General features: G+C 38.0%; 1 protein-coding gene across 1 annotated transcript; it reads left to right on the forward strand.

Moving 5' to 3' along the window:
• The first annotated feature begins 1,210 nt into the window (after window positions 1-1,210).
• On the forward strand, window positions 1,211-54,250 carry DHX15 (DEAH-box helicase 15). Its single transcript, XM_043438296.1, has 14 exons — window positions 1,211-1,452; window positions 8,283-8,718; window positions 13,519-13,712; window positions 27,456-27,615; window positions 29,405-29,623; window positions 34,920-35,087; window positions 43,261-43,347; window positions 44,340-44,489; window positions 44,892-45,000; window positions 45,517-45,708; window positions 48,661-48,783; window positions 50,202-50,392; window positions 52,323-52,492; window positions 53,683-54,250. Exons 1-14 carry the CDS (start codon window positions 1,382-1,384, stop codon window positions 53,798-53,800), a joined length of 2,388 nt encoding a protein of 795 aa, XP_043294231.1. The 5' UTR covers window positions 1,211-1,381; the 3' UTR covers window positions 53,801-54,250.
• The last annotated feature ends 17,839 nt before the right edge of the window (window positions 54,251-72,089 follow it).

The raw sequence follows: 72,089 nt of genomic DNA on the forward strand, positions 1-72,089 counted from the left end.
GCACTTTGGACTCTTTTGTTGACTATGGATCTACAAGACCTTCTAGAACTAAACACAATCACAGAAAACGATCACATGGACCACAGCCTTGTCTAACTCAATGAAACTATGAGCCATGCCATGTCGGACCACCCAAGATGGATGGGTCATGGTGGAGAGTTCTGACAAAACATGGTCCACTGGAAAAGGGAATGGCAAACCACTTTAGTATTCCTGCCTTGAGAACCCCATGAACAGTATGAAAAGGCAACAAGATAGGACACTGAAAGATGAACTCCCCAGACTGGTAGGTGCCCTATATGCTAATGGAGATCAGTAAACTAATTCCAGAAAGAATGAAGAGATGGAACCAAGGCAAAAACAACACCCAGTTGTGGATGTGACTGGTGATGGACGTAATGCCTGATGACGTAAAGAGCAATATTGCGTAGGAACCTGGAATATTAGGTCCCCAAATCAATACAAATTGGAAGCAGTCAAACAGGAGATGGCAAGAGTGAACATCGACATTTTAGGAATCAGCTAACTAAAATGGACTGGAATGGGTGAATTTAATTCAGATGACCATTATATCTACCACTGTGGGGAAGAATCCCTTAGAAGCACATAATAGGCACACAGGAAAAAGTTACGCCTTTACTGCCAACTTTCCCTATTCCAGTAAAAACATCAATAGACTGAATGCATATTGTCCTTTTCTTGTTTTTTCTTTAAAAAAGACAAAATGTTAAATCAACTATACTCTGATACAAAAAAAAAAAATTTTTTTTTTAAGGCAAAACTGATTACGCTAAGTCTTGACATTTTCTCACCTCAGTTTCCTCACCGCAGCTGAGCTCAGCGGTTTCAAGTTCCAGACCTGGAGTTATAACTGGGTTCCAGTCCTAGCTCTGCCCCCCTAATGCCAGGGTAATACAGATGGAAAGAACCACCTACCCAGGATTAGACTTTCTCTTTTCTCAATTTCCAAAATCAGAGGGGCATGAAAGACCCAAGGGCTCAACCCGCCTAGCACCCACCAAGAGGAAGGAAACCGGTGGCAAGAGGGAAGAGAGCGGTGGCAAGAGTGAGAAGACAGGCACGGAGGCATAAGGGCGAGCCTACGAAGCAGCGGGAGGGGCTGGAGTTCCCGCCTCCGCTGCGTGCGCGCGCACTACAGACGCACGCACGCACGCACATCATACCGCGGAAGCGCGCGCGCAGGCCCAGCCCTCGTCGCCGCCGCCATTTTAGCTCCTGGTTCCGGCCGCACGGTGTAGGCTGTTGTAGCGGGAGGGGTGGGGGTCGTCCAGAGTTTAGTAGGTGCCCTCGACTGCGCCGATAGAGCCACCAGGGTTTCTTTTTTTCTTCCTTCATAACCGCCTGCTCGAAGAGTTCGAAAATGTCTAAGCGACACCGGTTGGACCTGGGGGAGGATTACCCCTCCGGCAAGAAGCGTGCGGGGACCGATGGGTAAGCCAGGCCGGGGGCGCGAGGCAAGGGCTCGGGCTTTGTTGGGGTCCCGGCGGCGGACGGGCCAGGGAGGGCCAGGCTGAGCGGACTCTGGGGCCCGACGCTTTGTTTCCCTTTCGGCTTGGGTCATTGGCGGCGGGGCGCGGGAGAGCGGTGCCACTCCCGGCGTTCGGCCCGGCAAGGGCGCGGGGAGCTGAGTGGCGCGGCCGCCGCCCGGCCCAGTCGGGAGAGCGGAGAGGCCTGGCGTGGTCACTGGGGCGCCTCCTCCCCGGGCGGAGTCGAGCGAGAGTCACTTCGAGGGGAGCGGACGGGAGGGAACCGCGGACCTCGTGGTCTGGGCTCCGGGTAAGGCCTGGATCCTGAGCAGAGAGTGGGGGAGGGCGCGGCAGGAGTAGTCGCTTCCAAGGGCACTAGGTACTTCTCGGGCAGCGGGGTCTGTGAGAGGGCCTTGGGGGGAGGCTGAGTGCCCAGCAAGGGGAGAAGCGGAGGCCGAAAAGTGAGAGAAGCGCGTGGATTCTGGTGTAGGCGGGGGTGGGGGTGGTGGAAGTTGAGTGAGGCGTGCAGACGAGGAGTTACCGGGGGATGGGAAAGTAGAGGGCCAGACGTGAGAAAAGAAACTGTGGAATATACCTTATGGGCAGCAGCTGGTGATTTGGGGCTACTGAGTTTATACTTTGGCGGGAGAGCGCGTGCCTCGGTCCATTCAAACACTTCAAAGTAGATACTAGGCAAACTTCCGCTCTCTGCCCACGCTCCCGCCATCTCCTTTATTTCCTGCTTCGGCCGAAACAGTAGTTACAGGGTTATCCCTGGAATAGATAATAGAAGATAGTCTCTCTCTCTTTTTTATTTCCCTGTGAATTCCTGTTTTCTGTCCCTCTTCCCCACGCTCATTCGTAGGTAGCTTTTGAAACAAGAAGACCCTTTTCAAAAGTGTCTAGTACTTAAAAAACGGCAAAATGTCGCCCTTGGGGAGATTGCTTGGGAGTTGAAATACACAGGTGTTTTCAGATTTTTTTCTACTCAGCCTTTTCGTAAAGATGCAGAGGAATTTAACAATTGATTTTCGCAATTGCATGAAAATAAGTTCTTGTCCAGTGTGTACTTTCTTTCCTGACGGACAGGGATTTATTCGAGTAATTCAGGCAGAGACTTGAAAGTCTGGATACCTTCAATACTTTGCATAATTTTGCATTTTATTGTGTGTATACTTGTGCAGAATCGCTGTATCAAGTCTGTATAACTTTTTTGAATTTCTCTTCACTCCCTTTGGGTTGATTGAGGTGTCTGGGGAGTATAAGCCAAGATAGGGTGTACTTTTTGATATCTTTTCATGTATTGAATACAGAAAGTATAAGTATGTAAAATTTTAATCTTGTGAATTTTTTAGTTTGCAGTGTTACATGTCAGCTTTGTCGTTTTCGGCAGTGGACCCTCTCCCCCTCAACCTACACAGCAAAATTTTAGCTCCTTTGAGTGACAACTCACAAACTCTTTAGACCTGGAAATGACTTGAAAGAAAGTATAATTGTTTACACTCAAGGGATGAGGAATGGAGACCCAGAGTTGTTTAGGTGGTTTGTGCAACCTTTCAGTTTACAGCTGAATTTAGAACCGTGATCTTTTGATTTTCACTTTGTCTCGTGCTTTTTCCAATACAGCACACAGACTATGACTAGTTCAGTGTCATTACAGCCTATTTTAATGACTTTTATATTGGGTTAGTGAAGTAGGGAACACTTGGTTCTTTGTTCCTGTGAAGCAAAAATAAGTTCCTTGTCATCTGGGTAAGGTGCAACTTAGCATCTTAGTATCTCTCACAGAGTTGAAATTGGAAAAAAAAACACTCTAAGTGAATGAATTCATTTACTCATGTTAGGATGTATGTGCACCATTCAGATGCTTGGGATTAGTGGTCCCATGGTAGGGGCGTGGATTTGCGCCCCTTTTCTTGTAAATCTGGCATCTTTAGTAAAAATATGAACTTTTCAGGTCTTTGATGGTGAACTTATGATTCTATTGGGTGTTATAAATGACATCTACCTGTAGATGAAGGAGAGTTCATCTTTGAAATAAAGCTCAAGTTCTGAGATATTTTGGTGGGGCATTTGTATAGTAATTTCTATGTCACCTGAATGTCATTTCTTATAGAACTTCCTCTAGCAGTGAGTTTCCAGTGTTCATAAGTGCTTGGGATTCCCACCGCCACCCCATTTAGTAATTTTAAAAGTTACTTTTGTTGACTGTCATGTAGCCTTGCAGATTTTTTTTGAAGCCCTACTAGTTAACAGGTACCTGAGAGAGTAGGCCTGCCAGTCGTGTGAACTCCACTGTCAGACATGGATGTCCCTTTTTCCCCATTCCTGAGATGTGAAGGTAATTTCAGTGAGAGATTTACTCAGATTCATGCTCCTAAACTATATTTGGCTTTGTTTACTCCTGCTATATTTTAGTTTTGGACTCTGGTAGAGACGTTGAAGGTTTCTGTTACATATAGACCTTCTTTTTCCCATTATTCACAACATTTTCTGTGTAAAATTATTAACCAAGAGACAACTTACTGTTGAAGTATGGAAAAAATTTTTGAAAATAGGGACTTTTTCATTTTGATACTTGTTTTTATTACTGCCTGATAAGTTTTTTTTTCTGTTAAAAATGTGAAGCAAATATAGTGATAAAATAATACATGTAGTTCCCAAAATATTTTAGGTACTATATGTGTGTGTGTATATATATATGTATTTTTTTTTTCACTGAAGTTCTGTGATGTGGGTGAGGTTAAGTAACTTGCCCCAGGGAACAGAAGAAATGTCCATTCATAAAAATGTAAAGTAAAAGGCAAAAAATTCTCAGATGCCTTCAGCCCCTTCTTTATTTAATCTCTTGATGGAAATTTGTTTTATTTTATCTCTGCATATTTATTCACAGGTATGAACTATAATATTTGATAGCAGTAGGATCTTTTTCCTTTTTTTGTTTTATTGGGAGATACTTGCTTTACAATATTGTGCTAGTTTCTGTCATACATCAACATGAATCAGCCCCAGGTATACATAGGTCCCCTCCCTCTTGAACCTGCCTCCCATCTCCCACCCCGTCCCACCCCTCTAGGTTGTCACAGAGCCCTGGGTTGACTTCTTTGTGTCACAGCAAATACCTACTGGCTAGCTATTTTACAGAGGGGACTGTATATGTTTTCATGCTACTCTCAACTAATCCCAACTTCTCCCTCCCACACTGTATCCACAAGTCTGATTTCTATGTCTGCTTCTCCATTGCTGCCTTTTAATATGTATTATTTAGGCTTTGATTTTTTTTTTTTTTTTTTGATTCACCCAGAAATGTGTCATAGGCTGTGGAATAGGTATAGATTATTCTTTTCATTGGCTGCACAGTATTCCTTTTGTAAAGGAGTATCATAATTTATTTAACCAATTTCCTGTTCACTGATTTTTTGGGTAGTTTTCCAACCTTACAAGTAAAAAGTGTGATGAGCATCCTTATGTGTACTTACTAATACATCTTAAAAGTCCAATATATCCTTGGAAAGTGAGAATGCCGGGTTAAAAGCAGTGCTTACTTAAAATACTTGGACAAACAGTTTACATCTTTAGAGTGTTTTTCCATGTAGAATTTTAACCTGGTATTTTAAATTAAAAAAATATGATAACCAATGTTATATTGGGCATTTATTATGTCCCAGGCACTATTTTAAGCACATTACATATATTAACTCATGTAATCCTTGCATTACCCCGTGAGATTTTTATCGATGAGGAAAGAAAGAACTGGTTATACAGTTAGTTGAAGTGCTGAGGCTGAGGATCACGCTGAGAGAGAACACTGAACCCTCTGCTCAGCCACTGTCTGTCGTGTCTCTTCCTGTCATGTTGTGGCTAAGTGACTATACTGCACTGCTTTGGTAATTGGTTTTTTAAGCATTAGATCTCAATTAGTAAATCTTCTAAATAACAAACTCCTTTATAGTAAAAGTACCTGTTTTAAAAAAGAAAATGTGCATATATACAATATCCTACATATACTTATGAAGCAGTGAGTTTGAGCCCTCCTTAACTTGCCCTTTTACCTTCCCTGTCCTGTTGAAGGTAGAGAGTTAGAATCACAGGCAACATTTCAAGGTGATTGAATTTGTGTTCTTGTTTTAATCTAAGAGACTATTAATACTATTCACTTTGCAGATTAGTGCACTGAGGCTTATACTTTTCCAGTGGATATGCAACTGTGATCTCGTGCTCCTTTTACACTTATATCAGAATTAAACCCCAGTATGTGGTCAGCAGTTAATCTTTGTGTCTTCAGAATGTATTTTATCCTTCCTCTGTTGTGGTTGTTTTTGGTAATGAAGTTTCTGGTGAAGAAGGCCCCTGAAAAACACGCCAGGCCTCCCTGTCCATCACCAACTCCCGGAGTTTACCCAAACCCATGTCCATTGAATCAGCGATGCCATCCAACCATCTCATCCTCTGTCGTCCCCTTCTCCTCCTGCCCTCAATCTTTCCCAGCATCAGGGTCTTTTCAAATGAGTTAGCTCTTTGCATCAGGTGGCCAAAGTATTGGAGTTTCAGCTTCAGCATCAGTCCTTCCAATGAATATTCAAGACTGATTTCCTTTAGGATGGACTGGTGGGATCTCCTTTCAGTCCAAGGGACTCTCAAGAGTCTTCAACACCACAGTTCAGAAGCATCAATTCTTCGGTGCTCAGCTTTCTTTATAGTCCAACTCTCACATCCATACATGATTACTGGAAAAACCATAGCGTTGACTAGATGGACCTTTGTTGGCAAAGTAATGTCTCTGCTTTTTAATATGCTGTCTAGGTTGGTCATAAGTTTCTTGTCAAGGAGTAAGCGTCTTTTAATTTTATGGCTGCAATCACCATCTGCAGTGATTTCGGAGCCCCCCAAAATAAAGTCATCCACTGTTTCCACTGTTTCCCTATCTTATTTGCCATGAAGTGATGGGACCAGATACAAATAAATGGCTGTCTGAGGAGGCCTTACAAATAGCTGTGAAAAGAAGAGAAGCGAAAAGCAAAGGAAAAAAGGAAAGATATACCCATTTGAATGCAGACTTCCAAAGAAAGGATAGTTGGTGGTTTATTTTGAAGATAGGCCAGGAAGCTTAAGTTCTGAACTGGTGGGGCTTCATTTTGTATGTTAGGTAGATTATCCTTTAGGTTCCTTTGATTTCTTTCTCTTTATGCCAGATGGGATGAGAAGTTTCAATTTTAGTTTGTACATCTTATAGTTCTGTAAAAGGTGAACACTGGGATGGGAGAAGGGAGAAATCACTTTTTATAGATACATGTATGAAAAGATTTTATGTGGAAAGTATGTGTGTGAATATTTGTGTACGTATAATACGATTTTTCTCTCTAGGCAAGTTTCTGTAAAATAGATTTTTATTTTTGAAAGGACAAGAACAAATAAAATTGGTCAGTTTATCATTTTTTGTTATTGGGGAACCATCCTAGCTCATGCTGGGTTCAGCATTTTAGCTGTATTCTCCTAAGGGGAGTAACTGTTGCCCAGCCGATATGCTATTACAGAGAATGATTGGTCTTCCCTTGTCTGCTGCTGATAATTGGGGCATCAGAAATTCATGACTTTTGTGTGTTGTGGATAAGGAGCAGTGACATATTTAGCAGCTTGTTTCATGGTTCCATATTGCCTCACTGTTTCAGGTCTGAGCCCAAATACCTTGTATGTTTGTCTGCTGTAGAATTTGGTCTGAAGTAAACTAGATTAGCTCCCCAAAGTAGGAGATGGCAACCCACTCCAGTATTTTTGCCTGGAAAATTCCATGGACAGAGGAGCCTGGTGGGCTACAGTCCATGGAGTCTCAAAGATTGGGACACGACTGAGAACACACACACACTAGATGAGTAGACTGAATAGACATAGATAATTTAAAAATTCTTACTGTATTAGGGATCGTCTCTAGTCAAAGAGTTGGACCCAAATTAGCGACTAAGATGCAACAGTTAGTAATTAAAAATGGATAATAGAATTGACTAAATGACCTAAGATTAATATAGTGGTCATTTGTGTAATTTTAAATAATAGTAACCAATGATTTTTTTTTTTAATGGGCTGCTTTTCACTTTATGGATGATTAACGTATACATAGGTTTTACAGAGTACTTCCAATGTTTTACTATTGCTGTTAATGATAGGTGCAAGAGTAAACAGTGAAAAGCAGAGTGAAAAGTTTTAGTTTTTCTTAGAGAGTAATATATGCTTTTTGAACAAAATTTGGAAACTATAACTTAAGAAAGCAAATGTACTGGTTCTTTAACTCAATATTTGTGTGATTGTAATGTGAGGTGGCGTTATCTTTGAAGCAGAAGCATTAAAAGATTTATTTGTTGTTAAGTTTTGAATATACTTTCAGTGCAGAAATACATTTCCACATAACCTGAAGGAGAGTTTGGGAAGGACTGATGCCATTCTCTTTGCCTAATTTGTCCCTGCCTTTTCCCCACACTGCCCTTAGTCTTTTAACTTCTAAAAAGGAAAGGATTTTACTTGGAAAACGAATTCTTGTGTTATTTTAGCTGATGGGTAAAGGTGGAGAGAGACTGTTCTTACCAGAATTTGAATCATCATCAAAGAAGGGAAAGATGGTTATGAATGAGGCATGGAGAATCCTTGATTAAAAGTTCTTTTTCATTGTTTCTAATACTTTTGAGTTTTATATCAGTTTATTTGGTTGTTGGACATTTACTTTCTTGTGACTATAATGCTGCTGTGAACATTTTGCATAGAATTTGGAATCTGAATTGTAAGATTTTTTTTTTCTATTTTTAGGAAGGATCGAGATCGTGACCGTGACCGTGAAGATCGGTCTAAAGATCGAGACCGAGAAAGAGATAGAGGAGATAGAGAGCGGGAAAGGGAAAAAGAAAAGGAGAAGGAATTGCGAGCTTCGACAAATGCTATGCTTATCAGTGCTGGATTACCACCTTTAAAAGCTTCCCATTCAGCTCACTCAACCCACTCGGCACATTCAACACATTCGACACATTCTGCGCATTCAACACACACCGGACATGCAGGACACACATCACTTCCACAGTGCATTAATCCATTTACCAACTTACCCCACACGCCTCGATACTATGATATTCTGAAGAAACGACTTCAGCTCCCTGTTTGGGAATACAAGGATAGGTTTACAGATATTCTGGTTAGACATCAGTCCTTTGTACTTGTTGGTGAGACTGGGTCTGGTAAAACAACACAGGTGAGTTACTGCATACCGTGGTGAGTACTTTATAATAGTTTGTGTTTACTAAATGTGAATTTGGTCCTGGCAGTTACTCTCATTGGCTGGGCTGTCAGAATATTTTGAGGCATAGCTGCTTTGTGTATTTAGCAATTTTTAGTGACTTAGAGGGTGGAGATTCTATGGAGAGCACCTATTTTCCTGAGTCTCTTTGGGAAAACAGCAGTACTGGTTTTGATTCCCACCCCCCTCCCAGTTTTATTATGTAAATTATGGCAGTGATACTCTCTTACCCACTTTGAATTTGGAGTGGTACATACTTGGGGGTGCCAAGGTGAAGAGATCTGAACCATTGGAGTGATTTTTGTTTTTGTCATTTTCATTTCTGTTTTTATAGTTGTTTTCAACTATGTGAATGATACCTATTCTTTTAAAAAAGTAGAAGAGCTAAGTAAAGTCTGTTTACTCACGACCTCCGTCCAGTAGTGTCCCCATCCTCCCCACCCCTGAACTAAACACACATATTAGTGTTGTGTTAGTAACATACTTAGGATATTTCTCAAACATGGATGAGCCCTTATTTGCTAGGCCCATGTCACAGACATTTAGGCTGTTTCTGATGGTTGTTTTGCGTGGGCTAGTATATATTTAGGATAGATTTCCAGACATTGCTGGGTCAGAGGAGGATTAATTGTAATCTTGGTACATACAGCCAAATAGCCTTCCATAGGCAATAGGCAACATATCAGTTTACCCTTCCATAAGCATATATTAGAACAGATGTGGGAAACCATTAGAGTGTACTACTGAACTTTTGCCAATCTGATAGGTGGAAAGTGGTATTTCAGTGTAATTTTTAACTTGCATTCTCTTGAGAAGTGAGATAACCGTACTTTCAGATGCTTGATCCTGACCTATTGGAAAATTTCTTAGATTTTACAAAAGTAGAAGTCCTTCGCTATTGTAGAAAATTTGGAAAATTCAAGAAAATGTTGGAATGATTTTAATTATTCATCATGCTGAAATAATTACATTGTTTCCTACTGGCCTGTTTTTCCATGTTTATTTATCTATGATAGGTGTTCAGATTTGAGTGTACTGCATTTACAAGATAATCTTTTATTAAGGTTACATAATGATACAAATTATTAATTATTTCATGGAGACAATTTGAATACTACAATAGCAACCCAAAGTGGAAGTTTTTGTTATTTAAAAGACTGAGCTTTCGTAAATAGGATATTTCTTTTAAAGTGGAGGAAGTGTAGTGTTGATGTTAGAAACCAAAACTGTTGGTTTGTTTTTATCACCTTATGGAAATTTAAAGAATTAAATACATGGAAAGATATAACTCTGAACTTACTAGTTTCATGTTTTGAATAATTATTTCAGTGGTTTATGTAGTTTGTTTAATAGCACTTGTTTAATCAGCAGTTGGGTAAAGCCAGGCACTGTGTACTTTGTATTATATCATTTTTTCAGCAGCCATGCAAGGAAGTTGTTAGTCACCATTTTACAGATGAACAAAATGAGATACAGATTTATGAGAGGTTTAGTAGGTTGCCCTAGACTACATAGTAGATATAGTTGGGTTCAGTATTTAAAACTTTGTACCTTTGTTTCATAGCTAAAGTTATTTCATATTGCTTTTCTGGGGTCTTATATGGTTAACGTTTCAGAGATGAGCTTATTTAGAAGCAGTTAGTGGAGAAGAAGGTCAAGTGAACTCAAAACAAGAGGTTTGTGATTATTTGGATTGGTATTTGGGATTTTTTTGTTTGTTTTTAATACTTAAGATACTTGGATACTTAAGGTTGCAGGGCATTTAGGGGATTTGAAGAGAACCCTTCAAATAATTAATTTCATGAAAATACTTTTTTTGTCATACTCCTACTAAATTTTGACTCAAAACCGTTAAGAATTGTCAGCCATTTTGAGTAATTTTTGTGTGTATGCCTATCAGAAAATGAAGTTCTCCAAACAAGATCTACCATGGTTTAACTTTTGACAGAGGTTCATACTGAATACTTTGCAGATTGTAATTTGGTGTGCATATACTATAGCCAAATAAAAAACTAAAGCTAATTCAGCCAGAGGGACAGCATGAGCAAGGGCATACATTTAGAGACACGAGAAAGCACATCCCCTGGCCAGAGTGTATAGTGTGTGTTTGGAGGGGGAGATGGGGCTGGGGAGACCAAAACTGTAGCTTTCTTGCTGTAGATCAAGGGGCCAGCAGAACCTTTAAGTCGAAGGGAGATGACAAGGAATTTTACAAAATGTCCTGTCTAGTGAGAATGTTGATGACAAGCTTTGTAGGAAGTCATAAAAATTTGATTTTGTATAGGGTGGTAGAATGGAGAATAAAGGGCAGATTGATGACTTCTCTGTCAGTCCAGTGGTTAAGACCCCATGCTTCCACTGCAGGGAGCATTGGTTCAGTCCTGCTTAGGGAACTAAGACCTCCCATGCTGTGTAGCCAGAAAAAAAAGACAGATTGGAGTTAAGATGTTACTATTGTTGAGTAGGAGACATGGAGGGATTTTTAAGTACTTGGAGGAAGGTGAGAAGTGGTTTTGGTTTCAAATTTGTTGGATTCAGGATACCAAGAAATTAGCCATCCTTCAAGTGAAATGATAAGGTCAGGTGTAGGACTAGGGTTGGGATTGACATTTGATGTGTGTCAGAAGAATAAATAAATAAAATCACTCAGGATGATGTATAAAACAAGAAGACTGAGGGCTATGGATCAGTTTTTAGGTAGATGGTCACAAATGGAGGATGGGAAGAAGCTGAGGGAAGGGATAGCTTAGAACTGATATCTGGCTTGAGCAAGTCAGTAGCATATTTTATGATGTACTTCCCTTCTTACTGCTACTCTTAGAAATATGGATAGGTATATTGATGGAGCCAGTCTCCAAATATTGTCTAGAAACCCTTTAAAAGTTCCTGAGATTTTTTTTCAAACAAAACTTCAAACAAAACAAATACTGTAGCACATTCAAAATAGAAGCAGAGTCTGTCTTCTCTTAAGCTAGACATTAGCAATAAGCAGATCTACAACAATGTACTCTCGCTAAATTTTGTTTTTTAGGATTTACTTTCTTCATAGAAACTGTTAACGCTAACATAGAATGGGTTTTTACTGTTAAGGAATTAATAAATATTTTAACAAGCTTTCAGTTTTAATTTCCAAACACAAGGAATGTATTAGTTGTTGGGCATCCTGGATTTTTAAAAGTATAAAGAGGTCCTGAGATCAAAAGTTCAAAAACTGATGAATTAGCCAGAGTTGTTCCTATCTTATTTTTAAAGTGGGAGTAAGCTATTTGTTTCACTAGAGTGAATTTAAAAATCTGTGAATGTTCTTGCCTTGAGAGTTCTGAGATAATTTTTAATAATTTTGATTGACCAATGAGTGTTTACTTGAATTTCATTTTGTTTGATCGTATGAAGTACATTTTGCCTTTGTAGGCAGTTTGCTGAAATGAAGATACATATAAAACTTTTCTGGAAAGCCACATAAACTTTGATCTGTTGGTTTACAGGCCCAGAGATGCCCTTCTGTTTTAGTTTAGTATTTTTGATCATTTTAAGTCCTTTAAAGATATGTGTGTTTGTACATTTGTAGAGAAGCAGCATAATCTCTCCTTTCCCCTTTCAGATACTTGTCAATGACAGCGGTTATCCCAAAATTGCAGAAAACCTGTCTACAAGGCAATAATAGTACAACAACCAGTGTTCTTCAAACATCACTGTACAAATTCTATACCAAAAAAACTCCCATGTTTCCTGTAGCATTAAAACCAGATAGACTTGAGGTCTTTGACGGAGACCCATTGTGTCTTTGTAGCGGTGGGTTCCAGTTTAGTGTAGTAAGCACTTAGATTTTTCCCATGGTTCTTTTTCAGGTAAATGGGTAGAGAAAGAACCATTAAATTAGAGGATCTCTGAGCTTCTGTTGATGATGAAACAGCCAGGAAATGCACTGTCATCATGGCAACAACCAGCTACTTATACTTGTTGGTCTCCCCCCGCCCCTTCTGTACCCTTCATTGCACTCCTTCAGGGAAGTGCTGTTGTTACTTCTCTAGGTTCTGTTGAGTTTGAGATTGACAGTTAACTTTTAAGATCTTCCTAAAATTAACCTTTAGGATGTTACCGTTGTGTGTACTTCTGAGGGGAAAAGGATAGGAGTTAGATTCTCTTGACTTAGCTTTTTTTTTCTTTTTAACATTTTGAATGCGTGCAGCATGTAGGATCTTAGTTCCCCACCCAGGAGTAGAGCCTGTGCTCCCTGCATTGGAAGAGTGGAGTCTTAACCTCTGGGCTGCCAGGGAAATCCCTAACATAACAAATTTGAATTGAATTGAAAGATACAGCTTTATAACTACAAATAGATATGATTTCTACTTTTGTGTGCATTACTTTGTAACTTAAATTGTTTAAGAATTTAAGTTAAAGGTTTCTTAGAATATTTTTGGGAACTAACATTTGTTATAAACTTAGAATTTTCTTAAGTTGACTTTTCCCCCCCATGTATAGAAAAACACTTGGTGGTGGAACGTTGACCCCATCCAGCACATTCAGCTGAGTGTACCTGGCTCACTGAGGTGTGGTTTCCATCAGAGCCTTGTTCTCTGGGACCTTCCCCGCCTCGGAGGGCTCATGCTGTTCCAAGTTTGAGTCGTAAATAATTGTGGTGTGCCTGAATTGAATTTTGTCTTATATTATTAGAATGAGATAAAACACTTCATGTTAAACATACTCAATGTGTAGGCAGAGTAGAATTAATTTAAATGTGAAATTATTTGATAGATTCCACAGTGGTGTGTGGAGTACATGCGATCATTACCAGGACCCAAAAGAGGAGTTGCCTGTACCCAACCCAGGAGAGTGGCTGCAATGAGTGTGGCTCAGAGAGTTGCTGATGAAATGGATGTGATGTTGGGCCAGGAAGTTGGTTACTCCATTCGATTTGAAGACTGCAGTAGTGCAAAAACCATTCTTAAGTAAGTACTGTCTTTAAAAATGGACACTCTTTCCCCTCTGCTTTTAGTTTTCTGCCACCAGATAACAGACATTGCTAGTGGAGTCTCAGGTTATCCAGATTTAGAATAACCCAGATTAAACCTTCTTATGCTTACTAGATGACTTTTAATATGGATTCTTTTTTTTTTATTAGTAATATATATAGCTGTTCAGTCGACAGTGAAGTTCACAGGTCAGATTTTAGTTACTTGGTGCTATATCTTAGGTGAAGTGTATCATTTAAATATGACAGGTAGATGATATATCTTAGAGGAAAAATGTTTTTAGAAAGAAGGATGTGTGGGAAGGGATATGATTTATTTGGGGTAGAGGGCTTTTAATACTAATTACACAGGTGTTACCATGGATGTGTTTTGCACTAAAAGGAGCAATCTCTTGTAATATACTCTTATTAGAGTCTCCCCAAAACCTCTTCGTTACACCGTATTGAGCTTCTTTCTAATATGATTGACAACCATATTGAGCTTCTTTCTGATACTTTTCACACTTGCATTCAGCATAAGTAGTGTGATGTTTGTTGCCTGATGGTAATTGTTTTGAAAATCTTTTGTTCATTCTGTGTGTATGTGTATGATAGTTCATTTGTTTTTTTAAAATGAGTTCTTTGTCTTGATACCGTCTTCTCCCTGAGGTTGTTTTTAAAAGACAGTGGTGGGTGAGATGTTACGCAGACAGTGATAGGAGTCTTTGATGGCAAAGGTACATACAGTGTTACAGGGGAAGCTGTGTATTTTACAGAAAACTTCAAATGTGTGTAAAAGTAGAATAATGCTGTAATGAACTCATATTTATTTGTCTTGCATCTTCAAAGTTGACTCATCTTGTTTCGTCCATATCTCAACCCATTTCTGTGTCCCCCAAAATACGAAGCAGATCCTAGGCATCATATACTTTTGATCTGTAAATACTTCAGTGCATCTGTCTCAAAAATAAGATTTCTCTAAATGTAACTGCTATTTTTTTCCATAATCAAAACCTTGTTACCTTTCAAATTCCATCTCAGTTTCTTCTAATTTCTTTGATTTATTGTTTTATTATGATTTCCAAATAATTGCTTTATTAATTAGTTTCAATTAATAGCAATTGAACTTAAGTGTTTACTTCAGTCAGCTTGTCTTTATGACTTTATGAGGTGTGTTTTTGACTTAAACCTTAATCTTTTTTGAATAAATCTTTAGTGACAGTCATGGTGTTTATCAGTTGTAAATACAGTATAATTGACAAAAGTGTTACATAAAATCTGAACTTATTTTTTATTACTTTACGATTAGATAATGTCAAGGAATTGAGGATAATAAAGTGCAGATTTTGCTCACCTTTAGGAGAAACAATAACATGACATTTGATTTACTGTGCGTTGAATTTTTCTTTCTTTTTTTTTTTTTTTAAAAGTAAGCCATGGTTGAGCAGGGAGAGCAGAATTTAGGAATTGGGAGATGAGAAAGTTACATGCAATGTTAGGGCAAAATGTGTAAATGTTTATAGTAGAAAGTGGTAGGCTTTCAAAAGACACATGCTTCTGAAAGATTTTGGTTCAGTTAATAGGAAATGAATGACAACAGATTTGAGAGCTCTATCTTTGGCACTGTGATGTTTTCTATGGAATGGTTTCTAGGGGCTTTATTTAAATTTAAAAAGAAACCTTAATTCTTATAGGGTAAGCTTATGGGAATTTCTCCTGGAATCTTCTGAAGAGCTAGAAGTTAACCTAGTATTGTCTTTAAGTGATAACACATCGTATTAGTATGGAGTAAGTGGTAGTTTTAACTAATGGAAGTGCTTTATTAAGTGCAATGTCTTATGAATCCCTAGATATATTTTGTGAAGTCATTTATCAACTCCTTTCTTGAGAACCCAGATGTTCAAAATAGCTAAAACTTAATGAGAATTAGTTACATAGTTAATTGGGTAGGAAGAGTGAATACATCAGACAACTATTTGAGCCCTCCATTAACTGTTCTCATGTGTAATATAAAATGCCTATGGATCTACTTTGTAGCCAGAAGAAGCCTTTAATTTTCACCACCGAAGGATGGTAAAGAGGACTAACTCATAAAGATTCTGTTTGAGGAGCCGAGAATTTAACCATGTCCTTCCTGATGTATTGTGTGCACTACGTAAATACTGGTTTACTAATTAATTTGTTTGAGACTACTTTAGCTTCATCTTTATACAGCTAATGGTCCAAAGATAGTTTCTTCAGTGTTTGGGACACATATGTGTCTACATTCTAGGTCTTAATATTGCTCTATTGAGAGGATTGGATCTAGTGTAAATTTGTGCACACTGTGTTAGACTAGCCTTAAACAGCTATCCAGTCCCAGTAGGCAAGTTACTTTTCAAAACCACCACTGCTAACAGGTTTTTATAATTCGTTGTGTGTTTGCCTGCTCCCATCTTTTGTGTGTATGTTCCTTTAGCCATCTTGGAATGGAAGTTATTGGTGGGGTGGGGGGGGGTACCTCAATGAGGTATTTAAAATATTTAATATTTACATTATTATTTTGGTAGCTAATTTCACTATTTTAGGTGATATGCTTCCTTTTTGTTGTTTCCTCAAACTACAGAATTACTGAGAGATAGTAATACTGAGGGAACCTAGTAACTTTAACTTAGGCAAGTGATGCTTAGTTATTTATTCAGTCAGCTAATAACAGAGTACCTTCTGTGTGTTGGGCAGTGCTAGGTATAGTAGTAAAACTAAAACTGGCCCCGTCAACATAAAGCAAATACACAGTAAATATAAAATTTCAAATTGTGATTACGCTCTGAAAGAATTTTGGAGTGTATTTGAAAGCATGATTTGAGAATTCACTTGAGGCTGGAAAAGAGAAGGCAGAATTTCGGTCAAGAACTGAAGTAAAAGTAATGGTTTGCCAGGAGTAGCAGTAGGGGTACAGACTTTTTAGGCACATGGAACATCATTTTTTAAAACCCTTTTTTTCTGAAGGGAAAAAAAAAGCATACTTTTTGCTTGAAGCCACTATAGTCTTCATGTTACTTACACTGATTTGTGTGAGTCAGCATTTCTAAGGCAGATCAGTTTTGAGATGGTTCAGGACTGTATAGACAGTATGGGTAATCAAAGATTGGTTTGATTCTTTTTCTTAACCTGATTGGAACATAAACCCATTGGGAAGGGAGTTTGTATCTGTATACTTGTGCATGAATCCTTTTTTTTTTTTTTTTTTTAAATATGACATGGAAGGGGCAGCAGAGGAGTGTGAAAATTAGTCACTACAATGTAGACTACCAGTGAACATAATTGTGGAAAGGGTAGAGTTTTCACAGAAGGACATTTTCCCTGATTGTTTAAACTTGCCTTGGCGGAGAAGGTACAGTGATAGGTTGATTTGATGTATGTAATTTGCCTTTTATTTTGAATCGTTTGATTTTGAGTATCAGTTTCATTTCAGTTTTGGAATTTGTCAGAAGGCTAAGAACTCAGTCTGGGATAATGTGTGTGTGTATGAAGCAGAAAGTGTTGCAGCTCTTTCTTGGAGGATACATGATGTTAGCTCTGTAAGAGTAGATAAGCATCTTGAGATGTTTATCTTTTATATAACTTAAGGACAAGCTGCTGGAAAATCAGGAATAATTAAGATAGGACATAGTCTAAATCTAATTGAGTGGTGAGGGAAATAAACAGCCTGGGTTTTAAGATGTGATAAACCCTTTGTAAAACCTGAGGGAGAGATGTTTTGAACAAACCAGCTAAAGAAGTACTATTTCAGAGAGCATGGTTCAGAAACTTGGGGAATTTTTTAATTTCCAAAAGGCAGTCGAGGTGAGAAGATGAAAGAGAATCTAAAAGTACATAACAAATATAAGAGCCCAGTATAACAGAACCTCTAAGGTTGCTACTTGGGGAGGATTTACCAGCCATTGCCATAGCAGATTCTTTGGGACCTCAGGAAACTGAAGGACCAGCTGCATGACTACTTAGAGTTTCCAGAGTGGATTTCTAACAAGGCAGTCTTGTTCTAAAAACTTGAGAAAAGAATCAAAAGGAAATAGATTGTAGAGCACAGACTCTAGGATCATAGTGCCTAGTTGTGTCCTGGTTCTGCCACTTACTGGCTGTGATTTTGTCCACATTAATTAACCTCCTTGAGCTTACTGCTTTTTCAGAAGATGGAGCTGACAATAACAGCTACATTTTAGGATTGTTCTCAGATCAAATATGTAATTTGTGTGTGTCCCTTAGAATGTTACCTGTAACACAGCAAGTGCTAAGTCAACATTTCTTCTCTTGCTGCTGCTGATGGTGGTGGTAGATTTTCACTGTGAGAAATTATTGTATTTTAATTAACCAGCTAACCTGGTTAATTTAAAATGGACTTAAAAAGCTAATTTAATAAAGTCCCTTTTAATACAGTATTTGAACTACAATTTGGGGGGTTTAGCTTGAATTAAACATTGATATTACTTGTCAATATGAAATGAATGAATGAATCTAAATATTCTTTTAGGGCTGAAGGTAAGATGTGGAAGCAAATCTGGTCTTTAGAGATTATTGATTATATAAACATCAATTATAAACTAATTTATCGAGCATCTGTTGTATGGTGGGCTTTGTTCTAATTCAAGTGTATCTCTGAATTAGGGAAAGGTAGTTTTACTGCATCTTCAGAAAGGAGTAGATGTAAAGAATAAATGTGGTTATTTACCACTTCAGCAGTTCCTGTTATAGAAACTAAAAAAATCACTGTTGTCACCGTAGAAAAAATTCTGTTGACTTTTAATTCATACAAAACTAACTTGGTTTCCTAAAGGTCTGCATACAATATTACATTTGACCTTTGTGTAAACACAGTGTTTAAAGCACTAGCAAGGGATTGGTTGGAGAAGTCTCTCTTTGTTTGTAGTGCCAACATCTTTTAAGAAAATACTCAGAACATGCATGTCCATCCTAGCTTTCTGTAAATTCTGTTGTAAAGACAAGAGATCATTTCCTTCAGAAGGTATGGACATGTGAGGGATGAGCAATGTGTTCTAAAAAAACAATGTAGTTTCCTCGTGTGCTCAGTGGCTTAGTCGTGTCCAACTCTTTGCAACCCCGTGAACCGTAGCCTGCCAGGCTCCTCCGTCCATGGGATTTTCCAGGCAAGGGTAGTAGAGTGGGTTGCCATATCGTTTCCTTATTTCTCGATAGTTTCTTAAGTGTTTCTTTTGCTTGATTAGATCTCTAACTCTGAAACATACCAAATGTATTTTGGCTGTTTGCCGCCAAAATAAAGCTGTATGCTTAGGCTGCTGATCTTCAGCATGTAAGTTAATAACTGCTGCTGCTAAGTCGCTTCAGTCATGTCCGACTGTGCGACCCCATAGACGGCAGCCCACGAGGCTCCTCCGTCCCTGGCTATGTATTTGATAAATAAGATGTGATGTTTTCTGTTTGGCTTTTTTTAAGTATTAGAATTGCATTAAAACATTTTAGATTCCAAATTATTCAGAGTACTATATGGTACCTTTCCATGTGACTGTTTACATCTAGTAGTAGTTTGTTCTCATTGTAACCAATATGATGCTGCATATAGTGTTGTGGTTATAGTTAGATTAGTGTTACTCATTCTGGGTAATGCTTTTGCTGAGAATGTCAGACTTCAACCTGTATAAATCTTTATCCCTTTACAAATGAAAGGAGCATTATGTATATTAAGGAACTATGTCAGTGTCGTTGACTCTTCTCTGACTTGATAGAGGACGTATGCTATGAAGCAGTTAAGGTAGTTTGAATGTCACATGAATTGTGTAGATGATTTCACAGAAGAGGAAGTACTTCATTTGAGCTGAGAAGGATGGAGAGACCAAATAGGCAAGTTAACTACGTGGATAAGTTGGATTTTAAGTAGAGTAGACATTCTCATGCTGCTTTGGTTTATAGCATGCTTACTGTCAGGAGTTTCTCATGGCACTCTAGGCCTAGAGAAATAACTCAAAATTCTAATAAGAATTTATGTTCTAACAACTTAATAGCCCATTAAACAGATATTGGACATTGAAAGAAAAAGCTGAATAATTGATTTCACTCTTACTCACCATTATTTGATAATGTGATGTCTTTGCTGTCAGAACACAGCAGTTTCTTACGCCTCCGAGTCATTGGATGCTGCCACCTGTATTTTTCTACACAGTGGTGTAAACCTAGATTGCGCTAGGGGGTTGTATGTGAGCTGTGTAAGTTAGACATGAGTCTGGGAATAGCCAGATCACTTGAAAGAGCTGTGTTAGTTGCTCAGTCGTGTCCAGCTCTTTGTGATCCCATGGACTGTAGTCCCCCAGGCTCTGTCCATGAGATTCTCCAGGCAAAAGAATACTGGAGTGGATTGCCATTCCGTTCTTTAGGGATCTTCCCAATCCAGGGATCGAACCCAGGTCTCCCACGTGACATGCAGATTCTTTACCGTCTGAGCCACCTGATAAATGCAAGCTGTTTTAGCCTTGTCATTTGTCTGTTCCTTACTGTTGTCATTCAGAGAAGTATTCTGCTGATAGGAGCTTGATAGGGGCTTTAAACAAAAATAAGTTACATGTAGAAAATTGCATTAAGTACTACTTGTGGTCATGGTCTCTTTCAGAAGTCTTGATCCATTATAAGTTTGAAGAAATTACCACACACAAACCTGTTTGTGTAGGTGCTTTACTGTGGGTAGCTTTTCTTTAATAGAGACGTCACTTGACTGGATTGTAGTGGATTCGTCTAAAAACTTAATGGTAAATAGAAATTTTATGTGAACTTTAAGCATTTTATTTTAACCTAAAACTTACACATTATCAATCTGTTAATGTAGAACCAACACCATTTCCTTGAATGTGGGCCCTTTGTAGTTCCATTACTTAGTAAATGTCTAGTTCTTAAAGTGAGATTAAACTGAGACACTTTCTAAATACACAGGTGTTGCTTTTCTGGAGTTTTAAGAGTTCAGTCTTCTGGAATTCCCCTTTCACTCCTCTATAGTTACCTCACATTTGATGGTTTTTTGTATGTGATTTATCTTTTTCAAGCTTTTCTAAAGCATATGACTTAGGATATGTACATACAACTCTCTTTTCTGCCCTAAAAGGTTATCATTGTGTAATATACGATTGTGTTGGCCCAGTTGGTAGGGGCAGAAGTGTGGCTATATTCTAATATGGTTGTAGAGTAAAATTGATTTTCCCAAGGATTCATTCATTAGGTGAAGGTTAGTTAAGAGTGTAGTGTACAGTTCTACTGTATTGAATACTTACCAAGTGCTGGGCAGTTGGTGCACTTAAGTGGTTTATTATATGTTGTTTTTATTTAATTTGAATGATAGCTATTGTATTCTCATTTTTCAAATGGAGCGTTAGAAGAAGTTGAACTTGTTTAAGAAAGTTCCAGTAAGAAAGCAGGGACTTCACCAAGGTTTGTCTTGCAAAAAGGATATGTCCTTAACCACTGTGTATGTTGTTAATTCTTCTCTATCCTCATTCTTCAGCTCCATAGAATTATTTATGTGTAAATATTTGTAAGGTAGTAAATCTAATTACTTGGGTTGTACTAGTTCTGTGAAATAGATATCAGGAATTTCTTTTGGTCATGCTGAGCAAATTTTGGATCCTCTAGAAACAGTTTTGATTTATCTGCATGTTTAGTCATGCCAGAATAAAGCCTATACTTTGAAAGGTAACCAAAATCCTAACAGGAGTGGAATAGCAGCTCATAACTAGGATTTTCAGAACATATTAAACTTCAGCTTTAATAGTAGGGCTGGTTCAAGACATATGGCTGCTAATTTCACTTATATTTTTCCTGGAGATTGTTCTACAACAGTGTAAAGTTGCTTCATTTGTTTTAATGGCTGCATAGTTTAATTCCTTAGGTGGACAGAATTTACAGTTTGTTTTATTAAAATCAGTTGGTATCCTTAGTATTGTCTTATAATCTTGTACACACATTTTTTCACACATGTTCAGGTGAATATATCTGTGAAATGAGTTTCTTAAAAATGAAACTGGTTGGGTCAGAGGGTGTGTTGGAGTTTTATTAGCTGTTGCCATGTTTTAGCTACTCTGACTAAGGGATGAGCAAGTGAGTATCTGTTTCAGTGGCCTTGCCAACACTTTGTTGTGGACCCTTTTTATCTTTGTCTATATTGTAAGTTAAAAAGTGAGATCTCATTATGATTTTAATTTGCATTTCTTTTATATGAAATTTAGCATCTTTACATGTACTTAGGAGCCATTTGTATTTCTTTTTGGAATCTAAGATGCTTTTCTCAGCTTTCCAGACATTGCTACCTGGTTGACAGTCATTTTGATGGTGCTGTTTTAAAATGCGTATCATAAACAAGGTCCTACTGTATAGCACAGAGAACTATATTCAATATCCTATGGTAAACCATAATGGAGAATATATATTTTAAAAGTATATATAAGTGAATCACTTTACTGTGCAGCAGAATAAGCATAACATTGTAAATCAGCTATGTGTCTGTCAGTCGCTCACTCGTGTCTGACTCTTTGCGATCCCATGGACTGTAGCTCACCAGGCTCCTCTGTGTATGAAATTCTCCAGGCAAGAATACTGGAGTGGGAAACTATTTCCTTCTTCAGGAGATCTTCCCGATCCAGGGATTGAACCTGGGTCTCCTTCAATGCACGTGGATGATTTTACCATCTGAGCTCCTTCAGTTCAGTCGCTCAATCGTGTCTGACTCTTTACAACCCCATGAACTGCAGCACACCAGGCCTCCCTGTCTATCACCAGCTCCCGGAGTTTACCCAAACTCATGTCCGTTGAGTCGGTGATACCATCTAACCATCTCATCCTCTGTCATCCCCTTCTCCTTCTGCCTTCAATCTTTCCCAACATCAGGGGCTTTTCAAATGAGTCAGCTCTTTGCATCAGGTGGCCAAAGTATTGGAGCTTCAGCTTCAACATCAGTCCTTCCAGTGAATACCCAGGACTGATTTCCTTTAGGATGGACTGGTTGGATCTCCTTACTGTCTAAGGGACTCTCAAGAGTCTTCTCCAACACCACAATTCAAAAGCATGAATTCTTTGGTGCTCAGCTTTCTTTATAGTCCAACTCTCACATCCATACATGACTACTGGAAAAACCATAGATAGCCTTGACCAGACAGACCTTTGTTGGAAAGTAACGTCTCTGCTTTTTAATATGCTGTCTAGGTTGGTGATAACTTTCCTTCCAAGGAGTAAGCATCTTTTAATTTCTTGGCTGCAATCACCATCTGCAGTGATTTTGGAGCCCCCCCCAGAAATGAAGTCAGCCGCTGTTTCCACTGTTTCCACATCTATTTGTCATGAAACGATGAGCTCCTAGGGAAGCCCTAAATTGACTATACTTCAATTTAAAAGATCATGAGTGGAAAAAATAATAATTTTTTAAATACCATTGCAGTTTTAGACAGTGAATTTTAAATCACTGCAACTAGGCTCAAACACATCTTTATTAATAAATTTTTGCCTACAAGGAGTAACTTTGTTTATTCCTGTAGTGTAAAAAAAAAAATCCATGCTTCAACTCTTGGAAAGCACTTTTTGCCTCCTTGCTGGTTGTGGGAGCATTTTCCCTGCAAAAAGTTGTCAAGATGCTTGAAGTGCTGGTTGGTTGGTGAGAAGTCAGGTGAGTATGGCGGATGAGACAAGACTTCATAGACCAATTTGTTTGACTTTTGAAGTGTTGGTTGTGCAACTGCAGTCGAACGTTGTGGCAAAGAATTGGGCCTTTTCTGTTGACTAATGATTGCAGGCATTGCAGTTTTCAGTGCATCTTATTGAGTTGCCAAGCATACTTCTCAGACGTAATGGTATCGTCAGGATTCAGAAGGCTGTAGTGGATCAGATGGGCAGAGACCAAACAGTGGCCGTGAACTTTTTTGGTACAAATTTGGCTTTGGGAAGTGATTTGGAGCTGCTTCTTGGTCTAACCACTGAGCTAGTCTTTGGTGGTTGTAGTATAAAATCCACTTTTTGTCGCACATTGCAAATGATTGAGAAATGGTTTGCTGTTGTTGCATAGAATAAGAGAAGACAACACTTCAGAACGACAGTTTTTTTGATTTGTGGTCAGCTCATGAGGTACCCATTTACCGAGCGTTTTCAGCAAACCTTTCCAGTTTGCTTCAAATGCTGAACGACCATAGAATGGTCATAGTTGAGTTCTTCGACAGCTTCTCATCTAGTTATGAGAGGATCATCTTCAGTGATTACTCTCATTTGGTCGTTATCAATTTCCGATGGCCAGCCCCCGTGCTCCTCGTCATCAAGGCTTTGTCTCCTTTGCAAAACTACTTGAACCGCTACTGCACTATGCGTTCTTCAGCGGTTCCTGGGTGAAACACATTGTTGATGTTGCAAGTTGTCTTTGCAGCTCTACAACCCATTTTGAATTTGAATAAAAAATTGCTTGAATTTGCTTTTTGTCTAACTTCATTTCTGTAGTCTAAATATAAAACAAACAGTAATAAGTCAGATGGTAAAGAATCTGCCTGCAGTGCAGGAGACTCGGGTTGGATACCTGGGGGTCAGGAAGGTCCCCTGGAGAAGGGAATGGCTACCCACTCCAGTATCCTTGCCTAGAGAAATCCATGGATGGGAGAGCCTGGTGTGCTGTAGTTCATGGGGTCACAAAGTGTCACGACTGAGTGACTAACACTTTCCTGTAGTTTAGCAAGCATCAAAATGTGAAAATGTGAAAGCAAACACAGGTTGCTATCTATGCAAATTTTTTGATCAAGTAGATCCCAAGTGAGGCCAGTCCTGTATTTCTAGCAAGTTCCTAGATGATACTGATGACTTTGTAAGCTTATTTTCCCAAGACAGAGAAACATTGTGGATAATAGGATACCTAGTAAAATGTAGAGTTTGGCTGTCCTGGGAAATTTTGGTTACTAGTCCATCAATAAAACTTCAAAATTATATAATTACAGCTTATTATTGTGGCGCCCTATTTTTATGGCTCACCCCTTAGTCTGGGTAAATATTTAATTGCTACTATGAAAGGTAGAAAAACTTGATCTGGGTAAAAGAAAATAGTTAGGGCTATCAGAACCTGGTTCTGCCCTTTTTGTATTCTATCAGTGTTACTTTGGTTTTTTGGGAAAGGGTTTCATATATCTAGCAAATCATCAGGTGATAGCTTTCTACTTTCTATTTCTGGACTTGTTTAAAATTTTTCTTCGTCGTGCACGAGAGCTTTCTCTAGTTGTGGTGAGTGAGGGCTGCCCCTCGTTGCCGTGCTCTGGCTTCTCGTTGCCGTTGCTTCTCGTTGTGGAGCAAGGGCTCTAGGGTGTTCAGGCTTCAGTAGTTGCGCTGTTTGGGCTCTGAGCACAGGCTCACTAGTTGTGCTTGGGTTTATTTGCCCCTGGGCGTATGGAATCTTCCCAGACCAGAAATCAAACCTGTGTTCCCTACGTTGACAGACGAGTTCTCAATCTTTGGATCACCAGGAAAGTCGTGGGGCTTGGAGGAGAGGATGTCTGTGTCTGAGGGGCCTGGGATTGGGAATCGGTATACTGATACCTAGTCTTAGTAGTCTATTCCACTGATTTGAAAGCCCTGGAAAAGTTAACTGCTAATACTCCCTGGGAAAGCAGCAAATTTAATTATGTTAATTCTGATTCTAGAATCTGGAAGTCTGAGGATTTGGGTTTAGTTGACCATTTAACTTGGTACAGGTGATAATGCATAATTGTTAATAAAAGAGCAAATAATAGTTCATTAATCTAATTATAGCTATAAGCTGCCATCTTTAATCGTTCCCCTCTTCTCAGAAAAATATGAAAGAATGAGTATTTGGGTCAGCTCTGCTTTTGGATGCCATCATCACGTGGTGGTCTGAATCTTATTGAGGAAAAATCAAAATAAAGGGGTATTGTTTTTTAAGGGGGTTTTCAAGTGAAAGTTCAATGCTTAGTGACTTTTTAATCACAATTTAATATGTGACATATTAAATGCATTTTACAGTGTTGAGGGTCTTACAGGTGGAAGTTAGGTGGTTGTCAATGATTGAACTTGATCTAGCTGTACATTTCATCACTTCACATAAATAATACGTATGTCTGGAACTACATATGTTGAGTTCATTTGTTAATTACAGTATTTTCAAAAATACTACGCTAAAATTCCATGTTGAATTGAGTAGGCTTGGAAACTGAGTAACAGGGTATAAAGTTGGTAGTGTTAAAGCAGATATTGTTCAAAGAGTGACCAATCCATGTTTTTTGCCTTGCAAAGCAAAAGATGGAGTATTGCTGAAACTAAGGAAATTATCCACAAGTAGATGAAAGTGTGTTAATGTTCTGCTACTGAGATAATGTGCACAAGGACTGCCTAGCTTGTGTCAGTAATAACACCTGCAGGCAGGAGAAATTACCAAGTGTCCTCATAGATCAAGATATTTCAAAACATCTAGAGACTAGAGTAGTTGATTCATGCACTGTAGTTAAGGCATTGAGGCATAGTTTAATTGGCTCTGTTTTTGCTTTCATGGTCTTAATATAAAGTAATCTTGCAGGTAGTGCTGTGCCAATGTCAAGAATGTGATCGTTTCCTTTTTAAAATAGGACCAAAGAAGAAAGAAGTATAAAATATATCAAGTAAAGATGTATTTCTTTGCCAAAAGTCTTAATTTACAACTAAGTTTAGGCAGAATAAAGAGAAGGGTTCACTTGGGTTATACACTGTCACTTTGTTGAACTCAGTGCTTCAACAGATGGTTTTGGCTAAAAATACAAAGTTGGTCCTTGAAAGATTAGATTAATTTGTGAAAAATAGAGCCAGAATGGTGAAGTCATAAATGATGGCTTCAGATTTTTATACTTGTTTTAATTATGTAAGTAAAACCATGGATTTGTATTTAACTGGATGGCCTGTAACTTCAGTGTTTGCAAGCAGACTTCATTTTGTCCAAGTGCCAAATGCAGGATGTTTTGTATTAGTGACAGTAGCAGCCAGAATGGAACAGACAGGAGATTCACTGACCCATACAAATCATTCTTCAAATCACCCTTCATCTGAGTGCATGGATTCTGTATTAGCTGTCTTCTCTCAAACCATCCCTAAACCTAGTTTTCCTCTTTGGTTCATTGATATAGATAATGCTATATGCCTTGTTTTTTCCGTAATTTATCAGCATTTCCACAGCATAATGTTGCTCCTTATTCCATGAATGTATTCCTTTTTCTGATTCTTTACCATCATTTTATTGAATTAGAGCTGAGGAAAAAAAGATGGTAGACTCATGCTCTCTCAGCCCTTTTGAACCTGTTAGCTTAAGTGGGAAGTTAATGCAGTTTTAAAGAAATACAACATTTTAGTGCTGTAATGTGATAAAGCAATTTAAAATGGTTTCTTGGTTTTTTTTTTCAAGTTGAACATTTTAAATTTTATTTTAAGAAATTTATTTAAGTGACCATTTTCACTTTGGCATTTGTGTGAAATGTGTTTAATTCTGTTATCAGGTTAACATTGTTTCTCAGTGCATTTTGGTATTAGAATAGTTTCATTTGACAGAATTTGATAATGTATAACTTGTTTGATACATTTACTAAAAAGTTTTTCTGGAAGCTTGATTTTGTAATTGACTATGAAATAACAACACATTTGTTTTGGACAAGGGTTTAATTTATATTTATCTGATGTCTTTGCATTTCGTATTTATGTCTTGAACTTTAAACACACTAAATAACCAACATGTTATTTGTCAATATAGGTATATGACTGATGGGATGCTACTTCGTGAAGCAATGAATGACCCTCTCTTGGAGCGTTATGGTGTAATAATTCTTGATGAGGCTCATGAAAGGACATTGGCTACAGATATTCTCATGGGTGTTCTGAAGGAGGTTGTTAGACAGAGATCAGATTTAAAGGTGAATTAGTTTATTTGTTTGGTTCTTTTTAAAAATCCTATAGGTGAAAAAATATATATATATATATATATATATTTAAAAGGGAGTACATGCTGATCACTACAACTACAAAAATAATCACCTATAAAAGCAAATAAGGAATGTAAATCCATGGCTGATTCATGTCAATGTATGACAAAACCCACTACAATATTGTAAAGTAATTAGCCTTCAACTAATAAAAATAAATGGAAAAAAAAAAAAAAGCAAATAAGGAGAGTACCAGCAGTGGTTTATACATTCTTTTTCATTTCTCTTACTGTGTCTTTGTTTTAGATTTTAAATATACTTCCACTTCTTAGCAATATGTTTTTAATCGTTTCATTATATAGTCCACCCAGTTTTTTGTTTCATTTCAAATGATTTTATGCCATGGTGTTTTTAAACCTTGTGCTCACCCTGCTTTTTATTAAGTACAGGGGACACCTTCATTAAGGATCAGATCTTTGTTCTTGTCCTAACGCAAACTCACTCATTCTAACTCATAATGCTGGAGAGTGGAATAACTGTATCCAAAACATACTGCTCCTCAGAAATGCCTTCCCTTAACCTAGGGTCTTGGTTCTTCCCCCCAGCCCCCCGCCCGCCGTCCATTATACCAGTTAAACCCTGGCCAGTGTTACTGTGTTGATAAGGGCTTAAAACTGACTAACTGTGTGGACATTTTTGTCTCCTAAGTTTTATGAAGTTCCCTTTTTGTATTTTATGTGTGCAGTTCATTGGAACTTAGTATTGAGTGTTATTGTATGTATCACAGAGGTTTGTACACTGGGGAGAAAGATTCTGGGTCTTAAAAAAATTGATACTGAGTTTGATTTGACTTTAAAAATTAAACTTTTAAAGAATATATTTGAATAACTATGAGTACTGTTCCTGATTAAACGTTATAAGCTATTGAAATTTCAAGGGAGGAACTCAAAAGTAGAAATTTAGAACTCTGTAATGGAATGTTTAATGGGAGAGCTTTCTATTTAATGGGTTTTGTCATATGTAGTTTAAATAAAGAGAGGGTGACCACACAGTCAGGCAGCCTGCACCTGAAGACTTTTGTCGCTGTGGCTTTTTCAGTAGTGTAGAAAACCTGTTTGTTTCAGAAAATTTTCTGAAGAACTCATGCTTAGTAAAGATGATTTGGAAGAATGGAGAAATATTTGTACCGCTGATTTATTTATTTTTTTTCTTTCTTTGTTTTTCCCTGTGTGCAAGGTTGTCATGTTTTTTTTTAATAGCATGGAAACAATCATATTACATATTGATGTCTTTTATCAATTCCTTTTATGTAATTTTATAAACTTTGGTTTTTAAGGTGTTGCTTCATGAAAATATATGGTAGTTTATTTATTAGATATCAGGTTTATTCCTACTTTTTAAAAATGTAAATTTACTGTAGCTCAGCTTTTCTATATTTGATTTTTTTATCACAACTTTTAAGGCATAATCGATATATGAAGAGTGAAAGTGTTAGTTGCTCAGTCATGTCTTGACTCTTTGTGACCCCACAGAGTAGCCCGCCTTGCTCCTCTGTCCTTGAAATTCTCCGGGAAACAATACTGGAGTGGGTAGCCCTTCTTGTCTCCAGGGGAATCTTCCTGACCAAGGGGTAGAACCACGGTCTCCTGCATTGCAGGCCGATTCTTTACTGTCTGAGCCACTAGAGACACAGTAGTTGATATATATGGTGCAGTAAACATTACTCATCTCTTTACAATCTTTGAAGACAGCTTCAAATAATTTATTGTTTTCTTTTCAGGTTATAGTTATGAGTGCTACTCTGGATGCAGGAAAATTCCAGATTTACTTTGATAACTGTCCTCTCTTAACTATTCCTGGGCGTACACATCCTGTTGAGATCTTTTATACTCCTGAACCAGAGAGAGATTATCTTGAAGCGGCAATTCGAACCGTGATCCAAATTCATATGTGTGAAGAGGAGGAAGGAGATCTGCTACTTTTCTTAACTGGTCAAGAGGTATTTGTCATTATTTGCTTCCTTATTTATATTATTTCTATTAGGAAACAACTTAAACTTAAGAACCCAACACATAATAACCGTGTATTTCTCATCCCAATGTCTATAAAGTTTTTCTTCAGCATGATTGTATTTATATATGAAATATATAGCTCCTTTTATTTATGTACTCTAGGAATATACCCTTGTATGCCATTAGCCTTTGTGTTCTAGTTGATATCCTGAGAATATTAAATGCTTTTAGAAGTTCAAGATTTAGCAGTTTTAGTCTCAACTTTGGAGAGACCTGAGTGGCAAGTGTTTTTGTGCTGATTTGCCATTCTGCTGAGGCATGAATGAAATCTGGTTACTCTAGGCAGTAATATAGTTTGTAAGTGAATTTGGGTAACTCAGGTGCCAATCTACCATCAAAACAAATGTTTGTATTTTGTTTTTGTCTTCCTGCATGTGTTTACTGAGAATTGGAAGGAATCACTGAAATTCTTTAGTTAGAATTTACATCATTTTTAAGATAGGAATTTTATTCTCTCATGCAGCAGTTTCTAAACTCATTTCCACCAGGATGTTTACAGGTGTGCTATGAAATTCTTGATGGCTTAAATAAGCTCAGTGAGTTATCTGGATAAAAGAAACTCTTTTAGAGGTTTTCTGAAAGCTTGTCATTTGTTGTAATAGGCTTTGTGGATTTTCTAGTGTCCTCAAACTAATATACATGCCAGTCATTTGGAAATCTTGCAGATTTTTATTCGCTAGGTCAGGTGTAGGGTCTGATCTGAGAGTCTATTCTGAGTAAGTTTCTAGAACAGTGCTACTCCATTAGAACTTGCTTCACATCTGGAAATGTTTTATATCTATACTGTTGAATATAGTTGTTGCTGTTCAGTTGCTCAGTCATGTCTGATTCTTTGCAACCCATTGGACTGCAGCACACCAGTCTTCCCTGTCCTTCACTATCTCCCTGATTTTGCTCAAACTCATGTCCATTGAGTCAGTGTTGCCATCCAACCATCTCATCCTCTATTGCCCCCTTCTCCTACTGTCAGTCTTTTGCAAACATTAGGGTCTTTCCAATGAGTTAACTCCTCTTCACATCAGGTGGCCAAAGTTGGAGCTTCAGCGTCAGCTCTTCCAATGAAAATTCAGGATTGATTTCCTTCAGGATTCACTGGTTGGATCTCCTTGCAGTCCAAGGGACTCTGAAGAGTCTTCTCCAACACCACAGTTCAAGAGCATAAAGTCTTCGGCGCTCAGCTTTCTTTATAGTCCAACTCTCTTATCCATACATGACTATTGAAAAAAGCATAGCTTTGATTAGACAGACCTTTGTCACCAATGTAATGTCTCTGCCTTTTAGTATGCTGTCTAGGTTTGTCATAGCTTTTCTTCCAAGGAGCAAGCGTTTTTTAATTTCATGGCTGCAGTCACCATCTGCAGTGATTTTGGAGTCCCCCAAAATAAAGTCTGTCACTGTTTTCATTGCTTCCCCATCTGTTTGCCATGAAGTGATGAAACCAGATCACAATCTTAGTTTCTGTAGCTGCAACAATATAATGGACTTGAGTATTTGCATTGCAGCTAGTGAGAGGAGGAACTAGAATTTAATTTTATAGAATTTTAATTAATTTAGTTACATGTGCTTGACCCTCTTCTTGTTTTAGTTTTTGTGTGGTCTGCTAGTTAAGAATTGTTTTTACGTATTTAAAGGGTTGTACATGAAAACAAAGAATATGCTTCAGAGGTGGTAAATGGATGCAAAGCCTAAAAAATTTTGGCCCTTTATAGTAAGAGATCTGATCCCTGCTCTAGAACATTTTTTTCTCAAGTGTGGTCAGTGGATTGCCTGCCTTGGGTAGGGGAATTTGTTAAAGCAAGTTCTTGGCCCTGTTTCAGGCTTGCTGAAACAGATGAAATTCGCGGATGAAGTGCTGTAAGAATCTGCATCCTTAACAAGCTCTAAAGGCCATTTTTCTGTTCCCTTAGGTTAAAAGTCACTGTTCCAGGTGAATGTTTTAGCTATTATAATGCCCGTGGTACATTAGTGACACCACCCTACACAGTATAGTGGGAAATTGCCCTAGTTCTTTCACATACCAAAATCAGTGGTCTGGTATGTGACTGCCTAACCGCCAGGATAGTGTGAACTCTAACTGGTGTTCAGGTTCCACAGGGGTGCTTGATACTAATATTTAATTAAATATTGTTGCATTAAGAACTATAAATGTTTAGTAATCTTTTTATTCTTGAATTTTTTCCCAGTAGTATTTCTATTTTTTCCAACACTATTTATGTTGTAGGCTGATTAATTCTTTGCTGTGGGAACCCCATGCGTAGTGGGGTGCTTATTGTGTCTCTGGCCTTTACCCATTAGATGTAGATATACTCCCCCAGTTTGCAAACATTTCCAGTAAAGAATCATACTTGTTCTTTTGGGAAATTCGGTGTGTTGCAAATTCACTTTTACAGATAAACCTCTCTAACGATTAGTCTGTATGCATTTTGAATCGAAGAATTTTTTAATATTTTGCAGTGTTGAGGCATTTGTGTTCATTTTGTTCTTTGGTGTCTGGTCCCTAGTTTCTCATTTTCTCTAGAGTGAGTAGCATGTTTTTTTTAAATGGCTATTCAAAATAATCATTATGTTCAGATAGTCAAGCACATTAGAATTCTATAAGAAATATCAGATGGCCTTCTGGTGAGGACCTGAAATGCTTTTCTATGAGTTGAATTTCTGTGGCTGATACTCTGGCAGCTCTCCCACAACTGAGGAAAGGAAGGGAATAAGCCCCAATTATCTCATGTATCCTGTTGCATTGTTAAGTTTCTTTTATATGATTAGCTAGTCTTGAGGAACTTGAAGACCTTTGAGGAGAAGGTAGCAGTGCTACTCTTCCTCATGTCTGTGAGCCTGTTATTTTTATTTGGTCAGATAAGTGATAGATTCTGGGAGTTCTGTGCCCCATCTCCATGAATTTGAATAGTATCCATAAAATTTAACTATCTCAAAACTTAAAAATGACAACCATATTACCATTTTGACCATGTAAACAATAGTGTTTCTATAGTCCCTTGAGTTAATTTGGGAGGGGAAGACCAGGTTTGATTAGTGAAGGTTTGGAAAATGTTGATTTTGTTGTTGTTAATCCATTAAACCAGGTGTTCCTAGTAGAACTCCCTAGAGGAGCTGTGCTACCAAGTTTGATAACAATGATTGTAATTGAAATATGAATTGTTTTAAGTAGATACTTGAAGATTTTGAACTCTTCATTCTTTAAGCAATACATTCTTTCTTCTTTAATTTCACTGAGTAAAGTTAGCCTTTTCATTGAGTGAGTGAGTGAGTGAAGTCACTCAGTCATGTCTGACTCTTTGCGACTCCATGGACACCAGGCTTCTCCATCCATGGGATTTTCTAGGCAAGAGTACTGGAGTGGGTTGCCATTTCCTTCTCTAGGGAGTCTTCCCGACCCAGGGATCGAACCCAGGTTTCTCCCGCATTGTAGGCAGACGCTTTACCGTCTGAGCCACCAGGGAAGTCCAACGTGTAGGAGTTTAGATTCTTTAGTAGGGTCTGAATTAATTTGCTAACATGTATTGATGCTTTTGGAGCTGAAAGTCTTTTGCTCAATTCAGAAACTCTTGAACTTTTGTCTCAGTTCATGACTAAGCAGAAGATTGCATTGTGCTGGTGAATATCAATGAGCTTTCTTGTCTTTCGAACTGTCAATGTTGACTATGAAAGTTCAGTTAAATTTAGGGAAAATTTTGTTGCCAAGTTTAAAAAAAGAATGTCTTTGTCTACATAAAAACATAAACTGTGGGATTTTTTTTCTCACTCTTTAGAGTTGTCTTTATATCACATGCAGTAGTGATTTTGTTTCAGCTCCATACATGCTTAGATAGTTTCAAATAAATTTGGAATAATCTTGTTTCTAGAGTCTGCAAATGCATGATTTGGAGCTCTTAATTTTCTATATAAAATCTGGTATTTGGTGACTTCTGAATTAACAGAATTGAAAAATACTCTGAATTTGGCTTCAGTTTTCCTAAAAGAGTATATATATATATATATATTTTTTTTTTTTTTTTTTTTTTAAAGAGAACTATATAGTTTTGGGTTTATATTGTGTTTGTGTTTTTTTTTTTTTTTAAGATCTAATTTTGTTTTTGTGTACCAGCAGGGGGCATTCTAATCTAGATACAGCATTTGAAAGCAGTTTTTTGGTAAAAATATTTTTTTTTTCAATGAATAGCAAACTTCCATTTCTTTTGGAAACTGTATACCTCAAAGGAAATTGGTATATAAGCTCTTTAGTAATTTTCTGTGTCACAGTTTTTAAGACCTTATCAATACTCCAGAAAGCTGATATGTTTTAAATTGATTTAAACTTTTTTTTGTTCTTAAGTGTATTTTTTTACCATGGAAACAAAGTTGCACTTCAGTTAAGAAATCATTTTAAGGAAAATTATTCTAGCTTGATTATAATATACAATAAATTTACTTGGTAAATTTTTAAAAATTGTTCTGTCTTTTGAATAAAAGATAATTTGTCAATAAGGGTAACTTCTGATTGATATTGGCCATACTGCCAAATCATTTACCATACTTCTGAGTTTAACTGAATTAAAGCTTCTGTAAAATTTTAAATATAGCTCCCTTTCCATGTTAAAGTCCCTTTGCCATCCCCTAGAGCCTTCACCTACCTCTCTGTCTCTCACACCTCCCAGTATTCATTGTGTCCTCTCTTGAAACCTGGAATTAAATGCAAGTGCGGTGGAATTGTTTTGTGTATTAGGGAAGTTTTTGACGAGGCATTAAGATATTTGGGTTAACCTAGTTCTTAAATATCTATGTTGATACTGTAGAGGTGTGTGTTCTCATTAGGCACAATGAAGCAAATCTTCCATATAATTGCATTAGTGATACGTGACATTAAAGCCTAATTGGCTTATTTAAAATATCTTGCACATCAGTTTCTTGTAGATTGTGAAAATTGAAAAGGTTATGAGTGCAGTTAAATATTCCTGGGTGAGAAATTTCAATTTTGGTACAATTTGTTGAGACTTAATTAGGACATTGACTCTTAAGAAGAAAGGGTGTAGAATGCCAGTAAGGCAATTGTGTGTTTATGTGACTAGAGAAATCAAAGTTTCTTGGATTATTTTTGAAATCCCAATGAAATTTGCTGAATTAATTGTGATTACTAAAATAAGCTGCATAGAACCACGATTATAGTAAGTACTTAAACGTTTCAGTGTGTACTCATTTTGTTTGCACACTTCAACTTTTATTTTGTAGGAAATTGATGAAGCCTGTAAGAGAATAAAGCGTGAGGTTGATGATTTGGGCCCTGAAGTCGGCGACATCAAAATCATTCCATTGTATTCCACACTCCCACCTCAGCAGCAGCAACGCATCTTTGAGCCTCCACCTCCAAAAAAACAGAATGGAGCAATTGGAAGAAAGGTAACCTTGAAATGTTCTCTATAAACAGTGAATTGATACTGAAAGATTTGTCTGTGAGATTTCAAATTGTATTGAATTATGATTCAAGGAGTAAGTTACAGGTGATTGTGATCTGAATTGTGTGCTACATAGTTATCTGTATTTCCAAAGTAAATAGAAGGAAATGTATTTGTGTAGAATTCTGCATATCTTTTGACAGGTACTGCTACCCTGCCCCTGGGGAATTCTTCCTTAGCAAATGCAAGGTTGCTTAGGGTGAGGAAGGTGGCCACATGTCTTTCTCCCCATTAAATCACTTGGCACAAAGTACTTTTTTCTTCAGTTCCTTGGCTTCTCCTAGAATTTTTGTCTCTCGGTCAGTCCAGTTGCTCAGTCATGTCCTGCTCTTTGCACCCCACTGGACTGCAGCACGCCAGGCTTCCCTGTCCATCACCAACTCCTGGAGCTTGCTCAAACTCGTGTCCATCAAGTTGGTGATGCCATTCAACCATCTCATCCTCTGTCATCCCCTTCTCCTCCTGCCTTTAATCTTTCCCAACATCAGGGTCTTTTCCAAGGAGTCAGTTCTTTGCACCAGGTGGCCGAAGTATTGGAGTTTCACTTTTAAGCATCAGTCCTTCCAATGAATATTCAGGACTGATTTCCTTTAGGATTGACTGGTTGGCTCTCTTTGCAGTCCAAGGGACTCTCAAGAGTCCTCTCCAACACCACAGTTCAAAAGCACCTATTCTTTGGCACTCAGCCCTCTTTATAGTTCAACTCTCACATCCATACATGATTACTGGAAAAACCATGGTTTTGACCTTTGTTGGAAAGTAGTGTCTCTGCTTTTTAATATTCTGACTAGGTTGGTTATAGCTTTTCTTCCAAGGAGCAAGTGTCTTTTAATTTCATGGCTGCAGTCACCATCTGCAGTGATTTGGAGCCACCCAAAATAAAGTCTCTCACTTTTTCCATTGTTTCCCCATTTATTTGCCATGAAGTGATGGGACCAGATACCATGATCTTAGTTTTAGGCCAACTTTTTCACTCTCCTATCTTACTTTCATCAGAGGCTCTTTGGTTCTTCTTCGTTTTCTGCCATACGGGTGGTGGTATCTGCCTATCTGAGGTTATTGATATTTCTCCCAGCAGTCTTGATTCCAGCTTATGCTTCATCCAGCCCAGCATTTCACATAATGTAGTCTGCATATAAGTTAAATAAGCAGGGTGACAATATATAGCCTTGACATACTCCTTTTCCTGATTTGGAACCAACCTAACTGAAGTGTCATGTCTGTTGACTGCACTGATTGCTGATAACAGTATCACTAATAACACTGAATAAATTACGTGGATTTCTTGAGGGTAGGAACTGTGGGTCCCACTGGTATGGATCTGCCTGGCACAGGAACTGAGGCCAGGGGTTTTCCAACCTTGTTTCTGCATGCTTTGTTGGGCAATGGATATTTGAGTTTGATACAGGCAGCTATGCTTTAATTTTTTGAGATGGGGATTCTGATAGATCCTTTGAAAATAAAATTGCATTGCTTTAAAAGGTTTAAAAACCACTAGAACAATAAGGGTCAGCTTGGCTTTTAAAAATCCCAGCCATTTATATAAGGTTATTTAAAGTTGCATGTAATTTTTGCTGTGTGATTCTTAATCTGATTTTAGAGTTTGAAATCTATATTTTAAAGTGGGTATAAATGATTACCTTTATCACCTTGGGAGATGATTGATAGGGATTAAACTGAGTGTATACAGGGTACTAACATTTCTAGAACAGGGTAACCCCTCGTGGCAACCACTATACACTTGAGTCTGTTAATGTAGGGAAAAAATGTTGGGAAATATTACTCACTTATGAATTACTTGTCAATCAGATTTGGAATTCATTGTTTATTTCTGTGTACAGGGCTAGGAGAGTCAAAATTTTTTTCTTTTTTGCTGTATTTTTTCAGTCTTTTTTCTTAATAGTTTTGATGATTTTGAAAAATTATAAAGATATTGAAATATATCATGGTTAATTATTTACTTGACTGTCTAAAAGTTAAATGAACCAGATACATTTTTCAAACTGAAAGAACTTACTGAAAAGATAGGCAGCATGAGCCTGAAAGTGAAAATGAAGTCGCTCAGTCATGTCCGACTCTTTGCGACCCCATGGTCGGTAGCCTACCGGGTTCCTCTGTCCATGGGATTTTCCAGACAAGAATACTGGAGTGGATTGCCATTTCCTTCTCCAGGAGATCTTCCCAACCCAGGGATTGAACTCCGGTCTCCTCAATTGTAGGCAGATGCTTTACCGCTTTACCGTCTGAGCCATGAGCCTAGTGGATGGAGTATAAATTAACAGGAGATTGATGGGGGGGTAGTAATCAGGTTTTGAGTTAATCATAAATCAAAAACTGTGAACATGACTTTTTAAAAAAATAGTCTGATCCTAGCTTCATTATGTTGAATGCTGCAACTATTTTTGTCATAATGCTGTCTCTAGAACATGTTAAAATATTTTGTTACTTTATTTGCATTCCGAATTTTGGGGGAAAATTGAAATTTTAAGTGATAACTTTAGTATATAATTTTGAAGGAGATTTGTTGACAGAAAAGTACTCATTCTCTAGTTTTTTTTAAACTTCATTCTGTGTCAGTGGATGTGTATAAAAGTATTTGTTTCTTAAACATTATAATAAAGTGGAGTTAGTGCATCTTCCATGCAGATGGTTTAATTTTTCTTGAAATCATGGGTACTTTATATATCTGCTTTTAATTTTAAAATGGTGGTTTTATTTATCTTGGAGTAAATACAGCAAGGTTTACCATGATTGTCTTTTCATGTAGTTCTCTTCATTCCATTTTGAGTTACTTTGATGGGGTCCACCTTAACTTCATATTTGAGCTCCTTTCATCCTTTAATACTAGCAGACTGGAAATTTAGGTTCAGTCTGGTGCCAGTTCTGTACATGGTATGTTTTGTAGACTCTTCAGCAGTTTAAGCCCACGGAATAGAATTAGTTTGTTGTTTTGTTTTTTAAGCTACTGCTTTTCATGTTCTTGTAAATCCTAGAATATTTAGAAGAATTTTGTCTTTCTAAAAATGATTCAGCAGCAGTTGTATATGTGTGTGATGTTGAGGCCCCTGGAGTTTCCAAGGCTTTGGCTTACCTTGGGATCTCATCTCCAGCTTTTAATTCAGAATCAAAACTAAGAGCCACAGTGCTACTTCATCACCCACTAATTAATTATGTTTTTCATTCAGCTAAAGCTATAAGATCTCTTGCTGGGAAATCATGTTATCTCCTAGCATGAGTCAGCTTTATCTTAGAAATCGGAAGGAGCATTCTCATAGCCTCCTTGGATGACCCCAGTGGGAGGGGGATCTTCCCTTGGCAGTGGTGCATTATACTCTATGAGGGAAGACACTTTGAAGCTCATCATGTTTAAGGTGAAATGAAACGATTTTTATAAAAGTTTGTAGAGAAGGGTTTACTCATCCCGTCATATATTTTAAAGCTGGTTATGGGAGATAGTACTAGTTGAAAACCTGAGACCATTGAAATGCACTACGGCCAAGCACTGACTGGCTGGCAAGATGAGTAAGTGACCATCAGACCCAGGGCCTGGCAGGTCCAGTTAAAGTAGGAGAAAGGATTGATGGGATTGTGGGGAAAGAGGAAAGGTAATGAAGATGCACACAGGTTATATGAGGGTATGGAAAAGAGGACTGGTATTCAGTTGCTGCTTTCCTGTTCTCTTTTTTTAAATGCTATAACTTTGGTAATATCCTCTTTGTAAAGGCCAAGGCTTAATTCTTCTATCATGAATTCATTAATTAAAGATTACTGTGCCAGTTACTGGAATGGGACTTTTCATTCAGGAATGCTGTCACTGATCGATATTCACCATTAATTTAAAACTACAGGAAGGGATAAATTGGGAGATTGGGATTGACGTGTACACACTACTGTATATAAAATGGGTAACTAACTAATAATGTCCTACTGAATAGCACAGGGAACTCAGTGCTCTGTAATGACCTGTACTGGAAAAGAATCTTAAAAAGAGCAGATATATGTTTATTATGGAGAAGGCAGTGGTAACCCACTCCAGTACTCTTGCCTGGAAAATCCCATGGACGGAGGAGCCTGGCCGGCTACAGTTCATGGGGTCGCTACCGAGTCGGACGTGACTGAGCTACTTCACTTTCACTTTTCCCTTTCACACATTGGAGAAGGAAATGGCAACCCACTCCAGTGTTCCTGCCTGGAGAATCCCAGGGACAGGGGAGCTGGTGGGCTGCACAGAGTCGGACACGACGGAAGCGACTTAGCGGCAGCATATCTGTTATGACTGGTTCACTGCTGCACAGCAGAAAGTAAGACAACGTTGCAAATCAACTATCCTCAAAAAATAACTGACCAGAAGTACAAAATAAATAAAATTATGTAGGAAGAGTTAGGGATTTACGGTCTACTGCCAATTACTTAAAGTACTATTTGATTTATGCTTTTGTTAAATTATATTGGATCACATTTTGTAAAGTAGTACTTCATTTGTTGTCTTACTCCTCATTGTATTAATTTATGCAAAGTAGTTTCTAATTGATTGTGATGAAACTAACAAAACAGCCTTTTAGTACTAAAGTTTTAAAATGTAGGCTATATTAAAGGTTAACTTCTATGGGCATTGGGTACTTAACTAGCATTCCTTTTACAAATAGTTATTGAAATCTTTTTGTGTGGTGCTCTCACATAGAATCAATGGTAGACTTTGAAGCGTTCTAGTAGTCAAGAAAAGTTGAGAATGCAATACATAAATTTCTGAGGGTGGATACTTTACCTGTTTTGATCATTTTTGATATTTATTCATATATTTGACTTAAAGCTAAAGCTGCAGTTGCTTTGTACATGCATTAACATTTACTCATCAATAAATTACATATGCATTTTTTTTGACTGAGACTTATATTTGCTGTTTTATAGATTTGGTGTTATTGAATCCAGCAACTATTTTTATTTTTATTTCGTTTTCATTAATTTTGCCCATACAGATAGCTGATTTTTCTGTATCTTATCTCAGAGTTTACTAATTAACATGGCTCAGAGCATACATTGCTCAATAAAAAAGAGAAATGGCCCTTGTGGCGATGTCTCTCTAATTTTAAGGAGAGGCTTAATGATCCACCATCTGAAGATAACTTGGTGTGGTACTGCTGGAATATTTACAAACAAGCTAATGTCCTCACTGAATTAGAGACCCCACCGAGTTCCCTAGGGACTAAAAACCCACACTTCTTTAACCTAAATGCATTATTGTGTCCAAATAGAATTCAAGTAGAGCATCTCAAGTACTTTGAAATGGAATTATTGAAATAAATCAATGTGAATTCCATTAAAAAGCAGATTATTGAGGGGGAAGGAGATAAATCTAGATGAGAGTTTATTCTTAACACATTTAATATAGAAAGATTAGAATTGGCATTGTCTTAATTTTTTATCATAGAGTTTATTCTATATATTGGGCTATTTATGTGAAATAATTCCTTTGTCGTTGAGGTTTAAACACTCTTTAAGGCTCTTTGAACACTGTTGTCAGGCTATAGTCTAGAAAGCTTTGTGGCATATGAATTCTTTGACAAATTCTAGGACCACTTTGTGTTGTGACCGTTTCCTGAATAGATCATGTGCCACTTACTACATCTAGAAAATACTTAGGGCTTGCCTCACCCCACTGTTAAGGTTCCAAGGCAGCTGGATAACTTGTATCATTTATTTGTCTGGTTTTTGTTTTTGGTTTTGTTTTTTTTGCCGAGTGTGTATGTAAACATGTTTTATTTAGCCTTAGCGAGTGTTACATCTGCAGCCCAAAGTTGTACAGTTTGAGCTTTTCCCTTTTTTGTCCCAAAAGCCACTTCTCATGGGTCAGGGAGGTCCTACTCAAAAAATTACTGTCTTTTTAAAGCTTTCTAGCTCATTAATTTTATTATTTGGAAAAAAACTAAAAGCTGTGTTTCTCTAGGTCTTTGTTAACACTTCGGATTTCAAAGTTTCACTTTTGGGCGGCAGTTGACTCAACAGTAATGACACAGAGCTTGCCAAAGTTGGTGTGGACATCACCTGATTGTTAGTATCTGTGGAATCACAGATCCATACCTCCTTACAGATGTTGTACAATTTGTCACACAGACCCAGAGAGAACATGTGAACACCAGTTTTTATGGACAAAAATTATTTTTAAATAACTTTAAAGTTTGCATCAGTACATTTTTATTACACTGTATTTTGTTCTAGAAGAAATAGATGAAGTGTATTTTTTTCCCCAAAGTATGTTTTATACTTCTATTTAGATGTACATTTTCCAGAACTACAGTTTTACCCCAGAATTCCAGGAAGCCACAAGACCTCTTATATAATAACAAGCATGTGGTTTGTGATTCTATATAGTTTATAAGGGCTCTATGCAAGAGTTATAAAAGAAAATTGAAGTTTGAGTGTGTTAAAACCTCCCCACTCTTACTTAGCTACTTAGATTTGATTCCTGGCTTTGATACCTACCTTTCCACTGCAACACACTGACCTTGTAGAAGAATATTAAACTCTGGTTATACTTATTGAAGTTCACCTCCTGACCTTGTTTATGCTTGCTTCAGCTCTAACTATTGAATGTTCATGTCTTTGAAATGTTCTGGAAAATATATTTCATTAGCATCAGACCACTTACAGTTTACTGTTCATTTGCTAGTTAGTATTCTTTTCAGCTGATCAGGGCAAAAAGGGAGCCTTTTGGTTTTGGACATGTAAATAATTGTATGATACCATCCTGTTAATGATGTTCTAGTAGCCTTTTAGACCTCCAAGATTACCTGGCAGTGTGAGTCCTTTCTTATATGTGCCTAAGGGCATTCTTATCCACATGCTCTTGTTTAAGCAGAGCCTTCTATTGCTAATGCTCTTCACTTCTCCCTTGTGGGTGAAGTGAAGTGAAGTTGCTCAGTCGTGTCCGACTCTTTGTGACCCCTTGGACTATAGCCCACCAGGCTCCTCTGCCCATGGGGTTTTCCAGGCAAGAATACTGGAGTGGGTTGCCATTTCCTTCTCCAGGAGATCTTTCCGACCCAGGGATTGAACCCGGGTCTCCCGCACTGTAGGCAGACGCTTTACCATCTGAACCACCAGGGAAGATCCCACCTTATCTTCAACAGCTCTCCTAAATGCCATTTTCTGAGTAAGTTTTCCTTGTATTTGCTTAGGAAATAAACCCTTTAAAAATCTTATGACATGTTTTTTATGTCACTGTACTTCCATTCCACCTCTAATCTTTCTTTACAAATTCTAAAAGCTTTAAGAGCAGACTCTGATTCATTTTCTGTGTCAACTGCTTGCATATTCAGGCATCTCCACCTTAATGGCAGTAATCTTCCTCAAATCAGATGCTCTGAGAAAAATACTAATGAAGATCCCATTTTTCCATTGCTTAAAAAGAAAAATTATGTGACATGTCATTCACAGGTCCCTAATTTTCTAAAGCATATTTAAAATACAGTAAAACACCCACATGAAAAAACAATCATGTTAGTATGTAAATGCTTTGAACCTTACTCACTTTCAATAAAAAGTTCAAATCATTCCTTAAGATTCCTTATATGCTGTGACACCCACTTTGAGATTTTCAGAACATCTATGATCAATTCTGATGATACACCAATTCTTACTGGATTCTAAGTTGAGATTTTCACCCCCACGTGCCATTTCATTTAAAATATTTAGTTGACTTTTGATGATATAGTTATCTTTTGTAAATGTTGCCTGAAAGTATTGAAAGTATGTACATGCTGTACAGTTTGAATATTAACCAAGGAGTGTTTTCTCAGGGAACTCTGTGAGATAAGCTTATTGCCTTACCAGTTATTTTCTTTTGATTTTGTTCTGCTGTTTGAATAATTAAAACCTAATGTAGTCAAGTAATAACCTGAAGATTTTTTGTTGTAAAAGGAAGGTGCTATGATGAACTAAATGAAACTTTGAATTCTTAAATATTAATGTCTTTATATAGCATTGGTTATTAAAGATTAAACCTAATTCCTGCTTATTTACTGGTTTGTAATTGATTGTTTAGTATAAGTTAATGATTAATCTTATTTGAATTGTACTTGGCTTGTAGTTTAAGTTAAATACTGTTTGTATCTAAACAGGTAGTTGTGTCAACTAACATTGCAGAGACATCTTTGACAATAGATGGTGTGGTGTTTGTAATTGATCCTGGATTTGCGAAACAAAAGGTACTTATTTTAGTACTGTAGTACTTTATAAATTAGTGTTGATTTAATAGTACTTATTTGTTACTTGTTTCATGCCTGAAGTTTACTTTTTAGAATTATTTTCCAGTTTGTGTTTCATTTTCAGAAGTCTGTGATTTGAGCCTTTGGTTCTAGCTGGTTTTCACATACTAAGCCCATGTTTATAATCCTATGTTTTTTTTTTTCTTTTCTTTTTTTCTTTTCATTGGTTTCTTTGTGTCTGTGTGGTGATTGTGAATGTTTTATATGTGAATGTATATTCATGTAAGGAGTAGTAAAAAGTACAGGATTATCATCCTTACCTATTAGTTACTCAGTCAGCTAAATTAGTTTCTATTATGTGCCAGGCATAGTACTTGGGGGGAGAAAAAAGTATTATGTTAACCTCTAGTTCAACAGTACTGAGTACCCAAGCACTTGAGCCAAATTAAGGGATTACTCAGTTAATAAATAAAACTGTTTCTTACCTAAGATCTTTGATTGCGCTTGATTATGTTTTATAATTGGGAGAATTTGTTATACATAGTATTCACGTTTTTGTTGGAGAACAATTCTTTAAATTGGCAGCATATAACTGACTTCCTCTGGACTGAGTTCAAAATGTTTTTCTTGATACCCACACTGAACATTGGGTGTTGAAATTGACAAGTTTTTTTTCAGGCAAAAACCTTCAGCACTATTCACCATATAAAAGTAAGGTAAAACTGAAAGTATTTTAAATAAGGAAGAGTAGAGCTATCTCTGTGTTAAGTGACTTTTCATGTTAGCTTGAGTCTCTCAGAATGATGGAGTCAGAATACCTGAAAGAAAGTTAAGGAATGATGAATTCTGTTTCTGTCCCAGCATGATTTATGCTGGTCATCAATACTACTTTGTTTATTTTGGGGTTAACTTTGGGCTTTGGATACTTTCGTTAGATGACAGCTTTGTGTTTAACTGGAGGACGAATTGTAATGTTATTTACGTTCCAATAGGTGTATAATCCTCGAATCAGAGTTGAGTCCCTGTTAGTGACAGCCATTAGTAAAGCTTCAGCTCAGCAAAGGGCTGGTCGAGCAGGACGAACCAGACCTGGAAAGTGCTTCCGACTTTATACAGAGAAAGCTTACAAAACAGAGATGCAGGTAAGGGTTTTACTGTGTCCTTACTCTGTTTTTGGAAGGTTAAGTTAAACTTGTTACCAGAGGGAAGTTACTTCACTTATTTATCTTTTTTGGCACTATAAGCTGTTTAGGTTTTCCCTGTTTTCCCTGAAATTTATGGTGTAGTCTACCAATACAACCCTTTGTTACAGTTCTAAGTCGAATTGGGCAGCAGTGGTAACCTTTCGAACCCTATAAAGATAGCTTACAGGAAGTATCGGATTCCTTTTTAGTCCACAAATACTTTTCTCCTGTCTAAGTCAGTTGTTTAGAAGAAATGCCAAAGTAAACAGCTAAGGATGAGAACAGATATGTTTTTTTTTTTTTCTGGAGCAAGAAGATTATGGGATATTTAACAAAACAAATGTTTTTGTATTTTTCTAGGATAATACTTATCCTGAGATTTTGCGTTCTAATTTAGGATCAGTTGTGTTACAGTTGAAGAAACTTGGTATTGATGATTTGGTGCATTTCGATTTTATGGATCCACCAGGTATAAATTCTCAAAGCATGTTTTATCAGACTTTTTAACCAAAATTGACTATTCCTTTTCCTTCTATATATTAAATACATTTTACCTTTCCTTTGCAATACATCAAGAGAAATTTTGTGTGTTGGCATTAAATCTAAAAGAGTGGAAAAATAGCAGATTCTCTTTTTTTTCCCTATCTTTCAGGGTAACTAAATTATTTTGGGAGTTATTGGCAGGGCATGAAAATGTGAAAAAGTTTCTCTTTTTTTTGAGGGAAAATAATTTGATAAACACATTGTTGAGTTAACAGTTAATGTACTTAAGAAGGTGACATTTAACTACTACTGTACAGACAAGTTTTGCAGTTTTATATGATTCATAGTTTGCTAGATCTCTGTAATTGAATTTGATGGCAGTTTGAGTTTTACATTTGGTCCACTGTAGAAAGAAAAATGAGAGTGCCTCTAATAGTTTGTGCTTTGTCACGTTTTTGCTTATTAAGGCAGCTTGTCTTAATAGATTGCCTTTTCCTCCTAGCTCCTGAAACTCTGATGAGAGCCCTAGAACTTTTGAATTATCTGGCTGCTTTAAATGATGATGGAGATCTGACTGAATTGGGATCCATGATGGCCGAGTTTCCTCTAGATCCACAGCTCGCTAAAATGGTTATTGCAAGTTGTGACTACAACTGTTCTAATGAGGTCCTATCTATTACTGCTATGTTGTCAGGTAATAGAGGGAAAGGAACTAAAAAAAGCCCAGCTCTTCAAAGTTTGGGTGGACTTCACTTTTGGGTTTGTTTTTTAATACTTAGTATGATAGTGAATTTTACAGATGTTTTTAAGGGACTCATTTTGTTTGCTAAATATCTTGAAAAATAGCTTCATAATAATATAGTGTTTACAAAAGTAAAGTAAAGCATTGTACACAAAATGTAGTAAAAAAACATTGGCTCAGATTAAAATATCAGTAAGAAAAGAATAGGTCCAGGACTTCCTGGTGGTCCAGTAGTTAAGAATCTATGCTTCCACTGCAGGGGGTGTGGGTTCCATCCCGCAAACCTCACATTATAGCCAAAAAATTAAGTCTGAAGATACTATAACAGAGTTCTTTGGTAGGTCCATCAGTTTTGCAGTTTATTGCTGAAAGCTCAGGAAGAACTTTGTTCTAGTAGCTGGCACTATTCAAGTGAGCCTGAGACAAACCAAGCTATCATTTAAAAAGTAAACTCTTTCTTCATGTATAAATTGTATTGCAGTGGCAGTCAAATAATTATTTTAAACTTAGTATCAAATAAATAGAAGTAGTAATGTATAATTTTAGGTTTAAAATCTAATCTGGTGGTAATTCTTTTACAGTGGCAGGAAAACACTTGATAAATACGTTTAATAGGTAAAATTGCTTAATTTTAAAAATCTGAAGGAACATTGAGCTGAACAAATACTACCGTTTTTTATTAATAGCTGTAACACTTAATTCACAAATAGTAACTTTGAATTTAAATTTTCCAAAACAGAGAAATATTATTAGCATAGAAATGTACACTGATTCTTACAGCTAAAAACAGAAAGCGTGTTTTTACTGACTGTCAAAGTACTCTATGATACTAATTTCAGTACTGGGGAAGATTGATTTCCAGTTGTAGAGTGGTTTATTGGTCTTATTTATAATTAAATACCTCAAATAATTCAAACTCTTACATGAAATTAAACGAAGAAATTTTTTAAATTTCTAAATACAAGATTTTTGGCTTAGTTTAGATGTATGTTTTAATGATGTGAATTTTTAATTTAAGAATAGCAAAAATGTTTTTTTTTTTTTGCAGTTATGATTGATCAGACTCAGAGCAGATGGGCAGGGCAGTACTGAATCATTTTAATGAAATTGTAGTTTCTTGCGGAGGTGGTGGTAGGTTGTTGTCTGCCTTTTGTCATATATGTGATTTTTGTTAGATTCTCCTGGTTGTAGTTAACCCAACATTTTAGCTTTAGAGAGTGTGGGGTAAGAGTTAACAGATTGTGTTTGTTACCTACCTAGTTTTTATTTTTCTAGGTTCTCTTTTATCGGGCATACTATAGGGTTAGCATTGTTCAAGTTTAGAAAACTAGCTAGCCCTTTAAAAAATTGGTCATTACAATGCAGTTGAGATCTCCCATCTACATCTCTTACTTGTAGTGGTTCTGCAAAGCATGGGGATAACTGGTAGTCTTTAGCACATCAAGAGAGTGAACATTTATGTGCATTAGTTATTAAGCAAGGCATTTGTGGGGGGGTGTTAAAGGGTTAAGAAGTCATGCAACTAAAACAATTTGCTTAGTTTGTAATGCTTTGTTTACCATTTAAGGAGTTTCTGGAGTTTGGGGGTCCTGATACATCTAGTAAAAAATCAGGGGCCTTATTGAGTGCTTCTTAAACCCAATCATTTAACTGGTAGCTAGTTCACATTAACGTTTACAGCTATGAGAGATTTCTGTATTTATATCTGTTACCTTGCTTCAGTTACATTAAGCAAGACTTAATATTTACTGTGATCATGTGTCATTGTTTCTATTTGGCTTCTTTGGAATCATTTTAAAGGGGAAACTGTATGGATGGCAAAGAGTATTTGATACTGTATTTGATCTTGTTGATTATTCCTATTATCTTCTATCTGAACTGATGATTTATAATTTTTTTTATTGACAAAGTTTTAAGAGCTTTAAAAATGTGTTGACAAAGTCCCAAGCTGTTAAGTATTTTTATTTTCATACTGCTTTTATAACTATGGAATTGCTAAAGTGAATTAAGGAAAGTTGTATTTCAAAAAATGTAGAACACACTTTGTAACAACTTCAAGTTTTATGTGATTTAATATTGAGGCTCTAAAAAAATATTGTAGTTCATTTTGATGACCCTGACATAATGACTGTTTCAGACTAATTGTCAACGTTTAAAATATTGGATTCTGCTTTTATATGAGGACTTCGAGTCAAATAACAATTTTTAAAAAGAACTTGGGACTTTATTTGGTAATCTTTTTCTTAAAATGCTGGAAAACTAGGCTGAATATTCCTAGCCTTTTTGAATTTTCTTAATTCAAAGGCGGTTTAACCTTCCACCACTACTGCTATCATCAAAACCCAAGATTTCATGATATTTTTTATGTTACATATGCTTCTGCTCACCAGTGCTAATAGTGATACCCACCAGTTGGTAATAGCCGCAGCACTAGGGAAGAATTACGATAGAAATGTGGCCATAGACTGGTTGGAAAGTTGTTTTTAGTCCTGCAGTGGGGAATTCAGCGGATTGAATGGATGACCTTTTGAAAAATTTTGTTTAGCTAAAAGGCTATTGACACCATAATTCTGGTTATTGGTAGAGCTATCGGCACTGGTTTTTTCAATAAGTTGAGCTTTTAGTATCTTGATGGCCTTCAGAATAGCTGTTTTTGATGCCTACTTTTAGATTTAGTTAAAAATAATCAGGTACTCTGTAGCTTTGAAACCCTCTTGTCTTACAGATGTGGTTAGGTGTTGATGTACCAAATCAAGGTAGTAAACAGTCCAAGATGCAGTTGGAGGCCATCCTGCCCTGCCCTATGCTCTGTGAACTGACCTAGCTAGGCCTTGTTCCTCTGTCTGTGAATGCGTGACTCATCGATATGGGCGTTTGTGTTGGGCCCATACCAACCTTGTTTAGTCCCACAGTGTTTTGTTCGTCCCACGGAGGCCAAGAAAGCTGCAGATGAGGCGAAGATGAGATTTGCCCACATAGATGGAGATCATCTGACACTGCTGAATGTCTACCATGCTTTTAAACAAAGTAAGTATAAATTAGATTGAAGGCACTCTTTTGTCTGAACGTCACTTGCAGCATATAAGGTATTTCTTCATCTCACTTTCATTTATTATCTGTGACAACTTTACGTTAGAAACACAGAGGTGCTTGAGAAAAAACTCCTGACTAGCATTTAAAATAAAAATTGCCCATCTTTTCCAAAGTTGTTTATTTTTATAATCAGGAGGAAAGCACTAGAAAGCTGGAAATACAGAGCAGTAAAAATGAAATGCTGGTATAAAATTTACCACAAACATACAGATTTTGATTTTTTTTTTTTTAACTTTGCCTTTTGTGTGAATAGTTTTGTATTACTTACATAATTATTACTGTCTAATATTTTTCCTAATAAATAGCTCTTATGTAAAATTACTTTTACTAACGAAATAGGAAAATAGGCTACAAATGTGAATGACCAGGTTGTAAGTGGTTCATAAACTCGAGTGGGGGGCTCTTCAGCATTACTTGCAGTTCAGTAAATGTGCATTATTGAGAGGTACCATTTCCTCACCTATAAAATTGGCAAAGGCTGAAGAAAAACAGTCAGAGCTGTGTAGGAGTGGGTCTCGTGCAGTGCAGCAGTCTTAACACCAGAGGTGGGAATAGAAATACATGTTATCTTTATGAAAAGCAGTAGATGTGATGCTACCAAGAACCTTAACAAGTTCATACCCTTTGACCTATAGATAATCTGTGAAATTTTATTTTAGTATTCTTTGGACAGAGATATGATTCAAGTTTGTTATCTCAGTTTTTTATGATAGTAAAGAAAAATGAAAAATACCTAAAATACCCACCAAAAGAAAGATGGCTCAATGTGATGCTGTCGCTCGCTACATGATGAAATATTCTTCTAGCTTTATATCATATTTTCAAAGAATATTTAGCAACATGAAAAAACATTTTCCAAGTTATTTGAAAACACGGAAACAGTGATAATGAGGAATTCACTATTTATAAAAATTAAATGAGAGGAAAATATGACAATAGTCTCTTGAGGTTCATTTTTATAACTTTGAAGTTGTATTTGATAGTCTTAATCTAAGCCTGTTTTTCTTTGAAAATGAGAAAGACATGGCATTTTTCCAGATTCTCTCAATCCACCCCTGTTAAGACTATCCATTGAAAACAGCCAGGTAGATTTTCATGGGTAAAATAACTTAAAAATAGTTTTTCCAAAATCATTGTTTGTCATTCAGTAGCCAAAAACCTTAGTGCTGTTTTTAATTTTGAACTTGACTCCACAAGTTGATTAAGACTGTGATTAATTTTTTAAAATGAAGTGGTTTAGTTCCCTTTTTGGTTTTACTTGCTACTTATACTGACTTTATTTTTTAATTAGATAATACACCTATATGGATGATGCATGTCCCCTCTTATTTTCCCTCTTTCCAACTTTGTAGATCATGAGTCGGTTCAGTGGTGTTATGACAACTTCATTAACTACAGGTCCCTGATGTCAGCAGATAATGTACGCCAGCAGCTATCAAGAATTATGGACAGATTTAATTTGCCTCGTCGAAGTACTGACTTTACAAGCAGGGACTATTATATTAATATAAGAAAAGCTTTGGTTACTGGGTATTTTATGCAGGTATGTGGATAGTACAGGAGTACATGATTAAATGCTTACTTAATATTTGTTTTCTATAAGCAGTGCTTGGAATCCACTTAAACGCAAAATTCAGTTAAAGAATGCCTATAAATAATCTTTAATTATATGTCCAGATTCTTGAATGAACTAATATACTAAGTTTTTACACGTCTAAGTTTACCAAATGGCATAGTTAGGGATCCAGTTACATAGAAATAATTTTACAAGCACTTTTTAAATAATGGAGTCCTTTTATACTAAATAGATATATTGACTATTTTCAGGTGAGTTTTATTAGTTATTTCTTCAATGCAAATTTTGACTTTGGATAAATGTATCAAAGACTTTCTTTGAATCTTGATCTTAATTGGAGATGTATAATTGCACTGGAATGCTGAAAGGAAACAGTTTCCTGGATGGATCCAGAAGTACAATTCACTTTCCTCTCTTTGTGGAAACTAATCACCCTAAAATTCAAATAAGCAACTGTTTTATGCACAATCCTGTAGTGTGATCTTTGCTATTTATAAGAAGACACTTGGGTGCTGGGAAAGTCAGATATGGAATAATGATTTAAGATGAAAAGTAATTTTAAAATATTTCTTTTGGTGTTAAGTGTTTTATATTGGAGTCTGAAGTTACAACTTGTCAGGTAATTGTTATAGTTTAAGGGACATGAAACCAATTATGTTTTTCAAAATGAAAGTGTTTCTGGTGAAAAATTGAAAACACATCAGTCCCTTATTTGAGATGAGGTTGATTTTAGTTATCTTTTAAATATCCCACTTGTTCTTTGATTCTTTCCTTTGGCTATGTATAATAAGTAAGGTGTGGCCTGCCTTAAGGCCAAATGAGCCAAATACATAGAGTGGCCATTAAGTGCCTGGAGGCAGAATGAAAGGAGATCGATGCCTTGTCTGTGTTTGAGATCAGAATAACCGAATGTTTAATGTGGCGTCTTATTCTGAAGTTTCAGTGCTTATCAGAGTTAGGATTTTCACTCCTAAATCTATTACTCAAGCATTTTGGATTTCTGATTGTCTCTTAAAACTAAAATCCATTAGAAATGGGACTTTAAGTGTAGTGCCTGGCAACTAGTAGGTGCTTAGTAAATATTTATTGAGTAAAATTGAGTTTATTTTCTATTATATGTTAATAATTATGAATTGCTCATTTCTGCTTTTCATACATGCTCTATGTTACTAGAGTTCTAGAATTGAAAAGAGCATGTTGTCATCTGCTTTGATATTTGTTAACTATTAGATGATGTCGATCCAATTGACATATTTGATTATATATAGAAATGTAGGCCAAGAAACACATGCATCTCCTCTCTCCTCTCCCCACCCCCCAATTCCTTCTCTTATTACAGCTCTCATTGTGGGTTACTTTTGCTCTGTTTTTCTATCTTAAACATGAATTTTCATCTTTTAGTAATTGTTCATCTACTACATAGTTCCCACCTGGTATTAAAGAACCAGTCTCAGGCAGAAAGACCAAATAGTATATATTAGGCTTTGTGGGCTTGGGTCCCTTATTGAAACACTTCGGCTCTGCCTCCCCTTGTGCAAAAGCAACTTTGGACAAATGGGCATGCTATGTTCCAAAAAGCTTTACTTACCATTTTGAATTTCATGTGATTTCCACTCCAGTATCACCAAGTGTTTCTCTTGATATTTTCCCCCAGCCATTTAAAGGTGTATAAACAATTCTTGGCTAAGACCCCTTAAAGATGTAGGCAGTGAGTTGGATTTACCCTGCTGTAGTTTGCTGATTGCTGCTTTTATTGGGCAGTGGTAAATAAGTCTAGCCATCAGATTAAAAGCAATAGGTGAGACTTGCCTTTCCCTGATTATATAGGTAGCTTTACATCACTTTTGTAACTAGCACGTCAGAAGCATTGTATTAATTTACTGGGTTTCGGTTTCAGGTGGCACATTTAGAACGAACAGGGCATTACTTAACTGTGAAAGATAACCAGGTGGTTCAGTTGCATCCCTCCACTGTTCTTGACCACAAGCCTGAATGGGTGCTTTATAATGAGTTTGTTCTTACAACAAAGAACTACATCCGAACGTGTACAGATATCAAGCCCGAATGGTAAGCTCAGTGTCTTTCATTCTAAAAGTTTTCTTTACCATTTTGCTCAGAATGGAATCTGAAAAGAGTCTTGTCTTGTTCTTCCTTTCACTCTGGGGAACTCGGGTGTTCCCCAGCTAGGGTGTATACTCCTGTGTATAGACTTGGGGCACAAAATGGTGTGGTTATCTCTTAAGAATAATTCCTTTGTGAAGAGGATGGTAGAATTGTTAGTATGGGCAGGGGAAATTTGGAGACAAAATTATACTTGACTAACATGAAGCCATTCTCTTGCTGTTATGATTAACTTGGTCTCCAGGTTAGTCTTTGTATTTCAGCTCTCAGTTATTGTTTATTTATATGTTGGTGCTTTTAAGAGCAAAGCAAGCATTAAAAACTGCACCTCTTTTTGTACCATTGCATATTTGATGCACAAAATGTGATCAGAACTGACTGCCTTTAAGCAAAATTACCCACCCACTGCGGTCCTTTTGTGAATTTTTTTTTCAGGGGCCAGAATCTATTCTGTAACTTAAGATAGGAAATGTCAGCCAGAATGGTGGGACTGAAAGCACTTACTTTAGTTGATGTCACTTGCTGTATATTTTGAGGCTTCTTTCCTCCACATCAGTGACTTTTGACACTTAAATTGTGTAGGACATTACCATTTTATCTTAAATGCTTTGTTGAGAAAAAAAATTGTATGGCTAAATGTTTAAAATTTCACAGGTTGGTGACAATACATCAGTCAGATGTATTCTTTGGGGTATAGAGTTACATTTATGGTTATTAAAACTTGGAAAATGAGAAGATCCAGTCATTTGAATATCAGGGTGTTTCTTGTATGGAACTTGTAATATTGTAACTTTAGAGAGATAGATCAAAATAGTGCTCCAGAGTGAAGAAACTTCTGACCTTATGTTAATGTCTGTGTAAAAGAAAGGAGTATTTTTTTTTTTACAAGAATTTATCTTGAGTGGTTTTTTGTTTTGTTTTTTAAGTTTATGAAAAGTCCACCATCAGAAAATGTGCAGCTTACTAAGACGCGACATTTCTAAAAGTGGTGTTTATAAGGATTAGGCGTTTGTAATTTTAACATTGCCTTGGATTTATAGGTTTGCATTTATCAGTGTATTAATGAATAATGCCTATCCTATCAGCAGCTCCAGTACTCTAATTGTTAATTTGGTGATTTTTCCCCTCCTGGACAGGTTGGTGAAAATTGCCCCTCAATATTATGACATGAGCAATTTCCCACAGTGTGAAGCAAAGAGACAGTTGGACCGCATCATTGCCAAACTGCAATCCAAGGAATATTCACAGTACTGAAATTCAATGCTTAGAACTGAAGTTATTCAGAGGACAGCTTTAAAAGATGAACGAACTGAAAAGTTCAAGTTGTGCTCTTCATGTTGGTTCAATAATGGCCTTTATTTGAAAGCTTTTTAATTTTTCTTTACAGTAAATATTCCATTCTGATTTCATAAATTAAACATTTATGCCTCCCTTTTGTGTTGACACTGTAGCTCATACTGGAAAAGTCGATCAATGTTTTGCAGTTTATTGAAAGTAGTTCTATATATAACAATGTTATAAGCATTTCTTTAGAAATGGTTGAAAATGCTTCTAAAATGTGATTATCGACCATGGTATGCATGATCGTTGTAATTGTTGACATTCCTTTTAGAAGTTGTGAAATGTTACAACTTGTGCTTATGTAGACACAATCTTCTGTCTCGGTACAGAGGCACTGACTTCAATAAAGTCTATTTATACTAATTTTGGCCACAGCACTTTAATATTTTTGTTCTAGTCTCTCTCAGTATGGCTTCTTTTCTTCCCAAGTGTGGGGTTTTTTTTTTGTTTCCTTAAACTGTAAGTGTACTGTGATTCCATATTCATCTTTCCACAGGGACTGCTCTTTAACATAGTCATTAAAGTGGTGTGTTTTAAAGAACATACCGTAGCACTTTGTTAGGTTAGTTAGGATCTGATCTAATGGGATAAAGTTATGTTTTTAACTCAGAATTGGATCCCCAAAGACAGAATAATGATAGTTTTCATCATAAAGTTCATTCTATAAGACTGATTATTTATTTTGTTACAAAATTTTTAGCAGATCTTTTTGTTTTACTTAGTCATTCTCTGCAGTCTAGTCACTGAAACAAATGTTTGTGTTAAATAGACAATAGGAAGTGATATTGTAGATCTTGGTCAGTTTATTGAATTCTTAATGTTGGATGTTTTGTGCAGTGTACAAAGTCAGTATAGTGTGTTAAGATGTGAGTTTCCTTCCCTGTGACAGGCATAGACGTGTTAAACTATTTTATCCACAAATGACCCATGAGAGGGTAGGTGTGACCCATCTTTAGGGTCAGGTGTATTCTTCAGGGTGAGTCCTATCAAAGTGTCCCTAGTATCAGTTCCTTATACTTAAAGCATGCATACTGTACTCATTAATGCCCGGACTCACCTCTTCTACCTATCCCACTCATTAAAAATATTAAATGTAAAAGTAAATTATAAGTGTACATAGTTGGAATTTAAATACTACTTTGAGGCATATATCTAGTATGGTTTGAGGGAGTTAACTGGGAAAGTTAAGAATTTTTCACACTACTGGGATGCTTCTATTAAGTGCCTCGTTTTGCTCCTATGGAGTAATTTATGAGCTGAAATAATAATTTAGGTTTTATTTAAATCAGTTACAAATTTATCCTGGGTTTAACTATTGGCAACATTACATGCCTATGTTGTCTGTTAATCAAATTACACCACAGTATACAGTTGGTAAGTCAGTTGCATATCTTTATAAATCTATCTGATTTTATAATAAATAGCTTTCTAGTGTATGTATCGTTTAACCTTGTGCTTTTTAAAATCTGGAGTTTGACCATCATGTTTTCTTACAGAGACAAGTTACAGAGCAGTGTGTAGAACAGTGTTGGTTATTTATTTGGCAGTTTCTAGGAATGGCTAGTATTCTCTGTATCTGATAAGTGGTGAATATGTGTTGGTAGTGGCTACATGGAATCATTAGAGCAAACTGAGTTTTTATTCCCTATTATCATGCCTACCAAAATATTAAAATCCCCCCCCATAATATTCAGAAAAATATTGTTTGAAGATTTCTTGAGAGATCTCCTTCTCTCTCAAAATAGTAAAATAGAACTTTTTTTGTTGTGAATATAGTTCTCAGTATCTGTTAGGGATTGGTTCTAGGGCCCCTTATGGATACCAAAATCCATGGTTGCTCAAGTCCCTTGTATTAAATGGCATGATGCAGTTGGCCCTTTGTTAACCCAGGTCCCACATCCCTGGATTCAACCAACAGTGGATACAGACTGCAGTATAAGGAAGGACGACCAGCAGCAAATGGAGCCTTTGCTTGTAAATGGTGAGGGAGTTATGACAACCTGGGTATAGGACAGGATAAAATAAATATACTCTTGTTATCAATCCATTTAGCTAGAATCCCCCAAAATAAAAGCTATATGACTTAGTCCTAGGATTTTTAGGTTTGTAAGATCCCTGCAAACAATTGCGCTTCTGTTCTCAATGATTTTAATGGCCATCCCTTCTGCTCAGATACTTTAGAGACACCATTACTTTAGAAGACATCTTAATAGTTCTGTTAGAAATGCTGAGCTGAATACTGTTTCTCTGTAACTGCTGCTGCTGCTGCTAAGTCGCTTCAGTAGTGAATGACTCTGCGTGACCTCATAGACAGCAGCCCGCCAGGCTCCCCCGTCCCTGGGATTCTCCTGGCAGGAACACTGGAGTGGGTTGCCATGTCCTTCTCCAATGCATGCAAATGAAAAGTGAAAGTGAAGTTGCTCAGTCGTGTCTGACTCTTAGTGACCCCATGGACTGCAGCCTCCCAGGCTCCTCTGTCCATGGGATTTTCCAGGCAAGAGTACTGGAATGGGTTGCCATAGCCTTCTCCAGTTCTCTGTAACTAATTGTTTTTAATTCTTATTAGAGTAAAGTTAAATATGTCTGGCTGTTCTGCATGATGCCATTTAGTTATTTGAGTTAACTGTCATCTTTATTGTTTAGGTTGAATAGCCTGTTTCCCCTCAGCCTTCTTCTTTGACCAGCTTTGAACATTCCTGCTTAACTTCTGCTAGGTGTTTTCTGGATTATAGTCAATACTAGGGTCTAAACTGCGCAGAGTGTAATGGGACCTGTATTTTCCAGGGGACCAGACATGCCATTTCTTCTGTTAATGCAAGTCAAGATTGTTACCCTTTCATGCAACCATAACCTTCTAACTTCTGTGAATCTCACTATAAATTTACAGTGTCTAGTTATTACATGATAGTTTTGGATGTGGCTCAGGGCTCAAAATAATATTTGGAGACCTCACCCCACATTAAATGCATTTGTAGCCCATTAAATAACCTTTTAAAGTTAGACATTTTAAAAATTGCTTCTTAAATACTGCTATCAGTCATATACTAAATTTAACCCAAATCTGGGAGTTACTTGTATTTGGCAAGTTTCTTGCATTCTTTTAATGTGTGGGCCTATTTTATTCTGTTTGAAAAGATGCTGGGTTTTTTTTTTTTTGTGGAGTCTTCATTTATAATTAAAAATAGACTGTAGTAAGTGGAACCAGATTGAGAATTCATGATAAAAATGGGAAAACTACATTTATAACTTTTTTTTTAAACATTTCTCTGTAATAGACATTTTCATGGCATTCCTTCAGAGAATTTCTTTATTAATTGCTTAGTAATACTGATCATGTTCATTTTATTAAGTACCAACTCTGGAAGGCATTGTGTGAGTCTATAAAAATAGATTGGTAGTTCAGAGGTTGTCTCAAATTATGGTTTGGTTGGAGTTTTAAAAATGTGTTCAAAGATCTATAATATAAAGCCAAGGGATAATGAATAAGGTAAAGATGAAAGAGCTAATAGGTATCAGAAAGGAAACATGGCTTAAGGATTAGTCGAGTATTGAGGAAAGAGAGGTAAATAAGCAGCCCAGTAAGTTAAATGGGTAAGTGTGAGTCACTGGAAGTGGTGAAGGTCTAGGATAAATAAGCTCACATCCCTGGCTCTGTCTTGCGACAGTGCCTAATGGTATTTTAAACCAAGCTGGAAACTCAAATTTATATGCTAAATCTCCCTTTTAGAAGTTTTAGATCTTTTTATTTTCTTCACTCAAAGCTGGATTCTAGGCAGCCATTCACAACTTTGGGGTTAATAATCAAAATTTTGTGGTGGACATTTCGATGTGTATCAAACAAATTCTAGGATTTCAACAGGCACTGAGTATTTCGTAGACAAATTTACATACAGTAAATTATCTTTTTTAGGTGTAGTTTGATGAAGCTTAACAACTCTATACAGTTGTATAACCATCACCACAATCAATACTCAACATTTTGATCACTCCCAAAGTGTTCCTCTGTCCCTTTGTTCATTAATCCCCTTACTCAATTCCCCAAGAGTTTTGCAAACCAACAAACTTTGTCCTTTTAGTTTATTAGCCTTTTCCAGAAGGTCATAAACTGGTTGCTGTGTTGGAGCCTGGCAGGCTACAGTCCATGGGGTCACAGAGTTGTATACAACATAAACACTTTCTTTCATTGGGCATAATGCTCTCCAGGTTCATCCATGTTGCGTATATTAGTATATTCAGTAGTCCATTATGTATCATATTTGTTTATGCATTCACCTGTTGCTGGAATGTTATTTCCAGCCTTTGTATTATGGGTAAAGCTATTTGCATATAGGTGTTTGTATGGCTGTGTGTGTGTGTGCTGAGTTGATTCAGTCGTGTCCAACTCTTTGCGACCCCATGGACTGTAGCCCACCAGGCTCCTCTCTCCATGCAGATTGTCCAGGCAAGAATACTGGAGTGGGTTGCCATGCCCTCCTTCAGGGGATCTTCCCAATCCAGGGATCAAACCCATGTCTCTTAGGTCTCCTGCATTGGCAGGTGGGTTCTTTACCACTAGCGCCACCAGGGAATGTTTTACCTAGGAGACGTTGCTAGGTTGTATGGTAAGTGCATGGTTAATTTTATGAGAAACTGCTAAGCAGTTTTTTGAAGCGCTTATGCTATTTTGCCATCCTACCATCAATGTGTGTCGCTCTGCAGTCTTGGGTTTTGTAATTACCCATTTTTATTTTAAATTTTAGCCATTTAGGTGGGTATGTAACCCCTCTTCGTGGTTTCCATTTGCATTCCATTAGCAACCAGTTCTTAGAGAAGTTGAGTATCTTTCTACATGCCCGTTTGCCATTCATGGGTCTTCCCAGGCGGTACAGTGGTCAAGATCCACCTGTCAGTACAGGAGACAAATGCAATCCTTGGGTCGAGACTATCCTCTGGAGTAAGAATGATAAGTAGTGTTCTTGCCTGGAACACGGACATGGACAGAGGAGTGTGGTGGGCTACAGTCTGTGGGTCTCAGCGTCAGGTGCAACTGAGCGCACATGTTGGCCTTTCATATCTCTGGTGAAATGAGTGGTCACATCATTAGACTGAATTTATTGTTGAGTTTGAGTTTATGTACTCTGGATCCAAGTTCTTGGTAAGGTATGTAATTTACACGTTTTTGAAGCCTATTGACTTATCTTAGGTTCTTAAGAGTTTCTTTTGAAAATCAGAACTTGTAAATATTGTCGAGAGCCCCCCCCCCCCCCCCCACACACACACCATTTATCCTCTTTTTTTCTTCTTTTCATGATTTGTGCTCTTGGCGTTCGGGGCCATTTTCGACGGTATATTAAGGGAACAGCAAGTATTCCGTCTTGACTGGACATGATGTCTGTACTTTAGTGTGAGGACAGATGAATCTGAATTTAGGTTGGGAGGGCTTTGAAGGCTAGGTTAAAAGTGGATCCAAGTTCACTGCAGAGGATACATTGGAAGTGGTGGGGGACACTGAAACCACTTAGAAAATCATATAATCGAAGTAAGAAGATAGAACCCAAACAAGAATAATAAGAGTGAAAGAGCACAAGATAAGGTAATGATAAAGCAAAGAAATCACTAAAGATAGCTGGTTTAGGAACTTCTCTGACTGTGCTTCCACTGCATGGGGTTCCAGTTTGATCCCTTGTGGAACTAAGATCTCAAATACCATGTGGTACACCCCCCGTCTCCCGCAAAAATGCTGGTTTAGGGTACAAGTGAATGAAATGGCTCGGTGTGCCCACTGTGAATCTAAGCTTCATTCAGGTCATTTTATTGAGATCCCAGTTGCCACCTAAAGAGAGAAATGGCAAAGATTGCAAGTATATAACATTTGATCAAGGAGTTGGGGAGTGAGAGACCAAGAAATAAAACAGGTTGGATGGTGCAGTTAGGGGTAGATAAGAATTGCGAATCTACAAAGTTGTTGGATTAGCCAGTTTACATACATTTAAGGTAAAGACTGCAAACTGGTGGCCAAAAGAGCCAGATTTCTGCCTGCCCGTCTGTTCTGTGTGACCTAGTGTTTCAGACCAGCTAGAGCCATTGTTCAGAAAGGTTTTTCAAAATACTCCGAAGTGAGGCGAGGACAGGCCCACCTGAGTGAGGTTTAGCCTGGCGCTCAGTAATCTGCAACGGGCTTGTGGATATTCCATGTAGGATGACACATTTTCTGTCATTTGCCCGCCCCACCTGGCCTCTGTTAGTCATTGTTGAATGAGAGAGTTTTTGAATTAAGAATTATTTCCAAACCAAAATGAATCATATTCCCTCCTACATATTCACAGCAAACTGCTTTTCCCCATCATTTAGAGCCATTATGATGATTGTCTTTCCCACTTCTCTCCTTGGAGTCTCAAGTATTTTAAGGCTGTTTTTCTCTGTTGTGCTGTGAGTTCCTGAAGGTTGAGGGCCTTGTCACCTGTCACTGTCCCTGGTACCTAACACTAGGCCTGGTATGCAGTAAGGGATCAGCAGGTATTTTAAAAATCTAACCACTGTGGCTTTCTCATATTTTCATTGTTCCTTCCTCACTGGTGGTGGGAGAACTTCCTAGACTGCCTTCTCCTTTTTTAATCACCAGACTAGAAATCCAATTGTCCAAGGAATATGGGCTGGGGAGTGTGCAATGAGCTGATTGGGTTTGAAATAACTGGGTGTGACTTTACCTAAACTGCTCCCTCATTTATCAGGGGAGAACTGGTTATAATACTTCGCCAAAGGGGTGGGTTGATTAAATGAAATGCCTGTAAGGAGCAGCTTTTCCTATTTCATTGCTGTTAATATAACTATAATTGGATATTTTGTGGGTCCTGAGTAAAGCTCCATTCTTTACTTGAACTCTGAAATATTTATTGTGATAACCTTCCAGAGGTCTGTCTTGCTTAGGCCCTCTTAGGATTCTTAAAATCACCTAGAAAGAGATTCCCCTGTGTAAACATTGATACTACTGTGAATATAACGAGAAGATGTAAGTAACATGAATGTTTTCTTCGTATATGCCAGAGGATGTTTGCAGGGAAGTAGCCTGAAACAATGCGTTGAATGTTTTGAAAGGAATCACAAACTTTTCGTGGACAATCCACCTTATATTTAATAGTGCAGTGTCTGTGATAGTGTTTCAGATCCTGTGCCGTCATCTGCTGAAGTCGGTATCTGATTACAAATAAATGACCAATGTATTTGTCTTTAAGAGAACTTGAGGATGTCGTGCACTCTGAACAAATGCAGTTGAAATGTCCAGGGAAAGGCCTTATTTGTTTTGATCTTTTTTTTTTAAGTCTCTTGACAGGGTTTAGGCACAGCCAGGCAAGTAGGAGACAGGTGTTTAGACTGACAGAAGACTTTTTGAACTGTTAGACAGAAATCAGGTTTTCTTCTGTAGCATTTCCCCCCAGTCCCATAAAGGAAGAGAGGAATAGAATATTCAAATGTATAAGTAAGGAAATTAGCTTATTTTGTATTAAAATTAATACTCATAGCTTTTGTATGTCTTATATTTAAAAAATCATCGTTTCAAAACTTAATTTTGAAAGGGAATACTGTGTTTTTCACCAAATTCATCTTATTAGTAAATACATGTTCTATCACCATGTTCATATGTATTAAATTATGTCTGAACAATATAGCTGAACAAAGACCCACAGTCTTTGCGACCGTGTGGACTGTAGCCTGCCAGCCTCCTCTGTCCATGGGATTCTCGAGGCAAGAATACTGGAGTAGGTTGCCATTTCCTTCTCCAGGGGATCTTCCTGATCCAGGGATTGAACCCAAGTCTCTAACACCTCCTGCATTGGCTGGCAGGTTCTCCACCACAAAGTGCCACCTGGGAAGCCTCATTCCAAGTTCTATCATCATGTTCATTTGTATTATTAAATGAAGTCAGAAGAAAGACCTACTAGTAGTGGTCTAAAAGTTTTCCATGGCCATTGGGTTTCCCACAGATTCTCTTAAGTCTGCTAGATTTATTTTTTCAGTTAGTGTTTTAAGTTTGGTTTTGCTATTTATTTAAAAATAGAAAACTTAAAAGATAAGTAACAGTTCCTCAATTCTCCCTGTCTCCTTTTTTTACTTCCAAGTCCTTATGTAGTTTCTAAATGTGTCATTGCAATCTTATTTTACTGTTCTGAACTAAGACTTGAGATAAGTCCTTCGTAATGAGGATATCCTGAATCCTAGTGCGGGGTTGGGGATAGGGGTTAAGAAATACAGTGACAGGCTATGAAATAGTGTTGTCATAACTTATCAGTGGCTAGTAAATAGGGTAGTTGCCTTCTGACACCATTTTGAGTGAAGGCAGCTTAATTGCATTGCCTCTGTTTAGATAAGCATTTAGAATCTACCGTCAAATGTGTGAATGCTGTGCTTAAAGTATTTCTATTATAAAACATTTGATTTCTTAAGTGATTTTTCTAAGTTCCACTCTACATCAAAAGTTATTTGGACAGTGTCTTTCACTGTATGTGTATATGGAGAAACATTGCTTACAAATGTATGTAAATCTGGTGACTAAAAAATTGAAAGTTTTGCAAATACATGATTGACAGTTGGTGATTTAAACTTATGTGTTACCTGTCCCCCTCCCTCCAAAGAAAATGAATCCTGTGAAAAAACAATTAAACCTTTTGATAAGAATTTGTAATTTTTTAGTTGTGTTATTTTTACTTGGAGGAAACTCCCTGTTGAATGAAGATACTATTCTAGTTCCTAGGCAGATAACATTCATGCTTCCAGCCTCATTGCTTTCTGCAGTATAAACCATAAACACTTAAAACCACTAGGCATTTACCAGGATTCTCATAGAGGCAGTCTGCAGCTATTTGAGCTAGTTTTTGCATGCTTTGTCAATTCAGATTTTCTGCTAAGTTGCAAATCCACTTAGGTTTGCAGTGGGGATGGGTTTTACCCTCTGCCGATTCGACCTTTTCGATTTTTGAAAGAGAGGAGTTTTAACCTTAGCAGTCAGGTAGCCCTTGAAAATTCAAAACAAGAATTTGACTCTTGACTCCTAAAATGATACTGTGTGTTTTGTTTTTGTGGAATGGGAGGGCCAAATGGATAGTTACTTTCTGTTGCAATTGTAACAGCTGTCAAAATCAGAAAATGCTGGAAAGGACCTCAAAAGTCACTGATTTCAAGCCCTCATTTTCAAAGAAAATCAAGGCCCTGAGGTAACCAAGTTTGCTTCAAGGGTATTCAGTTTGTTATTTTCTTTTCTCATTCCAAGTGAGGGCTTCCCCCTCCATGCAATTATATACATGCTGGTTTTATTTTTATAATTCCTTTTGATTTTGTTTTGCTTTTCCCAAACAAAAACTGTTTTTAAACTATGCCAGTGGCATTAAGAGAACTTGGGTGACAGTTACTAAAACATTTTGTGTGTATGTTATTTTAGTAATTTCATAATGAAGGTAGTCTCAAACCTTTGCTAATTTCAGGCTGTTTTTTCCTAATTATTTGATTAGCATCTCACAGAACTGTGAAATCTTGGTCCTTTAAAACTAAAGATGGAGTTACTTCCTTTCTAACTTTCAGATAATGCATATCTTTCTTTTTACTTAAGGAAAAATCTGTGGAACTCTGGAAGAAAAACACATTTCCAACATATTTTGATTTGCCCTACCATTTTTGAACACTGCTTTTTTGTGTACCAAGTAGTATGCTAATTAAGCACTTAAACTAAATTTATCAATCATTCACCAAAGCCCAGCCAAGGAGAATAAGGTGCTGTGAGGTTATGTAACCTGCCCAAGATTTCAAACCTAATAAGTGAGAGCTGGGTTTTAACCTTGAAAGTGGAGGTGAAGGGTAGGGAGAGCTGGCCTCAATGTCTTATCTCTACAGCATTGTTATTTCCCTTAACACCTTACCCTACCCCCAGCCAGTGCAAAATTGAGCTTCCTTGTCTTAGCTGTGCCACTTGAGACCTGCATTTTTGGAGGCCAGGGCTTTATGTGGAAATTACAGTTGTGCTCCACCCCTTAATCCCATTCCTCCTGTCCTTGTCTTGCCAAATTTGCCAAATGTCAGAGCTACTCACTCATGCAAACTTTACTTGAGTTGTCAGTCACTTTGTTTCATCCCAGCCCCATCCTGGGGGTTTCTCTTTCCTCCTAAACTCCCTTATGCATTGAAAAAGCTGTCATTACAGTACTTTTCTTCTGCATTCCCAGGCGTTCTGTTGCGGGAAGCTTTCCAGTTACCTGTCTCTAGAATTGCTTCATATATAGAAGTTGGCCACTCCCCTTTAGTCTTTAAATCAAGAGAGGATTAAGGTCATACCACTATGCTGTCAAATGAATTATTTGAACAGATATAGAAAAGATATTTATTGATTTAGTCAGATGAAGAAAAGTTTAGTGAGCGTTCCCTGACATATTGACATACTTGGGCGAGCTGATTTTCTGTCCTTAGAAAATCTCACTTGAATTCTATTGGCATAATTAAGTGGAGTTGATAAACCATCTCTATTTTCCTTTGCCCCAGAAGCCTGATAACCAATGGTCAAGCTTTGAGACCAAAATACTTCCTTGCAAGGATTAACTAAGAAACGTGGAAACTGTTCTTAGCTTCCTGCCTCACACGTTCATCTTCAGGGTGGACAAGGTAGCTAAGATACTGAGCCAAGTGGCCAGACCCAGAGAGCCACCTGGTTCTGGAGATGCAGCTAAGCGATCCCTTCACAGAGGGGTGGTCTTGAGGAGATGGATTTTAACCACTTCCTTGCTCGGGGGTTCTTGTTCCTTGACTATTGAGCCTTCGTTCATTCTCTCGTCTTTTGGAGAGGGATAAAGTGGAGTTTCATCTTTCACCCAGGGGTCAGACGCAAGTCAAACTTTAAGGCAAAAATCATTATATAGTCCAAATTAAATCTCTGCAAGTTACCCTGTTAGAAATGCACAGTGAGGGACTTGCCTGGTGGTCCCGTAGTTAAGATTTCCTCCTTCAGTGTAGGGTCAGGGAGCTAGGATCCCACATGCCTCCTGGCCAAAAAACCAAAACAGAAGCAATGCTGTAACAAATTCAAAAAAAGACTTAAAAAGAAATGCATGCTGGGCTATTTCAAGGAGAAATATTGACCAGTTTTTCCTACAATATTGAAAGATCACAATTTTTAAGGTGAGAATTGATATGGTTGGCCTTCATTCAGGGGCCATTTACAAAACAATATCAGAATAAAATGAGAATCTCACTCATTATCAAAGACATACTTCAAGAGGCAAGCACTTCTTGAGATGGGCAGACACCTCTTGAGGTGAGCAACACTTTCTATTTCATCTGTTCCAGGTACTTTGACTCAGAATAGTGGGCTGACTTACCCAGACTGTTTATTTTGGTTTTTCTCTGTTTTTGTTGGTATTTACTGATGGCTTATCATTGAATTATCACATTTAATTAATTTTTACCTTGGATATTGTGAGAATTGACTAATCATTGTGATGAAAGCTTTGTAAGATCCTTGTGATAGTCATTAATGCGGAGCCCTATACCAAGGTCACAGGACAAAAATCTCTGGAACTGACCGAGCCCCATAGCAACTATTGCCATAATGTAATGTGCATGCTCAGTTGTGTCCGAGTATTTTGCAACCCCATAGACTGTAGCCCATCAGGCTCCTCTGTCCATGAAATTTTTTAGGCAAGAATCCTAGAGTGGGTTGCCATGCCCTCCTCCAGGGAATCTTCCCAGCCCAGGGATGAAAAGCGCCTCCTGAGCCTCCTGCATTGGCAGGCGGATTCTTTACCAAAGCGCCACCTGGAAAGCCCCCGTCATTGATGTGATTCTCCAGATAGTTCTGCTTCCAGTCAGGCGGTAGTTTTTTACATCCCCCTTGGAGTTAGGTTTGGCCATGTGAGCACAACTTGCTCTCTTTAGGCCAGGGCAGGAGTGTGACTGAGAGCTGTTAAGAGCACAGTCGGTGTACGAGTCCATTTCCCTCTGCCGTGGCCCTGATTCTGGGTGAGGCCACACAAAACAAAGGTCCCGGCTGACCCCAGATGCAGATGAGCAAGAATGAAACCTGTGTGTGTAAAAGCCACTGGGGTATGGGGGCTCTGTAATTACAGTATAATTTAGCTCTTCCTGCTCGTATCCACACAAAACTTCCAGGTCTTATTTTTACAGGGGAAAATCTGTTTCTTCTACTTTAACCTTTGCTTTCAGTTGCTATTGTTCACTAAAAGGATACTGTCTACATAATGGCCTGTCTCAGGGAACCCTGCCCCTCTACCTGAATGTTAACACATCCCCTCCCTAAGGCTTGCCATTCCAGGAGATATTTGCAAGATTAATTGCCTTTTTTAAAGAAAAACTTTACTTCCTCACCTCTCCCTCTCCGTTCTGTAAAAGAAACTGACATCCAGACCCCATAAGAGGGATATTTTGAGACATTAGTCTGCCATCTTCTTGGTCTGCCAGCTTTATAAATAAGTTGTTATTCCTTGTCTCAACACCCGACTTTTTGGCCCGTTGTGCAGCGAGCAGAGTGAGCTTGGATACAGTCACCTGTGAGACTGTGCAATTTGATGCACAAGCCTAATCCAGTCAACAAGGCTTATGGTGAAGCCCTGTGATTGTATTTAACAAACTTCTGAACTCAACAGGAAAAGCTAGCTCCAGAATCCTTCAAGGATATATTTGAATCATCCCCTATGTCCACTAACTGAGCATGACCATTCATGGGAAAGGTGGAGAACTTCTATTTGGTGAGGCCCCTCTCTCTTCCTGCCACTGTGCTAGACTGATGTCCACAAGTGAACACATTGAGTCCCAACAGCAATACTGGGAAGAACCCTGAGTATCATTCCTATTGCTCAATATAGACAGTAAGACTGAGAGATACTGAATGGCTTGGGTCACGTAGCAGGTGAGAAAATTGTTTCTGAGAGTATAGAAGGCTACTTTAACATCCAGTGATAGTTTCAGCTTTGTTGCTGTGATTCAGTCATGTCTGACTCTTTGTGACCCCATAGACTGCAGCCAGCCAGGCTTCCCTATCCTTCACCATCTCCCAGAGCTTGCTCAAACTCATGTCCTTTTAGTCGGTGATGCCATCCAACCATCTTGTCCTCTGTTCTCCCCTTCTCCTCCTGCCTTCTATCTTCCCCAGCATCAGGGTCTTTTCCAATGAGTTGTCTCTTCCCATCAGGTGACCAAAGTATTAGAGCTTCAGCTTCAGCATGAGTCCTTCCAAAGAACATTCAGGGTTGATTTCCTTTAGGATTGACTGGTTTGATCCTGCAGTCCAAGTGATTCTCAAGAGGCTTCTCCAACACCAAAGTTTGAAAGCATCAATTCTTCGGCACTCAGTCTTGTCTGTGGTCCCAGCTCTCACATCCGTACGTGACTATTGGAAAAACGATAGCTTTGACTATACAGGCTTTTGTTGACAAAGTGATTCTCTGCTTTTTAATATGCTGTCTAGGTTTGTCATTACTTTTCTTTCAAGGAGGAAGTGCTTCCCCATTTATTTGCCATGAAGTGATGGGACTGGATGTCACGATCTTAGTGTTTTGAACACTGAGTTTTAAGCCACCTTTTTCACTCTCCTCCTCCACCTTCAAGAGGTTCTTTAGTTCCTCTTTGCTTATACGGGTGGTGTCATCTGCCTATCTGAGGTTATTGATATTTCTCCTGGCAATCTTGAGTCCAGCTTGTGCTTCATGCAGCCCAGCATTTTGAATTTTGCATGATGTACTCTGCATATAAGTTAAATAAGTGAAAGTGAAGTCGCTCAGTTGTGTCCAACTCTTCGCGACCCCATGGAGTGTAGCCTACCAGGCTTCTCCGTCCATGGGATTTTCCAGGCAAGAGTACTGGAGTGGGGTGCCATTGCCTTCTCCGATAAGTTAAATAAGAGGGTGACAATATACAACCTTAAACTCTAGGTTCAAGCCTAAATTTCAGCTTAAACCTAGAAATTGCCTAGGAGTACCTACTTGCCCAAGTCTAGTTGCTCAGATTAAGGGTTAATTACTCTTATTCTGGGTTTAAAAGGGAAAATGTAAGTGTCTCCACTGCACCTTGATCTTTCTCACTGACCTTTTCAAAAAGTCACCCTGAGGTAAAGTTCAACATAACAAAACCCTAAGGGCCACCCTTGCAATTTGGGACTCCTATATGGGTGGGACTGTTGGCTAGACTCTGTTTTTATCACAGTCTCCTTTTATTGCTTATTTTCTTCATTTATATTACTTTATCTTTCCAAGAGAGTTCCAGAAAAACATCTATTTCTGCTTTATTGTCTATGCCAAAGCCTTTGACTGCGTGGATCACAATAAACTGTGGAAAGTTCTGAAAGAGATGGGAATACCAGACCACCTGACCTACCTCTTGAGAAACCTGTATGCAGGTCAGGAAGCAACAGTTAGAACTGGACTTGGAACAGCAGACTGGTTCCAGATAGGAAAAGGAGTACGTCAAGGCTGTATATTGTCACCCTGCTTATTTAACTTATATGCAGAGTACATCTTGAGAAACGCTGGGCTAGAAGAAGCACAAGCTGGAATCAAGATTGCCGGGAGAAATATCAATAACCTCAGATATGCAGAGGACACCACCCTTATGGCAGAAAGTGAAGAGGAACTAAAAAGCCTCTTGATGAAAGTGAAAGAGGAGAGTAAAAAAGTTGGCTTAAAGCTCAACATTCAGAAAACTAAGATCATGGCATCTGGTCCCATTACTTCATGGCAAATACATGGGGAAGCAGTGGAAACAACAGCTGACTTTATTTTTGGGGGCTCCAAAATCACTACAGATGGTGATTGAGGCCAAGAAATTAAAAGACGCTTACTCTTTGGAAGAAAAGCTATGACCAACCTAGACAGCATATTAAAAAGCAGAGATATACCACTTTGTCAACAAAGGTCCATGTAGTCAAGGCTATGGTTTTTCCAGTAGTCATGTATGGATGTGAGAGTTGGACCATAAAGAAAGCTGAGCGCCGAAGAATTGATGCTTTTGAACTGTGGTGTTGGGAGAAGACTCTTGAGTCCCTTGGACTACAAGGAGATCCAACCAGTCCATCCTGAAGGAGATCAGTCCTGGATGTTCATTGGAAGGACTGATGTTGAAGCTGAAACTTCAATACTTTGGCCACCTGATTCGAAGAGCTGACTCATTTGAAAAGACTCTGATGCTGGGAACGATGGAGGGCAGGAGGAGAAGGGGACACCAGAGGATGAGATGGTTGGATGGCATCACCGACTCAATGAACATGGGTTTGGGTGGACTCCAGGAGTTGGTGATGGACAGGGAGGCCTGGCGTGCTGCGGTTCATGGGGTCAGAGAGTCGGACACCACTGAGCGACTGAACTGAACTGAACTGAACTGAGAGGATCAAGTTATCCTGGATTATTTGGTGGGTCCACTAAAACCATAAGAGTCCTTATACAAAGGAGGCAGGAGAGTCACAGAACAATAGATTTAATGACTGAGCCAGATGGACTTTAGAGTGATTTGAGGAAGGAGCCAGAAGCCAGGGAATGCAGGCAGCTTCTAGAAGCTAGAGGGGTCCAAGGAACAGGTTTTCCCCTGGAACCTACGGAAGGGATACAGATCTGGTGACACTTTGATTTTAGCCTGTTAAGACTCACTTTGAACTTTTGACTTTTAGAACTGTAAGATAATAATGTGTTTCAGGGAGGATGGGGGGGGTGTTTGTTTTTAATATTTACTATTTATTTGCCTGGATCAGGCCTTATCTATGGCATGTGGGATCCTCACTGTGGCTCATGGGCTTAGTTGCCCTGTGGCATGTGGGATCTTAGTTCCCCGACCAGAGACCAAACCCACGTCCTCCTCATGGCAAGACAGACTCCCAACCACTGGACCACCAGTGAAGTCCCAGTAATGTGTTTAATTTTACTAATTTTGTAGTAATTTGTTACAGCAGCAATAGGAAGCTAATACAACCATCATCACATGCTTTATGTAAAAGCTATAAATCAATATAATAATGTCTTCTTGTTCCTTCTTGCTAAAATGCCCTTCCCCCAGTTACCTGCCTGGGTTTCTCCTCCACCTTCTGCACCTTCCCGAGTCTCTACTCGCATGCCACCTGCCCAGAGAAGTCTATTTCAAATTACACCCTCTTATCATTGTATCTCCCCTGTCCTTGCTTTATTTTTCTTCATAGCACTGATAAGCTGACAATATATACATACAAATATATAATTTATTTATATATGAGAGCAGAAGCTTGTTTTGTTCACTTTACCGGGCACAAAGTAGGGACTCCTGGAAACATTCGTTGAATGAAGGAATGAAGGAAAGATCATGCTTATGATATGAATCCTCTCAAGAGCTTCCTAAATGACATTCCCCATTCGCTTGTATTCTTAGTGTAGTTTGCGGATTTATTCCTTGAATTTTTCCTTAAATGAGGGTACTCTGCTTAAATGGAGTACTTCACACACACTGTGGGTTCCCACAAGAAATCAGCAGTAATTCTACTTTGCACATGAGAAAGAAGTACCTCTCCAAGGCTAGCAGCCTTTTAAAACCATAATCGTGGGGATTTGGGCCATTGTGCTGGGCAGAGGACAAACGTGAATTCAATGGCAGGTGATCTGATGGCTCGCCTGGGCTTCCCTGGAGAAGCAGATTTGTTGCATTCTAATTCACCCTCAGATCAGCAGAGCTGGGGGGCATCATCTGGATTCACTCCCTGCCTTTGCCCTATAACTCCTGAAACATTCCCTAGGTTCTAGGGTTAAAAAAAATAGTACCCCATTCCCCACATCCCTTCTCCCCACTCTGAGCTGGCCCCAAACTGCCCAGGTTTCAGCACGATACTTGACAGGTTTTATGATACCAGTGGGGACAGAATCCTGGCTGTCCTGGCTCGATGCAGAGGCAGTCAGATGGAGTGGTGACTGTCACGGACCTGTGGGACTAGTACTTGTGCCCAGCTGCCCAGGCTGTTCCTGCTTGTCCAGCAGCAAGGTAACGGCCCCAAGAGCAGCTGTGAGCTAGTATGGGATGGCGAGTTTGCAGATAAATACTTCTGTCTCCCCTCCGCAGCTGGGGTGATTCTCAAACATGTTTCACATTGGATAGAGCCCCAGTGCCCTTGCAGTGATGAACTTGATGGTGACCCTTTTACCGGCTTCCTTCCTTTCCCTGACCCCACTTTCCTACCGGTATTTCCAGGAATCATCTTCCAAATAAGACACACGCCCTGCATTGTTGTCTCAGCGTCTGCTTTGGGGGTCTGCCACTTCCGTTCTTTCCTGCCCAAGTCCTATTCTTTTAGCTGCATCTTTCCTGTGCTCCAGCCTTACCTTCTCAGGCCGCTCCAGCCCATTCCTTACTCGGCAGTGACATCCCACCTAACGTGCGCTACATACTCTCTGTCTTGGAGCAGTTCTGATATTATCGAATATCTGATGGAGTCGGGGTGGATAGGATGGGCGTATCACTCCCACTGAGACAGTAAGTTCCTGGTTGGCAGAAAGTATGTCTTTAATTTTTATAAAACATTTATTTATTTTACTTATTTGATTGTGCCCATCTTAGTGGCTGCACATGGAATCTTAGATCTTTGTGGCATGTGGGATCTAATTCCCTGACCAGGAATCAAACCCTGGGCCCCCTGCGCAGAGTCTTAGCCATTGGACCACAAGAGACATCCTGGCACTGTGTCTTACACTTGATATTTTCCCTTTGAGCATTTTGTTTTGGACCAGATACCTAATAAGTTCTCAACAAATACTCATTCAATGATCAAAGTATTTGGAAAAGAGACTGTGATTAGAAATTTTTTAATTAGAAAAAATTTGGTTGTAGATGACAGAACACCCAGCTCAAATAGGGTTAAGTAAAACTGGGACTGTTTTGGTGCCTACAGTAGAAAAATCTAGGGGTACATTGGCTTTAGGTAGGGCTCCAGCCAAAGCTCAGACAATGGCCTTAGAACTTGTCTCTCCTCTCCTCTTGCTCCTGCTTTCCTCTCCCTGTTGGCTTTTTCTGGCTTCTCTTGGATACGTCACCGATATCTCATCAACTTCATTGCCAGCTGTCTCAACAGAGAAGATAGTGTCTCTTCTTGGGATCCCTGGCCTCAGGATGTATCTGCTGGGATCCTCCATACCCATCCCTGAGCCAATCACTGTGGCCAAGGAGGTGAAACCCTGCTGATTGTCTGGACAGGGGTGATGGTAGAACATGAGGTGAGGGTGGTCAA

This window comes from Cervus canadensis, chromosome 19 (genome assembly GCF_019320065.1).
Source record: "Cervus canadensis isolate Bull #8, Minnesota chromosome 19, ASM1932006v1, whole genome shotgun sequence".
NCBI classification, from domain to species: domain Eukaryota; kingdom Metazoa; phylum Chordata; class Mammalia; order Artiodactyla; family Cervidae; genus Cervus; species Cervus canadensis.

Bases quoted from the DNA above. Each gene is read 5' to 3' on its own strand.
- DHX15 (XM_043438296.1), top strand. From the start codon at position 1,382: ATGTCTAAGCGACACCGGTTGGACCTGGGGGAGGATTACCCCTCCGGC. The intron at 1,453-8,282 runs GTAAGCCAGGCC...TTCTATTTTTAG, and splicing joins AAGCGTGCGGGGACCGATGG to GAAGGATCGAGATCGTGACC. The intron at 44,490-44,891 runs GTAAGGGTTTTA...GTATTTTTCTAG, and splicing joins CTTACAAAACAGAGATGCAG to GATAATACTTATCCTGAGAT.